The 72,089-nt window shown below is 34.9% G+C and overlaps 4 protein-coding genes, 1 long non-coding RNA gene and 1 pseudogene across 5 annotated transcripts; 2 read left to right on the top strand and 4 right to left on the bottom strand.

Moving 5' to 3' along the window:
• Positions 1 to 8,555: 8,555 nt before the first annotated feature.
• On the bottom strand, positions 8,556 to 24,249 carry LOC115965198 (G-type lectin S-receptor-like serine/threonine-protein kinase SD2-5). Its single transcript, XM_031084379.1, has 4 exons — positions 24,058 to 24,249; positions 9,379 to 9,589; positions 9,054 to 9,261; positions 8,556 to 8,796 (listed from the first exon to the last, which is right to left on the bottom strand). The coding sequence occupies exons 1-4, from the start codon at positions 24,247 to 24,249 to the stop codon at positions 8,556 to 8,558; spliced, it is 852 nt and encodes a 283-aa protein (XP_030940239.1).
• Positions 24,250 to 25,236: 987 nt separating this feature from the next.
• Positions 25,237 to 26,196, bottom strand: LOC115965199 (probably inactive leucine-rich repeat receptor-like protein kinase At5g48380). The gene has a single exon (XM_031084380.1). It carries the CDS (start codon positions 26,194 to 26,196, stop codon positions 25,237 to 25,239), a length of 960 nt encoding a protein of 319 aa, XP_030940240.1.
• Positions 26,197 to 30,592: 4,396 nt separating this feature from the next.
• Positions 30,593 to 31,483, top strand: LOC115965200. The gene has a single exon (XM_031084381.1). It carries the CDS (start codon positions 30,593 to 30,595, stop codon positions 31,481 to 31,483), a length of 891 nt encoding a protein of 296 aa, XP_030940241.1.
• Positions 31,484 to 36,189: 4,706 nt separating this feature from the next.
• On the bottom strand, positions 36,190 to 40,064 carry LOC115965201 (probably inactive leucine-rich repeat receptor-like protein kinase At5g48380). Its single transcript, XM_031084382.1, has 3 exons — positions 39,603 to 40,064; positions 39,070 to 39,249; positions 36,190 to 36,618 (listed from the first exon to the last, which is right to left on the bottom strand). Exons 1-3 carry the CDS (start codon positions 40,062 to 40,064, stop codon positions 36,190 to 36,192), a joined length of 1,071 nt encoding a protein of 356 aa, XP_030940242.1.
• A 5,351-nt stretch (positions 40,065 to 45,415) lies between these two features.
• Positions 45,416 to 47,447, bottom strand: LOC115965203 (annotated as a pseudogene).
• Positions 47,448 to 68,396: 20,949 nt separating this feature from the next.
• LOC115965841 lies at positions 68,397 to 71,239 on the top strand. The gene is made up of 3 exons (XR_004086202.1): positions 68,397 to 69,688; positions 69,948 to 70,142; positions 71,043 to 71,239. It is a non-coding gene; the product is annotated as an uncharacterized LOC115965841 (long non-coding RNA).
• The last annotated feature ends 850 nt before the right edge of the window (positions 71,240 to 72,089 follow it).

The following is a 72,089-nucleotide window of genomic DNA, read 5'->3' on the forward strand; positions in this document are numbered from 1 at the left end:
CTTGAAGAAGATGCTCTTTTGTTTCCAATATCATGCAGGTATTTCTATGTCTGAGCACTTGAATGATTACAATAAAATACTTGCTGATTTACAAAATTTGGAAGTTGATATTAGCAGTGAATATAAAGCTCTCTTGTTGTTGAATTCATTGCCTGATACTTATGATCACCTAATTACTACACTGTTGTATGGAAAAGATGAGATAAATTTTGATGATGTTGTTAGGTTCTAAGATTTTAGGAACTAATGTATTAGAACTTCAATTTGTATTATGTTGGCAAACCATGATCAAAACATAGAGTCTAGGTTTGGGCTTGCTCAAAGTGTATCTATTTGTAAAATTGGAATTAAGTGATTGTAGAAATTATTGGATTTATTCTACAAGGCTCGATCGATCAAAAATTAGACTCGATCGATCAAAAAGTAGCCACATAGATTTATTTTTCTGTAGAATTTCCAATTCAACCCAAGCCCGGTTTGACGTGTAGGGTTTTGTGTTTTACTCCAAGTATAAAAGGAAAAACTCTAGCTATGTTTTAGAGGTCTTTTGAGAGTTGTGTGTTGAATCTTTTGTAAGATCTAGAGGTTTTTACCTTCATACACACTTAGGGTTATCAAGTTCAAGATTCATGTCAAGAACTTGGTGATCTCTTCAATTTTTGTACAAAGAAATTTTAAAGAAGATCTGAAACCTTTGAGTGGAGTCCAAAAGTCACAAGTAGGAGAACTTGTGGTTGCAGTGGATTAAAGAAAGAAGTTATCCATGGACTCGGAGCTGTCACGTGGTCGTGGTAATAAGTTTTCTACTCGAGCTAGCAATAAGTTGTTAGTGGTCTAAGTTCTATTGTAAAAACTTCAATTCTTTCATAGTGAATCTATTTTATCTTAAGGATAGTTAGGTTAAATCTTCTCCAGGTTTTTTACCGATTAGGTTTTCCTGGGTTATCATATCGTTGTATTTTTTATATTTCCGCATTATTTACATGATATGATTTTATTGTGTTAACCTAGGACTGAATAATTTATCTAAGTAATCACTTGGCTAAATATCTAGGTTAAACAACTTGTGTTAAGGGGTCTAAAAACGTACAGATGTGTTAAATGCTTTGACTAATAATGAGTATCGTAAGAAAGATAAGCAAGCTCAAAGGGACACGATGATTGAGGCTTTGATTGTTAAGGGCATGTCTAATGATAAGAAACTTGAGAAAGATGAGTGAACCTATTGTCACAAAAAAAGGTATTGAAAGAAAGATTGTCCTTTGTTGTGGAATAAGGACAAGAGGGATTCTAATGCAAATGTCGCACATGATAGTAATGAGGATTTTCATTTTGCATTGACTAGTTCATCATTTGTTTGCCATTCAAATGAGTGAGTTTTGGATTTAGCTTGCACCTTTCATATATGTCTGAAGAAGGAATGGTTTTACAACCTTGTGATGATGGCCCCATGTCGAAGGAACATATATTTCCTTAAAGGGAGTACTGTTGTAGGTGGAGTAACTGCAATATCTGATAAGGTTACTTCAAACATTAATAGACTTTTGGAGCATGCCAATGATAATACTTTGTTTGAGAGGGCCAAGAACTACAAATTTGAAGTTTGTAAGCCTTGTGCTTTGGAGAAGCAAACTAAGGTCAAGTTTGGTACAGTAGTTCTTCATACTAAGGGTATGCTTGACTAAGTAGGCAATGATGTGTGGGAGTCTATTAAGGTTGCTTCTTTTAGAGGTAGGAATCATGATGTTAATTTTGGTGGTGACATGGTGATTAAGTCTTTGCACAAGTTCAAGCATTGCCTGGACTTGTTTGGTATTTGCAATTTGAATTAGTCCGTAGGGCCTTTGTTGGAGGTGACAGAGAAGTTTCGTTTTTTGATAATTTGCACTTTGTTGTTTTGGTTAGGCTCTAATTTGATCTAACACTTTGTATCTGTGGCTTAAAAGATTGCTTGTCAATGAAATGGCACATTAAAGAAGGGCAAGTCAAAAGACAAGTAATCCAATCAACGTAACTCCCATCCAAACGGTTTGAATAATTATTTATTTGAATGGGTGTCTTTCTTGTAATTAGCTTAAGAAGCAGAATACCAAAATCATAGACATCCTTTTTGAAATAATCCAACTCCCTAACCCCACTACCATCAAAAACTCTAATGCTCATGTCGTTATCATTGGAGTTCACAAACATTAGCCCTCCAGGTTTCAATATTATTGCCTCTCCAAAACTTGATATCTTGGCCTCAAAATTCTGATCAAGTAAGATAGCATTCAAACTCAAGCTAAGATGGACTTCTGAGAAATGACAATTATGGTGAAGGCATGCTAGGCCTCTTGCTATCCCAACGACAATTTTAATCCTTGAAGGCCAGTCCACGATCTTATTCTTGTCTTTCCTAACATGAGCCAGCCATAAAGGTTACCATTCGATATATATTGGTATACTAGAAGCATTTCCTTCCTTTCTCTATAGTAACCCAAGAGGGAAATTATGTTATTGTGTCTCAATCTAGCCAGAGTTAATAGCTCAGATTTGAATTGTCTCCCAAAAGATTGAGACTTATATAGCCTTTTAATTGCAAGGGAATAACCATTTGGAAGCACTGCCTTGTACATTATCCCAACCTTTCCCAACCCAATGGAATTGTGTGTGTTGAAATTGCCTGTTGCTTCTTTGAGTTTTGCAAAGCTCACTCTAGTAACTTTTCAGCCCAACAGAGAAATCTGTGAATCAAAAATCATTTGCCATTCTGGGTTAGTGCTAATCAGAAATTACAACAGTATTTAACAGCATTTATAGTGTTTCTTAGGTGGCAATATTGATTGCCTATGACTGACACATTGAGAGAGAAAGAGAAATTGGGCTTCTTTTGAACTGTACTCTAAATTTGTTTCTTTTTTTGTAAACTAGCATTATAAATAAATAAAAAATAAAAAACTTAAAAAATACAATGTTGGTCTCTAAAATTATGAACATGAGCAATTTTAGTACTCCAAGTTTAAAGTTATCACATCTAGTCACTTAGATAATATGATTAAATTAAAAAATGACACATCATCACTCCACAAAGCACTAAAAACAATGACTTTAAGTTTAATAAGGACTAAAAGCAATATTTTAAATTTTTTACATTTTACAAGCATTTACTTTAAACTTATATGGAGTGAATATAAAATTGCTTATGAGCTAAATTTGAAGTGAATAATGTATTTTGGGTTTTGGAAAAAAGAATAAAATCATTTGGAAGAATATTTTTTGATTTCTGTTTTCAAAGTGTTCTTAGAACATTATAAACACAGCAAGACGCTTCAGCTCATTGATGACACTTCACTAAATAGAAAAATTATTGAATACTCCGGAAGTACCATAAATGCATACTCCCCCTCTCACATGAATTGTAGGTCCCACCATGAATTTAATTAGTACGACTCACAATTATGTAAGAGAGAAGAGTGCGTATTTATGGTACTTCGGAAGTATTCAATAATTACCACACTAAATATAAGACCATATTTTTTGTCGCTTGTGTATTTTAAGAGAAAATCAACATCTAGGAAAGATCAACGTCAAAAAAGTAATGATCATGCAAATGCAAGGAAAGTTCTAAGTTCCAACTGGGATAGAGACGGAAATCTTCCCTTGGGAGACTGACTTTAGCACCGAAATGATATGTATAAACCCATATCACAAATTGGTATACACATTGTTATGAAATTTGAATATGAACAATGGAAAAAATCATAGTAACTTAGAGATCAAACATAAAATTTGTTGATTTGGGGGCACAATGGAAATGCTTTCCTTAGACAATATTTTTCCCCCCAAAAGTTTTGCTAACGGGTTACTGCAAAATTTTCCAAGAATACAACCAAGTATATTGGGTTTTACAAATAACAATTTTGAAGAATATCCATAGGATTTCTTGTATTTCTAAGAGAAGAGAGAAGTTCACTATTAAAATGAATATAGATCACTATTTATTGACAATGGTGAATAGCCCTTCAATAGGCAACTTTGGAGAAATACCTTGGTTGGTTTTAATTTCCAAAACAAATTCCTAGAACTTTAGTTTCCATTTGAAACATTACAAAACCGTTGCATTAAAATTCTGCAAAAGCTATTTTTCTCACATCTCAACTAAATGAGAATACACTTCGACCGGTCGAATTCATAAACTCAACCGATCGACTTGCAATCAGGCAGTAATCCACTAATAATATCTTCTTTGAATACTAATCCACTAAGGATTGGACCGGTTGACTAAAGCTTTGAATGTTCGAGACCTTCTTTACAACGGCTCTTTAAGGACATAAAATCTTTAATTGAATTCTCTCCACTTTCAAATATTATATATTACATATCTCGTATATACCAATATATACAACACACACATACACGTTCATATTTAGTTAACAATTCTTTTGCTATTTTACTTGAAAAAGGTGAGCAAAATTTTTATATTTTGTGAGGAAACTAACTAAAATTTATAGAAAAATTGTTAATTCAATTTTTTTACAGGGTATAACATCATAAATTTATATACTCATTTCTTTCATAAAAAATTAAATATGTCATAAGTTATTAACAGTTTTATATTAAAACCTATAAAAAAGTAGTATATATAAAATATTAAATTTAAATCGAACACATTTGTAATGTATTTTTAGTTCTGTTCACGTGTCATGAGATCATTTTTGCTTTAGTAATATTTTCAAGCATTTTGAAATTTTACTTCAAAGAAATAATTGGCTCTAAGAGATTACCATCATGTTCATGTTTATTTCATTAGTGGACCTCCATCGGGTTCCTGCTTTCATTAATTTCTTGTTCTTCTTGGTTATTGCCTTCTTCACAGGCAATATTGGCATATTACGAAACATAACAACTACCACCGTGAACATAGCGTTAATCCAGCCTACCACAAATCCTTCTTTGCATAGAACAATAAAACATTGGCGGCTCCAGGAATTTTTTTTACAGTGTTCACGAAGAAACTTAAATTAAACAAAATCTAATAAAAAGATAAATTTATATATTGACAACCAAAAAAAAAAAAAACCAAATACATGAAACCTTACAATTTTCTTCTACGATTTTTATTTTTATTTAATATTTTGAAATTAGTGCATGATAATCTCATTATTAATACTGCAAGCTACGTATTTTTCAAAATTTTAGTTAAATAAAATTTTTCTTTTTGTTTGTAAGGGCTCAATATATTGTTAAGAGGAACAAAGTTTGAGGACAAAATTTGACTATAAAATTAGTTATAGCCAAAGACTACAACATTCACTAAACAAATTAATATAACTACATATTTTGAAAATCTAACCATTGAATTGTATGTTCTTAAAACGCATGTCAAATTTCATGTCAATCTAATGTTATTTACTATTTAATCCATAAATTTATTTTTTGCGTATAATTTTAGATTACAAAAACTCGAAATTTAAACATTTGATTGATAATATAAACTATTGATCTTTGATCTTTGATATTCTTGAAGTTTTGCAAGCATGGAGGATATAAGAAAAAAAAATGTAATCTAATTGTGGATTTGTCAAAATTCGTATCCAATATAAAAAAAAAAAAAAATCGAGTGAAGTTGTAGCCTTAGTTTACAACCAAGTTAATTTGTTGCTAAATTTTGTCAAAAGTTTAATTATATTGAACTTAAAAAAATTAAGGGTGGTCACACATTTTTTTAAGGGTAAAAAAATCATTAAAATTTTAAATTTTATATATAATAATGATTTTTTTTTCCTAGGTCAGGATGATCCTGTGACCACCTTGGCTCTAACGTGGAGGCGCTAGTGCAAGCAAATATGTGAAGTAGACCTGGAAATAAGTCGGGTCAGGTTGGATTCAAGTTAGGTTTATTAGGTTATAGATCATATCAGGTTTGGGCAGTGTTGGCTTAAACCCTAGGCAACTTAGGCCCCCAATTTGTCCCAATTTTTTTATCAATATTTTAAGGCCTCTATTAAAGTAAGAAAAGGCCCCAGTTTTTTTTTTTTTTTTAATTTGCTAAAAATGTAAAATGATAACTAAATTTTTTAAAAGAAAAACATGTGTATGTTTTGCTTTTTTCCATGTTCAAGAATGCCCCAAAATATTAAATCAATAGAGATCCAGCACAATTGAAACCCTAAATTATTATTTTTTATTGAAATATTAATTTAGCAAAATATTCAGTATGTTAAACTTGGGTATAAAATAAGAACAAGAAAAGGGTGGTTCCTTGCATTTTCCGAGAAGAACATGCCTGTTTTCGTTTTCTTTTGGCCATGAAAAAGCTACAACCTTTTTTTTTGTTTTGTTACCCTAGCTTTTTATTTTTTCTAACAAAGAGTCAATCACATAGTCAATCTAGACATCAATTATTACTAATTTGGTGGGTTTTAGTTAGCATAATTGGTAAAGTCCCTCATGGTTGAATAAGAAATCTGGGATTCAATTATTGCCTATACAAAAAACTGATTGATATTTTGGTCTGATGATAAAAAACACAATTATCAAAAGCGAACGTCAAATGTTAAATTCTATAATAATAAAATTATTATTCATTAGATTACCTAAAAGGCTAAAAGGACATTTTCTTCTTACAAATAGTCAATGTTGGGCAGTCGTGTTTTGGGCCAAGCTGCTATTTATGGTTAGCCTTTTAAGACTCCAATTTAATTTTGAATGTAAAGTTTGGATTTTAGAATTGGACATCAACCTAAACTTATATTCTAGGACAAGGGTTAGTTATAAACTAGTTTGTAGTCATTGACTATAATTCTCACTAAAATATTAACACAGCTACATATTTTGAAAATCTAACTATTAAATTGTATTTTCTTTATATTTTTAACACACATGTCAATTGGATTTTATTTACTATTTAATCTATAAACTTATTTTCATGCATAATTTTAAATTGTAAAATCTTAAAATTTAAATATTTGATTGATATCATAGCTATTATTAATCTTTGATCTGTGAATTTGTTAAAATTCATGTCTATTAAAAAAATTATTAAATGGAGTTATAACCAATGATTGTCATATATTTTATAGTAACAAGATTCACATCTAATAAGAAAATATTAAATAAAGTTATAAGAGATCTTTGTCCTATATTTTATAGTTAAAAAGAAATAAATCTCAAATCCAACAAGAAAAATCATTTCGTTATGCTCGATTTTCAAAAGCGCAAAGCAAAAAGGGGAAGATATCAGTCTAACTTAGTTGTTCAGATGGACCCGGTTTACTTTGGTTGGTTTGATGGGAATTGGGAACAAAGAAGATACGAGTCTATGAGATTATATTGGACGGTGTCGGTGGAGTTGTTTTTGAAAAACTGTGGATGATGGAGTAGTACTGTACGTACTGGTCATTGAAGAAATCACCAAATCAGGTGCAAATGCAAAGCTTTTGGGCTTTTTTTTTTGGGTACTTCGGGCTAAATAAGGAAAGAGTGAGCTGAATTCAGAAGGTCTCATTCAAGGCTTTCGACCCAGAAAAGCAGTCCATTAGATACACCCTGCCTTAGGCTGTTTGGCATTAAAAACTGAAAAAAAAGGCCAAGAGCATATGTATTATGGTCTAAAATAATCCTTTCTAGGAAATTTCAGATTGGAAAATAGATCATTTCCATTAATTCTTGGAGCTTCAAAGAATATATAAAAATTGAAGCCAAGTCTAAACTCTAAACTACTAGGTAAGTAATTTTCCAAAAGTGGTTGCTGAGTCTAATTTTCCAGGTCATTGCACCGTGAAGAACGCTAGTTGAGACTCCTGGGCGTGGAACACGAAGTCAATAAACAATGCTGTCAAATTAATACTGAAAGGACTGTTGGTTTTGTGCAATTGTTTTCTTTTGTTCCTATTGGTATTTATCGTTTTTAATCAACAGAACTTCGTAGGCAGAGTTAAGTTTATTGAAAAGGGGCTTTATGTTCAAATCCTTTTTGTGATTTATAATGTTGAAAAAAATCTTATTTACTACCAAATGGAAAATTCTATTTTCACCTCAAATAATAATATAGCGGATTTATTGATAGATCACACAAATTTATTAGGAATTCCATACACAAGAAGATAATTTTTTTTTTTTCCTTTTTAAGTTGTACCCAGTGCACAAAGCAGTAAACAATAACCAAGCACAACAACATTTTGGCAAATGGAAAACCAATGAAGAATTCCTTCAAAGAAAAAGCACTCCAGTATCCAATTGCATGTATAGAAAATTCAATGGAAGAACCAATCACAATAGTCTACTTGCAGTGGCTCCAAAACATCTAGAATCTTCTTTTTTTTTTTTTTTTTTTTTTTATATATATATATTCTAATTTCAGGGGATAAAGATAACAAAAAGACAGTGAAGAGCGGAAAAAGATTCCATTAAGAAAACGTAACCCAAATAACGTTTGGGACAGCAAATATGTTACATATATTTCGAAATGTGAAAGCTACACTTTGTATGCCATGCTTCAATGGGTCTGTGCAATTTCTACCTCAACGATTTCATTTGAGCTACTTGCAATAGTAATTTCTGATTACATCAATATCTCAGTCATTTGTGATGTCATATCTCTCCCCAAAAGTACTTATTGTATTAATTTCAATTGAGCTACTTGCAATAGTAATTTCAGGTTGCATCAATATCTCAGAGTCATTTGTGATGCCATCTCTTTCCCCAAAAGTACTTATTGTATTGCAGAATTCAAGCATTGTTGGCCTTTGACTAGGGAAGGGGTTAAGGCAGGTACATGCAATTCTAAGTAATTCAATGATTTCTCCATCAAATCCTCTGTCAATCAAAAAATTATCAATAACACTGTAAATATCATATGAATTGCTCAAAAGGTGAGTTATCCAATCAAACAAACTCCCATTAAAACGGTATGAAAAACTATTAATTTCAATGGGTTCCTTCCAGGTAATTAGCTCAAGAAGCAGAATTCCAAAGTCATAGACATCCTTTTTAACAAAACCCAACTCTCATACCCCATTGTCTACAAAAGAGCTATTGCTTGTGTCAATGACATTTGAATTTGTGAACATTACCCCTCCAGAACTTGATATTTTTGCCCACCAAAATTTGATATCCTGGGCTCAAAATTCTTATCTAACAATATAGATTTTGAACCCAAGTTCAAATGGAAAACTCGGAAATCGTACTTATGGTGAGGCCATGCTAGACCTCTTGCTACTCTAGTCGCAATTTTAGCCCTCAAAGGCCATTCCAAGATCTTATCCTTGTGCTCTCCTTCTCCTACGTGTAGCCAATCATAAAGATTTCCATGCATTATATATTTGTACACTAGAAGTTTCTCGTTCTATTCGCTACAGTATCCCAAGAGGAGAACTAGGTTATTGTGTCTCAATATACCCAGAGCTGATAGCTCAGATAGAAATTGTTTCTCATAAGATTGACAATTATGTAATCTCTTAACTGCAAGAAGCCAGCAATTTGGAAGCACTACCTTGTACATCATCCCAATCTTTCCCAATCCAATGACAATGTTTGTGCTGAAATTGCCAGTCACCTCACTAATTTTTGTAAAGCTCATTTTAGTAACCATTCTCTGCATCTGAGAAATCTATGGATCAAAATCATTTGTCATTTTGCATTAGTATTAATCAGAATAATAGAAAAATTTAACATAGATGTTTCTTTTAAGTCGTTGTATGAAGTGCCTGCTCATGACAAATTAAGGAGAAAGTATCTTGATCATTGGAAATTATTTCATGGAGGCGCGGCCTCTCATAGTGGCGACTCCACTAAGGATATTAAGGGCTAGACTTCAATTAGGTTATGGTGGCCAACCATGTCATTATTTGTTTATTGTTTTTTGTATATAATACGTCTGATATGTCATTATATTGCATGTCATGCATCATTTGCTTGAATGAAATTTATTTTATTTGTGTGCCAGCCCGAAAGCCTGGTAATATTAATCGAGGATTGTGGTCTTCTTGAGAATCACATACCCAGTGGTGAACCTACCACCTACCACGACAAGGATTATCATGGTTATACCATAGTGGTTTATTGGGACAAACTGTACCGTTCGGACCAATGCGGCGCTCCTGGCGTCACAAGTTGGGAGGTACGACATCCTAGCTTGTGGGAACCTTTAACCTACCTTCTACCCATCTTGCAATGACCTATAGAACCTACCTTTAGGTTGGTCCATGTAAATTGCATTGCATTATGCATGTGTTTGGCCATTGTTTGAACCATGATGAGCCCAAATCCAACACTTGAGCCCATCAAAATTGTTTGAACCTTGTATGCTATGAATGAACTCAAACCCAAAGGCCTGTGATTGAACTCTACTTTGTATGAAGCCCAAAATTGTTTCTTGCATGAGTCTAAGCCCAACAATTAAGCCCATCAAAGGTGTATATGCATGATCAACATCAAATGCCAAAAGCTCACAAGATGGATGCCTTCCAAGTGTAAGCCCAAGCCATTTCAAACAAATACCAAAAGATCATAATCAAGGTTCAAGCCTTCCAAGTGCAAGCCCAAGCCATTTCATCATAATCAAGGTTCAATCACACCAAGCCTCAAGCATCCTAAATGGACCAAGAAGAAGCAAGTGGCCCAACTTTGCCTCACTCTACATTTGGTTTGCAACATCATAGTTAAGCTTAAAGTTTGTTTGTTTATTCCATGTTTCTATGTTTCTTTGAATTCAAAAATTTTATGTAGCATTTAATGAGCTTTGTTTGTGTATATATATTATAACAAAAAACAAAAAAAATTAAAATTTTTTTTCAAGATTTCCAAATTTGTCCCAAAAAAAGAGAAAATTTTTCAAATAAAAAAAAAGTCTTTGGAGTAGGGGCATTGAGCCCTTAAGACATTTTTTGAAAAAAAAAAAAAAAAAATCTTTGAACCAGGGGCATTCCTAGTGACTTTTTCAAAAAGGTCCATTTTTTTCTTTCAATTTCAAGATTCTTAAAAGTCTCCTTTCCAAAATGGTACATGAGCATCCCTTCGACAAAACATTTTCTAAATCTTGATGTTTAAAGGCTTAAGCAATAAACTTGTACCAAGGAATGATTAATTTCATTTGATCCATGTAAAGACTTTTGCTACTTGACTTTGAATATAAGAAGAAATGGTCTTAAAAGGCAATAAAAAAGAATCTATCCATTGGAAAATCCCAAGAAGCCATGCACTTGATCCAATTTTCAAAAGTCTTTTGTTTCACAACATTAGGGCATTCGTTCTTTTTCTTTTAAGAGGAATTTATTAAAAGAGCTCAAGTCACTGTGCCTGCAAGCAAGCATTACTAGGGATAGGAGGCCATCTTTGGTAAAACAAGATTATACCTTAACACCTAGAATGATCATTATCCATTGCTAGCCCATTTGAGCCTTTAAACACTTAGCCTCTTTTTTGCATGAACCCACTAAAATCTAAACTTAGGATAGGAAAATTCAAAGTATGCATGCTTAAATCTCATGTTGAGGAGGAGTCGACCTTGTAGTTTTGAAGCTAATTGGTAAAGCTCTGCTAAAGATAAGAGATCATCAAAGTAAAATGAGTTTTCACTCAATCAAGGAAAGAGAAATGAAATTCCATCAATGTGAGAGAAAACAAAATGTGCATCAAGTTTGAAGAACCTAAAATTCATCATGCCAAGAAGAGTAGAAGGTTCATCCAAAAGAAAGTTCATCAAAAAAGAAAAAGATTCATTAAGCACAGAAAGGTGCAAGTGCATCGAGGCAAGAAAGAAATCTAGAGAGTGCATCAAAATGACAAAAAATCATTAAACTGAGAAATACAAGGAGGGAAAAGGGTCCCTAAAAGTTCATTCAATCAAGAGATGAAAGACCCAAAAAAAAAAGAAAGAAAAGAAGCCCGCTAGGCTAAAAACCCAAAAGGGTGGTCTAGGCAAAAGTTAGGGCCAAAAAGGAAAGAAAAGAAAGCCCGCTAGGCTGAAAACCCAAAAGGGCAGCCTAGGTAAAAGTTAGGGCCAAAGAAAAGAAAAAAAAAATTTGGAAAATCCTACCAAATTGGAAACTTGAAGATGCAACCTAAATAGAGAATAATTTTACAAGATGAAAGTCTAGAGGTATGATTCAAGAGGAATGAGCATAAAAACAAATGTTGATACAAGTGATCAATGAAGACTAGTGAGAAGATGGCAACGAAGAAATGGGAAAACTCCTTCAATACTTGATTTTTGAGTAATGCATACTTGGGGGAACATCATAGGGAATTTTGAGCCTTTTTATATCATTCATTTCATAACCCCAACCCAGCCTACATTACAACTCATGAGTAAAGACCTCCTTGAAGTCTTGCTAATTGTAGGCGCATCTTAAACTCTAATAATATTTTCTCTTGAATTAAAAAGGAAAAATGCTTAAAATTGTCAAACCCCATAGGATGATATGTCTGAGGAAAAATTTTCTCAAATTCTCAAATCCTCAAAATGACTCAAAAGAACTTCCAAACCTAGAGCACTCTCCTTGTTTGCACCTAACAATGTAATTCATAAATATTATCACACTTCACTTCTTGATTGCCTTTGGAGACTTAATCTGACGATGTTCAAAAGGATGAATCAAATTTGATTACATGAGTTTAATTATCTTGATCCTTCCTACTCAAAGAGATTTGTTTGACTCTTAAACACTTTGATTTGCCAAAATGGTTGTTCAAAGGATCACCTCTTGTACATAATTTTTTTTTTTTTTTAAAAAAAAAAAGGAAGAAGAAGAAGAAGAAGAAAGAAAGAAAGAGAAATCTCATTTAAAAAAGAAAAGGTCATTCTTTTCTAAAATCTAGTTCTCTTGAACTACGTCTTGACCTAATCCTCTATGATAGAGGTACGTAGGCAGCCTTGCAGAGGCCCGGTCCCATTCACCCAAACAACCTTGGAGAACAAAGTCAAAATAATGTGACAAAGTTGTTAGGGTGCATGTTAGGCTAAGCTCATTTGTTTTGCATCAGGCGTACTTAAACTTTGGGCATTGGCCTATTTATATTGTGTGCAAATATGTTCTTCTCGCATGAAAGAATGTTTTCATTTGAGGCACCAATCCATTTTTTTGGCCAGCACGTCCACACTAGGGGCATTGGCCAAAAATGTTTTCTTGATAATTGGTTTCTAACAAGCTAGAGAGAGAAAGCCATTTTACAGGGACCAATGATGGTGGACCTCTTTCATGTTCCTCAATGGTAACAACATCAAATGAATTCAGCTTCAATCTAAGCATGGAATATGCCCCAATTCATTTAGATGAATAAATCCATTGCTAATTAAAATTATCTTTTTGCAAGAATTAAGTAAGGACTTATCCAGCAATCTACATCAACTTCCAGCCAAAGTTATTCTCATTCAAATGATAGGTTTTTCAAAAAAAAAACATAATCATGAGTAAATATTCATCACTTTTACTCCATCTTCATCTTCATCTTCTTCACTTTTTGATAATGAACAAATCTTCAAATCTCAAAAAAAAAAAAAAAAAAAAAAAAAAAAAAAAAAAAGATAAAATTTTCAAAAAAAAAGATTTTCAATTAAAAAAAAAAAAAGATTTCCATATCTTTCAAAAAAAAAAAGAGAGAGAGAATTTTGAAAAAGCCTTGGGACTAGGGGCATTGGGCTCGTACTTCTTAGGTTACCATAAAAGGAAAAAAAAAATCATCAATAAAAATTTTCAATTCCTTCAAAAAAAAAATGAAAATAAAAATTTCATCAATAAAAATTGTCAATCCTTCAAAAAATTCAAGATTCCCAAAAAAAAAAAAAAAAAAAAAAATTCCATCAATCAAAATTTTCAATTCCTTCAAAAAATCCAAGTTTTCCAAATTCAAAAAAAAAAAAAAAAAAATCTTCATTAAATTCTCCTTCAGGAACAGAAAGCTATCATCCTCTTCCATATTCTCTAGTGGTGCAACATCAAGTCAATTGTCCACCCTCAGCATTCATCGAAGCATGGAATATGTCCCAAACTAGGGGCATTCGCCAAGTATGCCAAAATCTTTTCAATGAATAACTCTGTTACTAATTGAAAGTATTTATTTTGCAGGTATTAGGGTAAAAGGCCAACACACATCAATATGAATAATACCTTCCAATTCCATTGGACCTCTAGGAAGCACGTCCAAATTTTAAATCCATTGGACCTCTGGGAAGCACGTCCAAAATTCAAGTCCATTGGACCTCTGGGAAGCACGTCCAAACTTCAATCCATCAGACCTTTGGGAAGCACGTCCAAAATTCAATCCATCAGACCTCTGGGAAGCTTGTCCAAATTCAATCCATCGGGCCTCTAGGAAGCACGTCCAAAATTCAATTTCAATGGACCTCTGGGAAGCACGTCCAAACTTCAAACCATCGGACCTTTAGGAAGCACGCCCAAAACTTCAATCCGTCGGACCTCTGGGAAGCACGTCCAAATTCAATCCATTGGACCTCTGGGAAGCATGTCCAAAATCCAATTTCAATGGACTTCTGGGAAGCACGTCCAAATTCAAACCATTAGACCTCTGGTAAGCACGTCCAAAACTTTAATCCATCGGACCTCTGGGAAGCACGTCCAAATTTCAATCCATCGGACCTCTGGGAAGCACGTCCAAAACTTCAATCCATCGGACTTCTGTGAAGCACGTCCAAAATTCAATTTCAATGGACCTCTGGGAAGCACATCCAAATTCAATTTCAATGGACCTTTGAGAAGCACATCCAAAATCAAACCATCGGACCTCTAGGAAGCACGTCCAAATTTCAAATCCATGGACCTCTGGGAAGCACGTCCAAAACTTTAAATCTATCAGACCACTAGTAAGCATGTCTTGTACTCATTTTTTTCCCAAAAAAAAAAAAGAGGCTGCATACATGAACTTCGTTTAGACCTGATCCTCCCATTAAGAGGTATGTAGGCAATCTCCCTCGAGATTCGGTCCCCATTTTGATCCAGAACATGACCATCTGCATTTTTATTTACATGCATCATACATTCACCACGGTTAAATACTGATTGCAAAGTTAGGTGTCTCTTTCATACATTGGCATTCGCTTTTCAAGCTTTGCCAATGAGGGGCATCCTGTTGACACCCTATTTAGTAACCCGTATTTAACCTCACATGGAGGGGAGGATAAAAGGGCATTTCACATTGAAAATATGTATCTTGATTCTGGTCATTAGACCCTTAATCTCATTTCACCAAAATGATCTTGATGTTGTAACGATTAAATCGACTAGTCACGAGCCTTAATCGGACTATTAGATTGAAAGTTATCATCAAATCAAGTTTTAATGGCTGAGATGCACTATCACAAATTGAGTCCGACTATATATGATTATGAACAGTTAATTGCAATTGGTTATAAGTATAATCAATTTGAGATTGATGATATGTCATAATTTGATTGGTTAGGACTACATTTTATGGTAGGGTTACACACATCTAATTAACTCGATAGTTAAACATTAATTATTCAATGAGTAATTTGTGCAATTATCTTTTAATTAGAGTAAATTTAGAACCAATTAAGTCTGAAATGGGAGTGATTGGAGCCATTTAATGTTAACTGAGAGCTAATTTGGGGACCTATTAATGTTAATTATGCTGAAACCATTTTCTAACAAATGACCTCTGCTCACCATTTCATCGATATCTCTCAGAATATTTTGAATCTTGAATGAGGTTAATTTTCCCAGAAACTAGACATCCGGGGCTTCAATTTGAGCACAAGAATGAGATAACTCCGATCAGAATTGAGGCAGATATGATTTTTCAAAGTTGGCTCTACAAGCTGTTATAGCCGCTACAGGAAAACCGAACTTTGCTTACTCTTCACTCTCATAAATCTCCACATTTAATGTACCAGATTTTCCCAAACGCTAAAATGAGGTCTAGGTTCATGATTCCTTGTTAACCCTCATTAAATGGCCTTTCATTCATATTTTCTCCACCACTACTATATAAATCTCCCTTTTCCTTCATTCTAGGAGACAAAAAATCCCCCTCTCTTTTCTTCTCTTGAGTTCTAGTGAAATTGAGTAATCTTGTCATATCTTGGTCTTCCTGAGACTCAAGATATTGAGTGAGACTCACTCTCTCTCTCCTAGCTCTTCTTTTCCTCCACCCTTAGGACCTCCATCAAGAGTCCCCTCCTCCATTAAATGGATCTTGCATGAAGGTATAATCCATTTCCCTAACTGTTTGTTTATATTGCCATGATAAGAATTTAAGATTAAAGCATGATAATTCCCTTGAATATGTTTGAATGTTCTTAATTGTTTTTATGTGTTCTTCACATGTTCTTAGTTGTTCATCACATGTTCATGTATATCACTAGATTTAATCTTAAATCCAAATCAAAAATATGAAAAACATGTTTGTTTAGTAATTCTTTCAAATCCTTGAATCTAGGTTATCAATATCCACACACATTCACTAGAGTTTATTTTTCAATCCAAATGCCATGCTTAATAAATTGAATTAGGGTTTATCACATGCACACACATTAAGTTCAACATGTAAATTGATTGACATATTGGATGATGTGATATGAATGTTGGCCACCATAGTCTGTAAGACCGGTTTCATCGGGCAAGGTGGGTGCCTAACACCTTCCCACCTTGTAACATAGCCTCTGAGCTCAAATCAAGGGTTAGTAGATCAAATGCTTATCCATGTAATTTTCGATTTTTAGATTGTAACTAGGAAACAAAGCCATGTACTTTATCTTAGATTGTATCTAGGACCAAAGCCATGTAATTTTCCTATAATCAATGTAAATTCAATTTCAAATTAATAAAATGAAGAATTTTTCAATTATGGTTTTCTTATTTTTCCAATAATTAAATAAGTGGCGACTCCATTGTAAAATCCTTAATCTAAAGGGAAAAATATAACTAGTTGAATTTCTATTTTGAGAGGCAATAACATGACTCTACCCATTCAGATGGGTTCAGTTCATCAATAATGAAGATCAGGAAACTCCTTGGTCACAAAATCCTTGGCACAAAGACGCAGTAGCTTCTACAGAGAGAATGATGAGCTAGAGTAATTTCTATCTCCGGTCACACAATGTATGTAGGGATTTCTCTATTCCTTGTGCATGCACCCTGTGATAGCCTTTAAAATAATTCTTATATATGTCTAGAGTTATGAGAAAAGAAAACCTACACAAATACATATTGATATGCGTATAATCAAATCTGAAAAGTCTAATTTTGTAATTCTTGACAGATATAGCTTGTGTCGAGCTTCAATATTAAATCTTGATAGATACAGCTTCTGTCGAGGTTTTTGTCAAGCTTTAATGAACAACACTTCTTCATTTGTTTCTTAAACAGATTTGCATGAATTTAACATTTGACTTGAACAACATGTTTCTTGAAGTCTTAAACCATTTTAGATCTACCCAATTACAAATAAAGTGCGTTTTGTCAAACGATAAGCCAATTTATGTCAAATATGTCCCTAACACATATATCATATATGTGAAGTAGAGCTATGATAAGTTTGGCAGACCTAGCAAACAAGTCGAGTCAGGTTGGTTTTAGGTCAAGTTAATAAGATTATAAGTCATTTTGGGTTCATATTATAAATGAGTCATCTTAAACAGATACAAGCAGGCCAGATCAATTTGGTTACAGATTACCCTTATTTTTTCACATGTAGAAAAAAAAAAAAAAAAAGATTATATATATTGTCTTTACCTTACTCTTAATACAAATTAGAGAACAAATATTAATATACTAATAAATAAAGGTTAAATAATTATATATAAATTCTTAGTTTACTTAATCTATAGTTTGCTAATGATATCATCACCATAAAAGAACCAAAAAAAAAAAAAATTTCAAATGTCTTGGATCATAATTTTTCTTGTTTTTAGTTATGGCATATCATCACCATAAATGCAAAATGTCCATGTGAAAGTATTAAGAATGAATATACTATACATTTTAATATAGAACTATGAGGAATTTAAGAGCATGAGCACCAACTATGGTTTCTTCTAAATCAAGAAATAGATCCATTTTAAACTAGGATGGTCATTTTCCTATATTTAGAGAATTTAGGACTGGCCTTACAATAATGATAATGATGCAATAACAAGCTTAGCTAAAATAATTAAGTCTCTTTTTTGTTGAATAAAATATATGGGGTTCAAATCCCACCTACATTAAAAACCAATTTGTGTTTTTACCTAATGATAAAAAGCAATATTAATCTCAAAGTGGGTTTCATATATAAGTTGAAATTCTATTGCATGTATTTGAAAAAAATAATATAATATAAAGTAAAATAAAAAAGATCGCTTGAATAATGGGTCAACTAGTTTAAATAATCACAAATCATGTTTGCTAATTTAACCCATTGATCAATTCAGTTGGAATCAACCAGACAATAGTCAACCAAGAAAATTATTTTCCATTAATTACTACAACAACATATGCTTCTTAATCAAATAAACACTTAACCTGATCCTCAACAGGTTAGAAAGCTTAGTATTGTTTAAGTTTAACATTTAGATTTATTAAAATTGTTTGCTTGCCTACAAATCAACTGTAGTAGGGTTCTTATGTCCTTCTAGACCAGAGTAACGTAATTTTTCAAATCATATGGTCAATGGTTATATATCTAGAATGATTTAACAGTGGCCCAAGCAAACGAACAAATACAAACTGATAGGTAGCTCTTAATCAGAAACGATACTTAGCGTTTCCCATAAGCAGTTGGTCATTAAATAAAAGACTTTTACAAACAGCAGCTATTTTAAAGTTTAAACACATACATGCCAATTAAGGAATATAAATAATTTGTCTAACTTTTTGCTAGGGAGATAATACCTTGAAGAGCCTTTAATTAAATAGTTACTTTGTTTTTAAGTTATAACTAGTTGACACATCTCAGTGTTTTCAATGAAAATATCCAGAGTTCAAATCCTCTCTCCCCCACCTATTAAATTATCAAAAAAAAAGAAAAAAGAAAAAAAGGTTTTTAGTGGACCAAAATAGAGGAAAAAATAATAATCTTATTTAAACATTTTAATTTTGGATTATTGCCTTGATCCAATTAACTCAATTAATAAAAGTCATTTTACTTGAATAATTAAAGTACCTACTAAGTTGAAGCTACTCATATTTTTAATGGACAATTTAAAAGTTGGTAAGTCAGTGTCACTTTGAAAATTTCTCATCTTTTCAATTGATCCATTAATATTGGAGGTTTAGAAAATTAATATGTTTTTCACAATCTAGCAAGTTGAAACTGCTCATATTTTCATTCTTTAGCTCAAGTGTATATTATGCCAAGAAAATTATTTCATTTATCTTTAAAAAAAATGATTTTCATTGATTGTACATTGAGAATATAGAACAAAATATTAATAATACTTAGCAAATACATACACGTTTTTCTCTCCAAACTCCTCATATATATTTATTGTAGGGGTAAGGGCCCAAGATCATATATTGGACCTTGGGCTTCGTCCAAGGACATTGATAGGTCCGAGGAGGAGTGAATAGTTGTTAAATGTTCCCAGTTAAAGTCTCATAAGTAGGGAACAAATGAAAGGTTGTCCAAGGAAGAACTCCTCCTCCGATATGATGAATATAGTTCAAAGTATGCACTCAAGCAATTAGAGTGATCCTTCAAGAAGCTCCAATGATAAGGACATTCCTCATGAACATACGAGAAGGAAGGAAACCTAAAAATATCTAAGGGAAAGCTGTTACCACTACATTAAATACATTGCAGTTATTTTTCTAGTCACATTTATGTGGGGAAGACCTCTGAACAGTGTTACTTTGGCTACCACAACTCACAGAAAACCAAAGAGGGTGTCTGATGGGACAGGTACTCAAGTAATGGCTTGGATGATCAACAGGTGTAGGATGAAGATAATCTAAAAGAGGATATATAATGTGAAAGACTCTTCATGAAAGGGGATCGGAAAAAAGAGGGAGAAAAGACTGTAACAATCTAAATGATGTTGGTATTCATTTGTGATTGATTTATACAAGGGGGATCTCCTCGAACTGAAAATATATTAAGATCAAATAACTTATTTGTATTTGACAGTTGTTCAAATTAAATCTATCCGTTGTTCAATTCATTAGAGCCTAGTTCTTTAACCCACTCTCTACAAATTTATTGTATTGGGCTCATTGGGCCAACATCCCATACATTTTAGGCTTGGATTGTCAAATTAAATCTATTCGTTGTTCAATTCATTAGAGCCTAGTTCTTTAACCCACTCTCTACAAATTTATTGTATTGGGCTCATTGGGCCAACATCCCATACATTTTAGGCTTGGACTGTAAATCGAGACCCTATATTTATATTGAGTGTGAATTTTAAAAATTTAACAGTTGAATTGCATGTTCATATTTTATCCTTCATGCTTGCAAAATTTCAAGAAGATCAAAGATCAATTATGTTGTCATCAAACAAATGTTTAGAACATATGGAATGAAATTTATTGATAGAATCATAAATAAATTTGAATGAAATTTGATATGCATGATTAGGAACATGAAATTCAACTATTAGATTTTCAAATTTCACATTCAAAAAAGAGATATATGGAAGCTTGAAGAGCTTTTCTCCAAACTAGTTTAAGGAGAAACTTTGTTCAGTGTTGATTATAACATGTTACTATGCATTTTGCCTTATCATAATTGGACCGAAATAACTAAATAGGACTAAAATGGACCAAATAAGACCGAATGGGTCGAAGTGGACTAAAATGGACTGAATGAACCAAACTAGACCAAACTGATCTAAAGTGGTTTTGAAATGTACCGTAATGGACCAAATTGGACTGAAGTAAAACGAACTGGAAAGAAATGGATTAAAATAGATTGAAATGTTACACTTCAACTTTTAGATATCATATAGACAAATAAATCCAATACAACTATTTCTATTTATGTTTTCAAAGACAATAAGGACAAAAGGACAAATATATATGTGTGTGTGTGTGTGTGTGTGTGTGTGAGCACAAAACCTAAGGTGCTCTTAAAAAAGAGATTTGGATGCTTTTAAGGGCACCTCTCTTTTTGGGTAAGTGTTGTGGAGTCGACACTTATTTTTTATACAAAAAAATAAGAAAAAAATAAATACACATTACTTGCTCAGAATACTTTGACTATCCTTGATTGAATAAAGAAAAGTACAATTTTGGTAAATTAAACCTTACAAGGCTTTGAGTCCTAGTTACAACCTATGCAAAAGAATACAAAACTTTTGGTCCTAGTTACAATCTACCAAAATTAAAAAGAAAGACAAAGCATAGGTCTACCTATCCAAAAGAACTAAGTTCAGAGGCTAGGTTACGAAATGGGAAGATGTTAGGCACCCATTTCGCCTAGACAGAGTCTGGTCTTCTAGACTCTAATGACTAATATACCATTTTTCCATAATATGAATGATATGTTGAACATACATGACACACTTAACCAAAACTAAGTCACATAAATCTATCTTATGAATGTATCCAATTTTTTTGAAAAATTTAGATCTGCTTTGTAAATTAAAAAATTTTGAGATTTGTAAAGAAAACTTAGATCAATTTTTGTGTAAATAAAAAATTAGTTTTGTAAGGAAAATCAGATCTGTTTTTATGTAAAGAAAGGAACAAGATTTTTGTAAAAAATGTCAAATTTGTTTTAATTTAAATAAAGAGAACTAGGTTTTTACTAAAAAATATCAGATATGTTTTGGAACAAAGCTAAAAATGGTGAATTTTATTAAGAAAAATCATATCTGTTTTGTGAATAAGAAAATCTAGATTTGTAGAGAAAATATCAGATCTTTTTTTTTTTTAGTGAATAAAATAAGAAAGAGATTTTTTTTTTTTTTTTTTTTTTTTTTAGAAAAGGAACTACACTCATGAAAATAAATCTATGTTACATGCATCAAACAAAAACCATCTCAATTTTTAACTTTTTCTTTTAAATTCCAAAAATCTGCTATTTTTGTACAAAGAAAATTTTCTCAAAAAGATCAGATCTGTATTCAATGAAAATACAGATAAGTTTTGATGTGTAAAAAACATCAGATCTGTATTTGAAGAAAATACAGATCTATTTTGATGTGCAAAAAAAAAAAAAATTAGATTTGTATTTAAGGAAAATACAGATTTGTTCTTGTATGTTAAAAAATCCTATCTGAAAATTTCAGATCAGTTTTATTTATTTATTTATTTATTTATTTTTAATTAGTAAATTTTTGAGACTCAAAAGAGAAATCATAAAAACAAAAATATACTAAGAACATGTTTTAAAGAAAAGTTTAACAACATGTGGCAACAACATCAGAAATCAAAAATAATAAAAGCATCCTAAAGCTATTCATGCATCATCAAGAAGAACTAATGAAAAGGAATAGAAGAAGAAAAGAAAAACTACCTGTTGCATGAGTGTGCTCTTTTTAGTGAAGGAATATTTAAGGTTCAAAGAAATTTATTCAATTCTCTTTGAAATCTAAAATATTTTGCTTACAGAAAAGAAATCCCTAAGGCTAGAGCTTCTAGAACATCTTTAATGTAAGAGGGAAAAGAAAAGAAGAAAAGAGCCAAAAATAGGGGGGGTCAGAGAATGTGAAAAACTATGCTGAATTTTGAGATGTAGCCTCTATTTATAAAGGCTGAGATGTTCGAAAAATTAGCTAAATGATTAGAATACAAACTGGAACGCGTCCTTATCTCTTAAAAATCTAAAAGGATGTGTTTTATCTCAATCCAAGTGCCCTCAGGCTGGGGCCCACATTTGTGCGAATTGGCACTTGAAAACTGCCAGTCGGCACTCCAAAAGTGCCAAATGGCCCTTTTGGGTGCCGGTCCCGTGTTTGAGTTTTGGTCCACTTTGGACTCCTTTTTGAGGTTTTTTGAGCCAAGACTTGCACTTAGACGCGTTTTTAATCAATATTCTGAAAATTAAACCCCTTTTCTGATGATTCAGGTCTTTTCAGCAATGATTATCCTGTAGATAAATAGTTCAAACAATCTTGATTATCCACAATTTTGTAGTTATCTAATTACCATCGTGACCATTAAAACCTCAAGATCATTTTTATGATATGCAATGAATGAACTAATGCATGTAATGCAAACATGAATTTTGGGTATATGAATGGTCATTCTATCCATCTTCTTTGATTAAATTATGGGTGCAAAATCGAGTGTCTACAATATATATTATAACAAGCAAACATAATCCAAAAATAAATCTATATACAGATTTTTCCCTACTTAATTCTACACTTGTATGCCATGCTTCAATTGATCATGTAATTTCTACCTTAGCAATTTCATATAACGTATTTGCAATAGCAATTTCATATTGACTCAATATCTTAGAGTCATTTGTGATGCTATATCTCTTCCCAAAAATACTTATTGTATTGTACAATTCAAGCATTGTTGGCCTCTAACCTGGAAAGGGCTTTAGACAAGTAAATGCAATTCTAAAGAACTAAAAGATTTCACCATCAAATCCTCAGCCAATCAAAGATTTATCAATGACACTGTAGACATCAGAAAAACTTGTCAAAAGATGAGTAATCCAATCAACCAAACTCTCATTCAAATTGTTTGGATAATTATTGATTTGAATGGATTCCTTCCATATAATTAGCTCAATAAGCAAAACTCCAAAGTCAGAGACATCCCTTTTAACAAGACCTAACTCCCAAACCCCACTGTCTACGAAAGTGATATTGCTCGAATCAATGTCAGTTGAATTCATGAACATTATCTCCATAACTTGGAATTTTTGTGCCTCCAAAATTTGATATCTTTGGCTCAAAATTCATATCAAGTAAGATAGAGCTTGAATTCAAGTTAAGATGGACTACTTTGAAATTACACTTATGGTGAAGCCATGGTAAGCCTCTTGCTATCCCAATGGCAATTTTAATCCTCAAAGGCCAATCCAAGATCTAATCCATGCTCTCCCCTGCATGTAGCCAATCATAAAGATTACAATTCGATATATATTTGTACACTAGAAGTTTTTCCTTCCTTTCTCTGCAAAATCCCAAGATGGGAACTAAGTTATTGTATTTCAATGTACCAAGAGCCAATAACTCTGAAATGAACTGCTTCTCAAATGATTGACAACCATATAACCTCTTAACTGGAAGGGTGAACCATTTGGAAGCACTGCCTTGTACATCATCCAGATCTTTCCTAACTCAATGGAATTGTTTGTGCTGAAATTGCTAGATGCCTCACTGAATTTTGTAAAGTTCATCCTTGGAACCATTTCCTCCAACTTATATATCTGTGAATCAAATTATTTGCCATTTTGCGTTATTATTAACGATATATTTCAACAAAATTGAACAAATAGATGTTTCTTATAATTATTTATGCCTAATTATTTCAATTACCCAAAAAAACCATCATATTCCCACCACCCCACCACCACCTTTGCCGGCAGCCACTACTGTCACAGCCAATCGCCGCCACCAAGCCTACAACCTCCAACGAAACTCGTCACTCTTCCACTTTTGTCCCTCCCAAACCCATGAAGAAGATGGCAACTGGAGCTAAAATATATGGCCTCTATACGGTGGCAACCCATTGTGTTGTTTGGTTGTACTGATTTGGGTCAAGGTTATTGCAGATGGTTGCAATTAATGGTTTGTGAGATTACGTGATGATCTTTGCAGGTGACTCATGGAGATCGTGGTTGGACAGTTTCGAACCCAAAGTACTAGTTAAGACCGTTTTAGGCTAGGGATGAAGCAAATGGATTCAACATAGAACGTAATAAAAGAATTACTCTGACACGTTATTATCCTTTAGAAGAGATTAAAATTATCTCTTAACTCATATCACTTGGCTGCCGGCAAAGGTGGGGATGGGGCTGTGGGAATATGATGAGATTTTTTAATGTTTATTTATTTTAGGTAATTGAAATAATAAGACATAAATTTAGCATTTAATTAAGTAAATGGACATGTAAAATATTTTTATTTGTGGAGGATAGAGTGGAACAGGAAGAATAAGACAGAAAATTTGGACTCATTGTTGTACTCTTAAAATATTATACAATTTTTCTTAACATAACTAATGTCTTAGTTATAATGTATAGAGAGAATATAACTTTATTTCCCCATTTTTTTAAGGTCACAGATTACCCCAAAATAGAAAATAAAAAACCAGTAAAGGACAATAAAAGATTATTATAGAAAACAAACATAAATCCAAATCTGTTTCAGACTTAGGATGCCATGCTGTAATTTGCCTATGTAATTTTAGCCTCTACGATTTCACCAGAGGTATTTGCAGTGGCAATTTTAGACTGCCTCAATATCTCAAAGTTACTTGTGAGGCGATTTCTCTCCCCAAAAATATGAATTGTATGGTATAGTTCAAGCATTGTTGGCCTTTGACTAGGAAAGAGATTAAGACAAGTATATGCAATTCTAAGTAACTCAAAGATTTCATCTTCAAATCCTCGGCCAATCAAAGATTCATCAATCACATTGTAGAGATCAGAAGAGCTAGTGAAAAGATGAGCAATCCAGTCAACCAAACTCCCATTGAAATTGTTGGCAAAATTATTAATTTCAATGGATTCCTTCCCTATAATTAGCTCAAGAAGCAAAATTCCAAAGTCATAGACATCCTTTTTTACATACCCCAACTCCCAAACATCACTACCTATAAAAATGCTATTGCCTCTTAGGTTCTTGAACATTTCCCCTCCAAAATTCGATATTATTGACTCACCAAAATTCGATATTTTAGGCTCAAAATTATGATCAAGTAAGATAGAGTTTGAACTCAAGTTGAGATGGACCACACGGAAATTGCAATCATGGTGAAGCCATGCTAGGCCTCTTGCTATTCCAATGGCAATTTTAATCCTCAAAGGCCATTCCAAGATCTTAGTCCTACGTTTCGCTGCATGTAGCCAATCATAAAGGTTACCATTCGATATATATCTGTACACCAAAAGCTTTTCCTTTCTTTCTCTACAGTATCCTAATAGGGGAACTATGTTATTGTGTTTCAATATACCTAGAGCCAAAAGCTCAGACACAAATTGTCTCTCAAAAGATTGTGAATCATGTAACCTCTTAATCGCATGGGGCCGACCATTTGGAAGCACTCCCTTGTACATCATTCCGAACTTTCCCAATCCAATGATATTGCTTGTGTTAAAATTGCCAGTTGCCTCGTGAAGTTCTGTAAGGCTCATTTTGGTAACCATTCTCTCCAACTTGAAAATCTGTGGATAAAAATAATCTGTCAAGATCTTTTTACTCATCACTAGTAAGGGATGCATGACATCATAAGTGTGTAAATTTTATTTTCCTATTTTTAGTGTTCTTCGTACTCAATATAGAGTTCATATATATATATATATATATATATATATGCAGTGGTGAAGCCTGAAATTCGTCTTTGGAGTGTCTGAATAAAAAATGAGTGAGTAGATTCTTTTAGCTATATATATTATATTAATACCATATACAATGGTCTAAACTCTAAAGTAGTGTTAGAAATTTAGAACCAAAAATATATTATATTCTAAATTATCATATTTCTTTCTTTTGAATAATGAATTAATAGTTTTTTTTTTTTTTTTTTTTAATTTTCTCCTACATTTTCAACTTAATACGTATGGGTTTCCTTCACTTTTCTAATTTAAACTTCAGTTATTCTATAAGAAAAGTAAAATGAAAACATGGTAAGTAGAAAATGTAGGAGAAAAAATTTTAGTAATGAGAAAAAGTACCTCTCCGCTTTTTTCTTGATCGAAGCCAAGGATTGGCAATTGGGTAACTTGATCAATTTCTTTACCCTTCTTCTTCCTGCTCGCTGTCAACACTGTTGTGCTTGTTCGCATCTTCTTACTTCTCTTCTTTGATCCCACCCAAAGATTAAAATAGTGCGTAAAAAAAACTGTATATGATATAACAAAAACCACAAAGCCAACTAGAAACCCACTTTTGAAAGAAACTTCGAAAGCCCATCTATGATTTTTGCATGAATCCGATGGCCCTCCACAAAGTCCACTTTTATTTACATCGCTCTCAGGCACAGACATAATGACAAAGTCGAACACTAAAGAAGTAAAGATTCGAATTCTTAGCCAAATGAACTGACTGAGTTGCTTAAGGATTCAAGTAGCCGAGAGTCCAAGAAGAGGTTAAGAAATTGAGTGGGTCTTCCAAGTCCCAAGAGATATCAATCTGATCAGACAAGAATGGAGAGTAAAACTAAAACCATTTGCGATTGATAGTTTAGCAGCATGAGTATTGACACGAAGAAATAAGATGAAAGGAATTAGATGGAATAATAATTATACCAAAAAAGAAATTAAATTGTAACATCTTTTGGTTGTAGAAGCATTAAGCATCAATCCAAAAAACAACGTACTCATTTGGATGATAACAGGAATTAAAGTGTGGGTAATCAGCACTCAACGAATCAAACGATCCGTTTAATTTGAAAGAGTCCTCTTAATCTTAGCTATAAAAAGAGAACAGAAATAGGATGGTTCCATACATTTACAAAGAAGGACACGCCTCTTTTCTTTCGGCCAGGAAAATGTGGAAGGTAAAAAGCAGGGGGTCAACTACAGAGTCAAAGTTGTTATGTTTTTCCACGTAACAGTTGGTACGTTTGTTGAGCCAAGCTACCGTTTATATCTTTATGACTCGAGATAAGACTTCACAACTTTTACTACCATTTTATTTTTTTTATTTTTCTACCTACCGTATTTACGAACAGTTGTGACCAAATAGTGGTATTTTTTTCTTCCATGGTTGTGTGTTGGGGATTTTAATGAGATCATTAGGCAAGACGAGAAGGTGGGAGGTGGAGTTAGGCCTCACAATCAAATGCAACTTTTTAGAGAAGTAATAGATGAGTGTGGGTTTATGGATTTGGGATATGTGGGTCCTAAATTCACTTGGGCTAGGCATTTTGAGAATGGAAGCTCGATATGGGAAAGACTAGATAGAGGTTTAGCAACAAACAGTTGGTTTTTGAAATTTCCCGGGACTAAGGTTCATCACTTGCGTTGTGATTCTTCTGATCATATACCCCTTCACATTATTTTCTCGGGCTTGGAATCACACAGTAGAAAGAAGCCGTTTAGATTTGAGGAAATGTGGCTTTCCAATCCGGGTTGTAATGATATTGTTGAAGCAGTATGGCATAACTCTAGTACCATTGAGTCTAGTGTGGGTATTTTACATAGGGTGGAGAAGTGTGGTAGGGATCTAAGTTGGTGGAATAGGAATGTCTTTGGGAATGTGCGGAGGGAGTTGGATAAATTGAGGAAATTACTCCTCAAGGCCGAAGGTGTGGCTGTCCTTAGTGGGGATAATACTAGGGTTAGGCAGTTGAAGAAGGAGATTGAAGTGTTGAGGGATAGGGAGGCAACTATGTGGGCCCAAAGGTCGAGGTTACTATGGGCAAGACAAGGGGATAAAAATACGAAATACTTCCATAGCTGTGCCACAAAGAGGTTTAGAAAAAATTTGATTGAGGGTGTTAGAGATGGAGATGGTATTTGGAAGGCCCATCCGGAGGAGATAGCACCTGTTTTTGTCAACTACTTTAACACACTTTTCTCTTCATCAGGATATAATGGGTTTGAGAGAGTGTTGGAGTTTGTACCTAATGTTATTACAGATGAGATGAATTCTTCACTTAGCCGTGCCTTTGATGCAAGTGAAGTTCAAGTGGCGTTGAATCAAATGGCTCCTTTAAAAGCTCCTGGACCGGATGGAATGCCCCCACTTTTCTACCAACATTTTTGGGGCACGGTAAACCATGATGTCACTTCTTCCATTTTGATGTGGTTAAATTCAGGTACTCTACCTACTCCCCTAAACCATACTTTTATTACACTTATCCCAAAAATTAATTCTCCCGAACATGTTCACCAATACCGTCCCATAAGCCTTTGCAACGTTTTGTATAAAATTTTCTCCAAAGTTTTAGCCAACCGTTTGAAGAAAATACTACCTCTCATCATTTCTATACACCAATCTGCTTTCACTAAGGATAGATTAATCACTGATAACATTATGGTGGCATTTGAGACTTTACATTGCTTGCAAAGATATAACTCTAGTAGACATGGTTATATGGCCATCAAGCTAGATATGAGTAAAGCCTATGATAGGGTTGAGTGGCATTTCCTTGAGGGGATTATGAGGAAGATGGGTTTTAATGAAGGGTGGATTAATCTTATTATGGTGTGTGTGAGCACTGTCACTTACTCAGTTTTGGTTAATGGAGAGCCTAGTGGTTTAATTCGCCCTACAAGGGGTATAAGGCAAGGAGACCCATTATCTCCTTTCCTGTTTTTACTATGCACGGAGGGGCTGAATGGGTTGATTAAAAAGGCGGAGATGGATGGTGATATCCATGGTTTTTCCTTATGTAGGAGAGGCCCAAAACTAACACATCTGCTTTTTGCAGATGATTGTCTTCTCTTTTGCAGGGCAACCATGGAGGAGTGTGGGAGGGTGCTGGATATTTTGAATGCTTATGAAGAGGCATCAGGACAAAAAATTAACAAAGCCAAAACAGCCCTTTTCTTTAGCAAAGCAACTGATGATGCAATAAAGAATAATATCAAAGAAGCTTGGGGAGTTCCAGAAATCATGCAGTATGAGAAGTATTTGGGTCTACCATCCTTGGTTGGGAAAGGGAAAAAAGCTAGCTTCAACTACATTAGGTCGAGGGTGTGGAGAAAAATTCAAGGTTGGGAAGGGAAGCTACTGTCACAAGCAGGTAGGGAGGTGTTGATAAAATCAGTCATCCAAGCCATCCCAACATACACAATGGGATGTTTCAAAATTCCCTTGGGATTATGCGATGAGATTGAAGCTATGATTAAAAAAAATTTTTGGGGACAACGAGGTGACCAGAGGAAAATTCATTAGGTTAAATGGGATGACCTAACTAAACCAAAAGTAGTGGGTGGTATGGGTTTTAAAGATCTTGCCATGTTCAACGATTCACTCCTAGCAAAACATGCTTGGCGGCTTTTGCATGATCATAATACTCTCTTCTACAAGGTCTTTAAGGCAAGGTTTTTTCCAAATACAACGATCATGGAGGCTAAGGACTCAAGAATGGGCTCTTATGCATGGAAGAGCATTCTCATTGGGAGGGATGTGATTCAAAGGGGAGCGAGGTGGAGGGTTGGCAATGGGAAAAAAATTAGAGTTTGGCAGGATCATTGGCTGCCAAGGAAGCATCCTCCCTTGTTATCTAGTTGTCCAATTGTAGACTTTGAAGACTCAACTGTGGATATCCTCATCGATCCACAAACTAGGCAATGGAACGTAGAGATGGTGGAGGGTTTATTCCATGAGGAAGAAGCAGATTTAATCAAGAATATTCCATTAGGCCGAACTGAGGCAGAGGACGTTCTGTTCTAGCCTTATTCAAGCAATGGGGTGTACAGCTGCAAATCTGGATACAATTTTCTAAAAACGGAGGAAGAATTGATGGAGAGAGCTCATGCCTCGGCAACAACTGATGACACACAAGTATGGAAGCAGATTTGGTCCATGAATGTGCCACAAAAAGTGAAGACCTTACTGTGGAGGGCGTGCCGTGAAGCCATGCCAACAAAACATGCTCTGTTTCAACGCAGAATTACAGAGGATGATTTGTGTGTGAGGTGCCGAGATGATACAGAAAATTCACTCCATGCATTGTGGTCGTGCTCTGAGCTTGATTTGGTTTGGGCAAACCCGGAACAGTGGAGTTTCAGAGGTGAAGTACATTTCCTAACCTTCAAAGAACTCTTATCTTGGATAATCAAACACACACAACTGCTGGAAGTATTTGCAGTCACGGTTTGGTCCATTTGGAACCAGCGAAACCGAGTGCGGCTTAACCAAACAGCAGATGCCATCCATCAGATTGCTTTTCTCTCAAAAAAATGGCTAGCCGAGTACCAAGCAAGACAGATTAGTCCTAATCTAGTTCCCATGCGCACTCAACCAACGATATGTAAGTGGCAGCCCCCACCTTCAGGTACGTTCAAGATTAATTTTGATGGAGCGAACTTCCCAACGGAAAAGAAATCTGGTCTAGGAGTGGTTATTAGAGATAGCAGAGGTCTTGTTATTGCCTCATGTTCGAAGGTGGTGCACCAGATGTTAGGCGCTTCTGAGGTAGAAGCTATGGCTGCGACATGGGCTCTTTCCTTTGCAGCGGATGTAGGGGTGAACCGGGCTGTGTTAGAGGGTGATTCATTGGATGTTATTGCGGGTTTAAGGGAGGATAGGATGGTTTTGGTGCCATACGGATTACTGTTGGAGGAAGCAAGGTTTTTGTCCCAACAATTTGATGAGTTGCGTTACTCTCATACAAAGAGGGAAGGCAACAAGTTAGCACATAGTCTGGCTAGACATGCAGTTGGCATACCAGATTTTCTAGTTTGGATGGAGGATGTTCCTCCTCAATTTTATTCTGTATTCCAAACCGATTTATCGGGTTTTTCTTAATAAATTACATTGACTTCTTTCTCAAAAAAAAACCGTATTATAATTTTTGTAACTTTACATGTGTAACATGTAAACTCTTGGAGCATCTTTTGGGATTAGATCCTTTGCACGTGGAGCAATTCTTCTCATCTCAGCGGTTTATTTAATTCAATGGCTCCTAATTTTCTTGGAATACTCATTGCCAGTCCTGACCGCATTTATCTCTGATTTCAAGTTTGTTTTTCGCTGATACAATGAGAAAGTATATTATCTTTCGGAAATACCAAATTTGGACTTGAAAAATTCCCAAAGTTGGAGGAAGCGATCAATGAAACCAATAACGTTCCAGTAAATAATCTTAATATTGTATTGAAAAATTTTCCTTTGTTGAAGCAAATAGTACAAGCATACACACATACAATAATTAAAAGACTAGGTTAATTACATTTTATCCACTATATGATTTGTGCCATTTTAAGATAGGTTGACCCGTTTTATTACAAATTCATTTAACAATGTAAATTTTATTCAACATATATATATATTTGAATTTTAAATATATAATTGAGTAATTAAAAGTTTTTTACGGTTATGTAGATAAATTATTCATTGAAAGTTGAAACTGTAATGTCCCCAACCATTTTTCCCAAAAAAAAAAAAAAAAAATCTCATTTCATTTTATCTTTCTTTGATTATATATATATATAGAATTTGGGTGGAACTTTATTGGGTTGAAATATGAACTTTTAATTTTTATGCTATTAATACTTTAATTGATATTAGTATGAAATAAGATTTGAGTAAAAATTACTTATTTATAATTTTTATGTAGTTACAAAATTTAAAAATTAGTTTCCAATAATTACTATAGCAGCACGCTTCTTAATCAAATAAAAACACATCCTGATCCTCAACTGGGTAGAAAGCTTGGTATGGTTTAACATTTAGAATTATTAAAATTGTTTGCTTGCCTGCATCAATGATCACCTATAGTTGGGTTAATCATGATCTCATAGACCAAAGTAATGTAATTTTTTCAAATCTTTTGGTCAATGGTTATAGATTTAGAATGATTTAACAGTGGCCCATGCAAACGAACAAATACAGATTGAGAGGTAACTCTTTATCAGAAATGATGGCTGACTGTTGCCAATAAGCAGTTATACAAGTAGTCTACCAACATAATCTCAAGATGCATCTGATTCAACAAAGAAAAAAAAAAAAATCTATTTTGGCAATTTGAACAATTATTCTAAAGTCTAAATGGGTACATGCCAAGTAACGGATACAAATCTTTGGTTTCATTTTTTTGTATTCTACTTTATTTTTCACTAGTTACAACTTGTCATATAGTTTATTTTTTCATTTTAAACTTTGGTTATTTGTAAGAAAAATCAAATAAATGCATTGCAAATTGTGATTAGTAGAATATAAAGAGCAAAACAGAGAATTTGTATTTACCAAAAACCAGAGAACAAATATTCATATAGAATTTTTTTTCTTCTAAGTGCATGGTCCATGCTTTGATATATATATATATATATATATATGTGTGTGTGTGTGTGAGAGAGAGAGAGAGAGAGAGAGAGAGAGATTATTCAATACAACCATTTTCTTTCCTTTTTACTGAGGCAAAAAGAGCACAAGGAGAGTAGATACTATGTGACTTGATATGCATCCAGCACTTGAATTACCTTTAAGACAAATGACAGAAAGAGATCACAACAAGCAAACGTAGCCCAAATTAACAACGTCCGGACCGCTGCAGATACGTTACATAACTTTCTCAAGGCAATAGTTACACTTTGTATCTCATACTTAAGTTGGTCTATGTAATTTATACCTCAACAATGTCATTTGAGATACTTGGAGTAGCAATTTCAGATTGCCTCAACATCTCAGTGTCATTTATGACGCCATATCTCTCTCCCAAACTACTAATTGTATTATATAATTCAAGCATTGTTGGCCTTTGACCTGGGAAGGGGCTAAAGACAGGTACATGTAATTCTAAGAAATTGAAAGATTTCACCATCAAATCCTCGGCCAATTATATTAGTTTTGACTAATACTAAGCAAATACATATAAGTATTGCAGTTTTTTTTTAATTGGATGAGTACAATTATTTAAGGGTTGACTATAACATGTTATTTTGCATTTTTCCTTATCATAATTGGACCAAAATGACCGAATTGGACCAAACTAGACTAAATAAACTGCAATGGGCCAAATTGGACCAAATAGACCAAATTGGATTGAAGTGGACTATATAGACCAAACTGTACCGAAATGGATTAAACTGGACCAAATGGACTGAAATGGGTGGAAGTGGACTGAATTGACCGAACTGGACCAAAATGGATCAAAATTGACCAACCTGGACCGAATTGAACAAAAGTAGACCAAATGGACCGAAATGGACTGAATATTTTTTTTATAGAAATAATGACAATATGCTACTAAAACTGCAGTTTAAATCCCTTCTTCCTTAGACCCCCAAGCGCTTCGTGCATAGAGAAGTGCCAATTTAGCTACAAGACCCTTGGAAACTTAACTGAATACTTGATTAGACCAAAGTAGACCGAATTGAACCAAATTGGCCATGCTTCAAATGATCTATGTAATGTCCTTAACAATTTCATTTATCGTACGTGCAATAGCAATTTCAGATTGACTAAGCCCTCATTTGGGAGGAGGGAATGGAAAGGAATGAAAAGAATAATTTTAGAATATTCTTCCCTTTCCTTGTTTGGGAGTTTTAATGGAGGGAATGGAAAATTCATTCATTTGTTTTGGAGTTTAAGTGGGAAGGAATGGAATGGATAGGAGGGAACACTTATTTCTCTCTATTCTCTTAAGTCAATTTTCATTCCACTCAAAATTGGGAGGAATGGGAGGAAATGGAATTAGGTTTAATGAATTTTTTACTAAAACTCTCAAAATACCCCTATATATTCAACTCTTTATTTTAAAATAGGGATCTAATAGTAATATTCCATTCATTTTCATTCATTTCTTCTAAAACATCCAATCAAGGTGACTTAATTCAATTTCATTCAATTCTCTTGCTTAAATACATTTCATTCCATTCCTTTCCTTTCCTTTCCATTCCCCTATGATCATTCCATTTCATTCCCTTATGAACTCCCAAACGAAGCCAAAATAGCTCAGAGTCATTTGTGATTCCATATCTCATCTAGAAAGTACTTATTGTATTGTACAATTCAAGCATTGTTAGCCGTTGATCAGAAAACGACTTAAAGACAAGTACATGCAATTATAAAGAACTAAAAGATTTTTTAAAGTTGTCATTTATTCCATGACAAAAAGTGTTGTATTTGCTTTAATTTTGTTCCTTGTATTTTGTGGGATTTTATTGTATTGGGTTTAGTATTAAGTTGGTGAAGACTCAAACTTAATTGAAGATTAGGTGGATTTCATGAGAAGCTCGCGAGAAGCTAACTCACGAAGTAGCCATGTGAGAAGCACATGATTGAAAGCTGAAGAGTTGTGCCAGGCTAAAGAGTGTCTTGCGAGTAAGGCCTTCCTGCGAGGTAGTCACGAAACATTATGCCTGGAGGATTTTTAAGTGTGACTTTCTTACCCTTCACCCATACTATATATACCCTCATTACCCATAAATTGTAAGCAGGCCATTCAGAGAGAAAAACTCTAGGTAGGTTTTCTACAACATACACACCCATCTTTTAGAGAGAGAGCTATTCATCCTCAGTGAGAAATCATTCTAGTCTTTTTTCCTTCCCTCTCCCATTGTTATACCTTGAGAGGAGATTTGTACCCAAACACAACCCACACCTATTCAGAGTGGAAAGAGTGTTTTGGAGCTTGGGAAGCTTTGGGGATTTGCCAAAAGAAGCCGGTGAGGCTTGGCGGATGCAATCGGGTGTATTGCGGGATCCTGAAAGTTAGACAAGACACGGTTTTGAGAAGCCTTGTTGGAGTAGGAGCTTGGAAGGCTTAGGTACATTGGGTAGATTAGGCTTGGAGGGTCTCTTGCTATTCATGTATCCTAATTTGTTGCCTAGTAGATCGATTTACCACTTGGAGGCCGGCGGAAAGGTTTTTCGCCAAGTTCTTCGATTTCCTCTTCGATAACACATTGCCGTGTTATCTTGTGTTTGCATTTCTCTTCCCTTAGTTTTATGCTTTACTTTTATTGATTGTTGTTCATATTTATGCACTAGAGTAGTTTCAGTTGATTTCTCTTCATTTACTCTTGTTTCTGCACTTAGATAAGTTAGAGTAATTACAATCTATCTGTTTTTTTTTTTTTTTTTAATTGGGGTCTAAACAAGCTCTTGTGTTTTCACACAATTTTGAGCTTTCAGATTTCACCATCAAATTCTCGACCAATCAAAGATTTATCAATGACATAGTAGTCTTCAGAAGAACTTGTCCAAAGATGAGTAATCCAGTCAACTAAACTCTCATTCAAATTGTTTGGATAATTATTGATATGAACGGATTCCTTCCCTATAATTAGCTCAAGAAGTAGAACTCCATAGTCATAGACATCATTTTTAACAAAGCCCGACTCCCAAACCCCACTGTCTTCAAAAGAGCTATTTCTCGAATCAATGTCATTTGAATCCATGAACATTACCCCTCCATAACTCAAAATTTTTTCCCCTCCAAAATTTGATATCTTTGGCTCAAAATTCATATTGAGTAAGATAGAGTTTGAATTCTAGTTAAGAAAAACGACTCAGAAATTGCATTTATGGTGAAGGCATGCTAAGCCTCTTGCTATCCCAATGGCAATTTTATTCCTCAGAGGCCATTCCAAGATCTTATCCATGCTCTCCCTTGCACGTAGCCAATAATAAAGATTACTATTCGATATATATTTGTACACTAGAAGTTTCTCCTTCCTTTCTCTGTAGAATCCCAAGATGGGAACTAAGTTATTGTGTTTCAATGTCCCAAGAGCCAATAGCTCTGAAATGAATTGTTTCTCAAACAATTGACAACTATATAACCTCTTAACTGCAAGGGGTGAACCATTTGGAAGCACTGCCTTGTACATCATCCCTATCTTTCCTAATCCAATAACATTGTTTGTGCTGAAATTGCTAGTTGCCTCACTGAATTCTATAAAGTTCATTCTAGAAACCATTCCCTCCAACTTATAAATCTGTGAATCAAATTATTTGCTATTTTGCGTTATAACTAACCAGATATTTCAATAAAATTGAACACGATGTTTCTTGTAATTGCCTGTATAATTGCATTATATTGATGGTTGTTTCAATTACCATTTTGACAATGGATTACTTGTTACATAATAAACAATTTATATATATACAAATATATATATATATATATATATATATGAGATGGGTTCAAGTTACACCTTTTAGAGTTACACCTTTTTTAAACCATTAGATTTAAGTAGATCCAATGGTCAAAAAAAGACTATTATTAATGCTAATATTTTAATTGATCTCATTTATTATTCCTTATTTAATACGCTCTGTACTTATTTCTAAACCCAAAAAGATTTGTACGGCTGACTCTTTCTCTCTCTCTCTCCTCCATGGCTCTTCCACCCCCACAACCATGCCAGGTCACTGGCAGCACAACAAAAAAAAAAAAAAAAAAAAAAAAAAAACACAGCCTGCCGTACATGTTCTCCACTGCATTTTTGTCTTTGGTCCTTTGACATGTAGATGATAATTATAGTTGGAAAGTATTACCATCCTTGGTTCTCTTTGATTCTAAGGAGATTGAATTTAACCAAACTTTTAAAATTATAATAGGTTGGAGACTGTAATTACTTTGATGTGATTATATAGTTTTTTTATAAGCTAATGTTAAGTTCTTTGAATTTGAACAATGAAAAGAAAAATAAATCTCAGTAATAATCATTACTTCAATTTTTTCTACATTTACAATGGCACAAAATATTTTGAGGATAAGACCTCAGAATATGCTAAAAAAGAGAGTAAAAAAAGCTCATAACTGAAGCTAAGAAACATTTTATACTGTGTGTCCAATGACAAAATTCAATGCACTACCATGCCAATGACAAAACATTAACAAGTATTGCTCCATCTGTTGAATTCGTATCCACTCTTCCTCTGTGATGTTGACGCTATTTCCATCCATGACCAATTGCTTTTAGGCAGACGGGTTCCTTTATTATTCTACACTACTCTTGTTTAGCCTCGTTACCATTAATGAGTACTACAGCATTTGTTGAATCTGCACCATCTGTGGCTTTTTTTTTTTTTTGGTTGTTGGCGATTTGACCGTGGAGGTGGAAGAGCCTTGGAGGAGATAGAGAAAAAAATGTGCAGAGAGAAAGAGAGAGAGACGTGCAGTGAAGAAAGAAAGAGTCAACCGTATAATTTTTTTTTGGTTTAGAAATAAGTATAAAATGTATTATATAAGGAATAATAAATGAGATCAATTCAGATATTAGTATTAATGATATTGATCTACTTAAATCCAATGATTTAAAAAAGGTGTAATCCTTTTGGTGTAATCCTTTAGAGTTACACCAGGTGTAACTTGAACTCATCTCATATGACAATACAAGTGAATTTGTCCCCATTAATAGGTTTTTATTTTTTTGGCAAATCAGAACCTTAATTCAATAATAGCAAAAATAGCTACAATTAAATACAAGCTATACATTGGTGACACGTTGGGCTAGATGTTGGTGTCGGTACATTCAATGTGGAAAAAGGCAAAAAAGCAAAGTAACAAACAGAGCACAAAAAAAAAAAAAAAAAAAAAAAGACTTGGAGAGTGTTAAACACGGTGGACAATGATCTGGTCCAAAATATTTAATTTGATGAAAGCGGTATTTGCATGTGAGACTGAGACTGTGACACTCCTCCCAGCATTTAGCCAGAAATCCTTAGCTATTAATTGCTGCCTAGTTCTTGAACCCCACCTCTCACAAATCACAATTCCTATTGAACTAGGATATCTTTTTTGTCAATGACATGATTGATTAAGAGTCTTTTTTGACAAATCAAAATTCCTATGGAGAGTTGGAGACTCGTTTCAGTTCAGTCAATAGAGAAAAAAATTAAGAAATGAAAACTGGCTGGACCAGCATCTGAATTCTACATCCACAGAAATTTCTAATGACTTATCAAAGTCACAGTAGTATTGGACACGTTTTAGCAGAATTGACAATAAGGTCACTGTAAAAATGGTTGTTTCATATGCGCCAAAATGTTTTACAAATTTTCACTTCAATTTTGTCTTTTGAAACTTGATTTGGAACCGATGATGGTTTGATTTATTCATTCAATATATTATATATATATATATATATATATTATATATATATTATATATATATAATATATATATATAAGACATGCTCAAAATTTCACGCAGTTTTATGATTTAAGGAAAAAAAAATAGGGTCCCCCCCCCCCCCCCCCCCCCCCCCCCCACAAAAATTCCAAACCAAAAACTTAAAAGAAGTTTTAATGGCATAGCATGCTCTCCTTTGTTAGGAAAATTAGAGTTCAAATCTTTTGGTCGTTTTAACTATTGAATTAAAAAAATAATTAATAAATAAATAAAGAGAATTTTCCTAATTCTAATCGATTGAGAGGAAGTACCGTTTTCCTCCCTTCTTGTAGGAGCCCTTTAGTTGGCAAGTAGTTAACTTGATCAACTTCTTTATTAGTTCTACTCCTCTTGGACAGTGCCATCTTCTCAATCCTATTCTTCTTAATCATGAAAGCCATATAATTGGATAGAAAAAAAGCCATTACTGAACCTACAGAAAACACAACCAACTAGAAACCATTTTCAAATGAAAAGAATTTCCATATTCATTTTGGACAGGGTTCCAATGGCCCTCCACAAAGTTCCTTGTTGTTAGCAAAGCTCTCAGCTGTAAATTTAGTAGTGGTTTTGCTAAAGACAGGGACCAATCCTTACAACTGATTGTTAGAAACATCGAAGAACTTCGAACGATCGAGATCACTTATTTGGGAAGGGATTTGACCAGTTAGTTGGTTCTAGTCAAGTTTGAGTACATTTATGGCCTGTTTGGATGGAGAGGGGAAGGAGGGGGAGTGGAGGGGAGTAGAGTAGAGTTAGTCAAAATTAGCTAATTTTGCCTCCCTCTCCTTCAATCCAAACGAACCATTAGAAAATTGCAATTGACAAAGCTCTTTGGGATTTCCCCAAAAAATTTGTCTCCGGAGATGTTGAGTTTTGAGACAAATGGGATCAAGTCTCCTATGTCAAATGGGAGTGGTGCTGAAAGTTCATTAGCAGAGAGGTCTAATCCTGTTAAATGTGTGCAATTCTCAATGTCACGAGGGAATTGACCCCAGAGCATCATGTGACTGAGTTGGAAATTTAAGACCTCATTAGCATCTGGGGGCCAGCATTCAACCCCAACAAATTCACAGATGAAGCCTACGGTATTGTTGTTAATGTTCCACGAATTTTTCAAGTAGTTACGGGGGCCTTCTACTGAATCTTTAATGGACCTCAAGCAGTAGATGTCACTCTCTGAGCCATTGCTTATTTCAAGAATGTTTAGAAATGACAATGCACATATGTGAAGTAGAGCTATGACGAGTCTCACACTATGAGCCATTAGCATATGAGTGTTTGTCATGAAAACTTAGATGTAGAAAGCCATGTAGGTTAAACAGATAATTCAAAAATGGAAACAAATTCATCTTTAAAGAAATTTTTAATTGGAAAATACTACCTCCATCGAATACTATTTGAAAAATACAATTTTCCAAAGTCTATACTATCTATCAACAATAGGTAAGTAATAATTACTGTGTACAAATAACGTGGTTGATGGGTCTAATTTCCGAGTCATGCACCGTCAACTTTGGTAGAAACTCCAGAGCATAGGAAACGAAACTTGTATTATCCTGTCCAATAATTGTATTAATGCACAGAGCCCGTCTGGTTCTTTACACTTGGGTGTTAAAAGGTGCTATTAAGAGTCTTAACTTTTCTCTTTTAATACAAATCAGTAAAGAGAGACTCACTCACTCATACACAAATCACCCTAATACACACATTTCATCACATATGGACATGGCCAAGCAAAGAAAAGAAACAAGCAGTGCTTTAAAAAAAAATAATAACAATGCACCCTTCAATGTGGGGGAGTTGTGGGGCTTTTTCCTCACAAAGGAAAATCCAGATAGAATTCCTTGATTAAATTATTTTCATTACATTACTGAATATGCTTCGTTTTGATGATATTACTCAATATGCTTCATGCGAGTTGTCATTGCAAAATGAAATCATTAAATTAAACAATTCGTCATACAAACGCCCTGATAAAGGCTTCAATTTTCAACCTTATATCCTAATTGCAAGGTCAAGCAGCTCCAAGAACGCCCAATGGACTAGCACTGCCACAGGCTTGAGCAATCAGCTTATCATCCAATGACCTACTACAATAATATTAATATACTTCAAAAAATAACTAGTATACTTTTTTGACCATAGGATTGAAACGACAAGAATGTATATTCATTTTTTATCTTTATAAATACGGATTTTGTATTCCCCTCCCCTTTATAACATATCATACTGATAGTAGTACCAGAGGTATACATCATACTCACTGTTAAACCGATACAGATACTTTTTTAAAATGTATTGGATAAAATATTAGGTTATACCTGCATATACCGGAGTTTTGATGAGTGTTTCAATTGATATAGATGTTTTAGCTGCAACAATAATGTAATTCAGCAATTAGATACCCTGTATTTAGGTGGGAATCATGTAAGGGTGTGTGTTAAAGAGTGTGAAGAATTCAAGTGTGTGTGCATTCAAGAGCATTCTCGTGACTGGATCTCACAAATGGCTCGCAATTGTTGACTCGCCAAAATTCCACACATGTGAAGCACACAGGAGTTGAAGGGTCACGATAGTTGGAACACTACAAGACAAAAAAGGACAGTCTGACCAGTCAGTTATTTCGCAATTGGAACTCGCGACTCGTCCCAGTCGCGTAGGTGAGTTGCTAGAACCCCTCGTTATGCAAAAAAATGTTTTTTTTCACATTCCATCACATACCCTACTATATATACCCTTATACCCATGAAATGTAGAGAGCTTCCAGAGAGAATTTTAAGAGAGAAACCCTAAAGAAAAACAAGATTGACTCATCCACAATCTTAGACATTTGACTCTCCAAATTCCTCTACTCTCACCCTCTCCATTGACATACCCTTGAGAGGATACTTAGCCAAATCCTTACCTCATCATACCCATATCAGTGAGAAGATTATTTGCTACTTGGGAAGCAGTTCAGAGAGGACCAATTCATTTGGTTGATGCAATGGGCTTATTGCAGGATCTGGAAAGCTAAAGAAGACACAGTTAGGCTTAACTTTGTTGGAGCAAGAAGGTTGGAGGGCTTAGGTGCATTGGGTAAATTAGGCTTGGAGGGTCTATTGTTATTCGTGTATCCCAACTTTATTCTTTAGTGGATCATTTTACCACTTGGAGGGTGGCGGAAAGGTTTTTTGCCAAGTTCTTCGATTTCCTCTTCAATAACACGTGCCGATGTTATCTTTGTATTTGCATCTTTCTAATCCTTACTCTTGCCTTTTAATTGTTGCTGTGTTGTAATTAATTGTGGTTTAGAGTTGTTTATTTATTTGGGTATTGCTTGTACTTATCATTCCACACATCTATTGTTTGAGTATAAGCTTGTGTTAGTATTTTTGAAATTGGGGGTCTAAACATTCACTAGTGTTCTATACACCAAGTGAACTTTCAAATAAAATAATTTAAAAAAAATGTTATTTGAGCTAATACATTGCATTAATGTATTTATGCGAATATTTGGTCTTATAAAATTGTAGATTTAAATTATATGTTTATAAACATATAAATATGTGTACACACACACGCACACACACACATATATATAGTGCTAACTTTGAAATAGTATATCAGTATTAACCAATGTTTTAAAAACGGACCGGACTGGCCGGTTTGACTGGTTCAACCGGGAACTAGGAGCCTGTCTGGTCCGGTAAAAACCCCTAAAATCGGGGAAAACTGGTCAAAAACCAAAAAAAAAAAGTCAAAAATTGGGTTGAACCGGGAATTTTGAAAAAAATTGTTCAACTCTCGGTTCGGTTTTTAAAACCATGGTATTAACCAATATCAAAAAATTTAATTTCTTTTACCAAACTGAAACAGCCTCCAATACAAAATTAACTCCCTTGCTCTATAAGCAATTGATTGTAGGCTGGACAATACCAGAAGATGTGACAGATGCATAATTACATGAAGCTTTGGCTACTTGATTCTTGTAAGTGAGCATTATGTTTTTCATTGTTATTGCAGAGCATGGATTTCCCAGACTACAATTAAAATTCACAGCCACCCCTGTCGCTGAACTTCCATGAATGTCTTGGTATGTCACATTACTAATTTTTACACCAGAAGCCTATTAAAATGGGAAAACAAATTTGCACACATCAATTTTCTACTTATTAATGGTAGTAGTATGCAAACTCTAACCTATAAAATTAAAAAAACTAACATCACCGTTTTTAATTTATGTTTTATTTTATTATTTTGACTTTGAAAGATGTATTATTAAGCAAAAACTAAAAAAATTAAAGATTTTCTTGTTGCAAAGAAGGGGTTTAATTTGCGCCAAAAACAGATGTAGACTAAAAGTTTAGGATGCCATAATAATGGGCCTAGCTATATAATGGGTATTACTTATGAGTAGTTTCTATGATTATAGTAAGGGGCCATGGAAACTAAAATTTATAAGAATCTATATTGTGTAATCTTCTTGAACATGTTTAGGATTTTTCATAAGCAAACAGATTATAGTTTAAAATTTAAACAACATTAGCATAAATATCCTTCAAAATATCGTACCTAATGAGGGCAATCTTTAGAGGGGCAATAATTTTGATCAATTATAATGGGATTTTGGACATTCACCATATTGACATGTTGGAAAATAATGCTCCTAGCAAACCCATTGCTAGGCCTTGGCCAAGATTTAATCCTCACCCAATTCTGAGTACCGGAAAAATTTACTATAGTAATTGTCATGTTTTGGACACCAGTCTCTTGCTGGTTTTTGCCTAAACTCCCAATGCTACAATAACAAATTGCACCCATGACCAATTTGGCATCACACTATAATATTGTTGTTATAGTTACATAATATTCAATAGATCAAAAAATAAATAAAATTTCTTTACCTGATTCCATGGCTTGGTCCACATGCTACATTCTCAATCTACATATTAATGGTACCAGGTCCAACTAAGATGCAATCATCACCAGAGCATAGTAGAGTTGAGAATTGTGACATTGGAAAGGCTACACAAAAATCCCTGTGATTTTTCTTGTGAAAACTCAAAACTTTATAAAGTTTTGAGTGTAAAATTAACTTCAAATATTATTATTTTGTGTAAGTAGTTGAAAGATCTAGGAAAACAAGAATGTAAATTGCTCATGTGATGATATTTGTCCATACTATTTTTACATAAAACAATACCACAAAGAGTTTTGTAATACACTTTAAATCTAGGGTTAAGTCTTATACTTAAATCTCAAGGGGATTAAGTGTTACATAATTAGCAATTTATATATATAACAATAGCACAAGGGCTTGGAAGTTATACTTAAAACTTCACGCAGTTTTATGATTTAAGGAAAAAATGGTTTTTTTTTTTTTTTTCCAAAAATTTCAAACCAAGGAATTAAAAGAAGTTTTAGTGGCATAGCATGCTCTCCTTTATTAGGAAAATTAGAGTTCAAATCTTTGGTTTTTGTAACTATTGAACTAAATAAAATAATTAAATAAATAAAAGAGAAGTTTCTTAATTCTAATAGATTGAAGGAAATTACCATTTTGCTCCCTTCTTGCAAGAGCCCTTTAGTTGGCAAGTAATTAACTTGATCAACTTCTTTATTAGTTCTCCTCCTCTTGGACATTGCCATCTTCTCAATCCTTTTCTTCTTAATCATGAAAGCTGTGGGTGCTCAAGGACTAAGGATGAAGTTGAAGAGTTGCAGTATTGGTGTAGGGATACCACAGGCCACGAGCCACGGGCCCGTGGATGAAGGACGCCCAATGAGAGGAATGGATGAATCATAGGACTTTGAGATGTTCCAGGTGGAGAGAAAGGTATGAAGAGAGAGAATCTATGACCATAGGGGAAGTTTCTAGTTCGGAGTAACTTGTTGTCTCCACATTTAATGGTGGGCAACAGCTTTATCAGCTACATTGATGAGGAAGTGACCTGAACAATGCAAGTCACAGCTATGCAGATTCCTTCCACCACCTTCTTCAGATAACGACAGAGACAAGTGTCATGATAGAAGGTATGTTAGGTAAGGATGGATGGTTGAGATGTGGGAGAAGGAGTATATAAGAAAAAGGTGGTTTACAGAGAAAGGGAGAGACACAAGTACCAAGATATAGAGAAGAACATAGAGAGAAAAGAGAGTGAACAGTAACATTTTTTTATGTAAATGTGGCCTCCTCGGGCCAACTGGTATTGAGAAAGTGATTCATCCATTTAATAAGATAAATCTTTTCTTCCTTATTGTGCCTCCTCGAGCGGAGCCCCCCTTTAGTTGTTTGTTTCCCTCTCTTACAAATTCATTGTTTTGGGCCACATTTGGATTGACCTAGCCACTATTCTAAGTGGGCTTGGGCCACCAATTTTTCTAGTCTCTACAAAAGCCATATAATTGGACAGAAAAAAAAAAAAAAAAAAAAAAAAAAAAAAAAAAAAAAAAAAAAAAAACCATTATTGAACCTACAAAAAACACATAACCAACTAGAAACCCATTTTTGAATGAAAAGAATTTCCATATTCATTTTGGATAGGGTTCCATTGGCCCTACACAAAGTTCCTTTTTGTTAGCAAAGATCTTAGCTATAAACTTAGTAGTGGTTTTGTTAAAGACAGGGACCAATCATGACAACTGATTGTTAGCAACATTGAAGAACTTCGAACGATTGAGGTCGCTTATTTGGGAAGGGATTTGACCAGTTAGTTGATTATGGTCAAGTTTAAGAACGTTTAGAAAACTGCAATTGACAAAGCTCTTTGGGATTTCCCCAAAAAAATTTTTATGGAGTTATTGAGTTTTGAGACTGAATGCTCGAAAATGTGTTACAACACACGAGCTGCTTAGACCCCCTAAAGAAAAATTACGGCTTGATAGATTTTACTCTAACTTATACTAAGTGTGGAATACAAAAAGCACATAACCAACTAGAAACCCATTTTTGAATGAAAAGAATTTCCATATTCGTTTTAGATAGGGTTCTAATGGCCCTCCACAAAGTTCCTTGTTGTTAGCAAAGCTCTTAGCTGTAAACTTAGTAGCGGTTTTGTTAAAGACAGGGACCAATCATGACAACTAATTGTTAGAACCATTTCGAACGATTGAGGTCGCTTATTTGGGAAGGGATTTGACGATTTAGTTGATTATGGTTAAGTTTAAGAACATTTAGAAAACTAAAATTGACAGAGCTCTTTGGGATTTCCCCAGAAAATTTGTTTTCGGAGTTATTGAGTTTTGAGACTGAATGCTCGAAAATGTGTTAAAACACACAAGCTATTTAGACCCCCTAAATAAAAATTATGGCTTGATAGATTTTACTCTAACTTATACTAAGTGCAGAATAGAGTAAATGCGAGCGGATAAACAAACAAACTACTCTAAGCCATATACAATATAACATAGCAAAAATATGAAAGCTAAAAGAGTAGGGAAGAAGGATGCAAACACAAGATAACATGCCAATGTGTTATCAAAGAGGAAACCGAAGTACTCGGCATAAAACCTTTCCGTCACCCTCCAAGCGATAATCAATCCACTAGACAAATCAGTTGGGATACATGGGTTAGCAAGAGACCCTCTAAACCTAATCTACCCGATGCACCTAAGCCCTCCAAGCTCCTACTCCAACAAGACTTCTCGGAACCATGTCTTGTCTAGCTCTCCAAATCTTGCAATACGCTCGATTGCATCTGCCAAAGCCTGGCTTCTTCCAATGCTTCCCAACAACACCAAAACCTCATTGAACACTCTAAAAAGGTGTGGTAAGTGTTTGGGTACAAATCTCCTCTCAAGGTATGACAATGGGAGAAGGAAGGAGAAGAGGCTAGAATGATTTCTCACTAAAGATGAGTAGCTCTCTCTCAAAAAGATGGGTGTGTATGTTGTAGAAAACCTATCTAGGGTTTTTCTCTCTGAATGGCATTCTTACAATTTCTAAGGGTAATGATGGTATATATAGTATGGGTGAAGGGTAAGAAAGTCACACTTAAAAATCCTCCAGGCAGAATGTTTCACGACTACCTCACAAGAAGGCCTTACCTGCGAGATACTTGTGAAACTGACAACCTGGCACGACTCTTCAGCTTCCAGTCATGTGCTTCTCACATGCCCTTCTCACGAGCTAGTCGCGAAATGCACCGATTCTTCAATTAAGCTTGAGTCTTCACCAACTTAATACTAAAACCAATACAATAAAATCCCACAAAATACAAGGAACTAAATTAAAGCAATTACAACACTTTTGTCATGGAATAAAACCAACATAAAACATAGTTGTAAATTACAACTTTACAGAGACAAATGGGAGTGGTCCTGAAAGTTCATTAGCAGAGAGGTCTAACCCTATTAAATGTGTGCAATTCTCAATGTCACGAGGGAATTGGCCCTTGAGCATCATGTGACTGAGTTGGATATTTAAGACCTCATTAGCATTTGGGTGCCAACATTCAACCCCACCAAATTCACAGATGAAACCTGCGGTATTGTTGTTGAAGTTCCATGAATTTTTCAAGTAGTTGTGGGGGTCTTCTAGTGAATCTCTAATGGACCTCAAGCAGTAGATGTCACTCTCTAAGCCATTGCTTATTTTAAGAATGTCTAGAAATGACAATGCAAATATGTGAAGTAGAGCTATGACGAGTCTCACACTATGAGCCATTAGCATGTGTGTTTGTCATGAAAACTTAGATGTAGAAAGCCATGTAGGTTAAACAGAGAATTCAAAAATGGAAACAAATTCATCTTTAAGAAAAATTTAAATTGGAAAATACTACCTCCATCAAATACTATTTGAAAAATACAATTTTCCAAAGTCTATATGATCTATCAACAATAGGTAAGTAATAATTGCCGTATACAAATAACGTGGTTGATGGGTCTAATTTCCAAGTCATGCACTGTCAACTCTGGTAGAAACTCTAGAGCATAGGAAATGAAACTTGTATTAGCTTGTCCAATATTTGTATTAGCGCACAGAGGAATGAGAAAGGACTCACAATTTGGTGGAGGATGTCACAATTGATTTCTTTTGTTCTTTTTCCTTTCCAATTTATCTATTTATGATGATGCAGGGCCCGTCTGGTTCTGTACTCTTGGGTGTTAAAAGGTGCTTTTAAGAGTCTTAACTTTTTTTCTTTTAATACATGGAAAATTATAAAATACTCCAGAGTACTATAAGAGAAAGCATACCATGTTTCGGCAATACCAACTCAGCATTTGTTTTGGTATTTCCTACCGAATAAATGAGTGACACCTATTTCAAAAAACCACGTAATGAAAATAATGTTGAAAATTGAAGTCCTTATCAGAGTGTTTGTATGATGAATTGTTTAATTTAATGATTTCATTTTGCAATGACAACTCGCATGAAGCATATTTAGTAATATCATGAAAACGAAGCATATTTAGTAATGTAATGAAAATAATTTAATCAAGGAATTCTATCTGGATTTTCCTTGGTGAGGAAAAGATCCAAATTGAATAGATTATGGTAAAGTGGTCCATCCGAATTCTATCTGGATTTTGCTTGGTGAGGAAAAAGCCCCACATTGAAGGGTGCATTGTTGTTATTTTTTTTTTTAAAGCACTCCTTGTTTTTTTTCTTTGCTTGGCCATGTTCATGAGTAATTATTGAATACTCCCAGAATACCATAAATGTGTACTCTTCCCTTTCACATAAGAGTGGGTCTCACTAATTAAATATATGGTTAGACTCAAAATTCATGGGGGAAGAGGGATTACACATCTATAGTACAAGAAAGTATATCATGTTTCGGTAATACTAACTTAGCATCTGTTTTGGTATTTCCTACCCAATAAATGAGTGACACCTGTTTCAAAAAACCACGTAATGAAAATAATGTTGAAAATTGAGGCCCTTATCAGAGTGACATCTATTTTGGTATTTCCTACCCAATAAATGAGTGACACCTGTTTCAAAAAAGCACTCCTTGTTTTTTTCTTTGCTTGGCCATGTTCATGGGTAATTATTGAGTACTCCCAAAATACCAAACATGTGTACTCTTCCCTTTCACATAAGAGTGGGTCTCACTAATTAAATATATGGTGGGACTCAAAATTCATGTGGGATGAGGGAGTATGCATCTATAGTACGAGAAAGTATACCATATTTCGGTAATACCAACTCAGCATTTGTTTTGGTATTTCCTACCCAATAAATGAGTGACACTTGTTTCAAAAAATCACATTAGACTACTTCAATAAATAATTAATTTATCTTCGCGATAGTATAGAAGATTGTGATTAATTTATTGGAGTAGTCTGATGTCGTTTTTTGAAACAAATGTCACTCATTTATTGGGTAGGAAATACCAAAACAGATGCTAAGTTGGTATTACTGAAACATAGTATAATTTCTCATACTATAGACACGTACTCCCTCCTCCCATATGAATTTTGAGTCCCACCATATATTTAATTAGTGAGACCGACTCTTATGTGAAAGGGAAGAACACACATTTATGGTATTCTAAAAGTACTCAATAATTACCCATAAACATGGCCAAGCAAAGAAAAAAAAAAAGCAGTGCTTTAAAAAAAATAATAACAACAATGCACCCTTCAATGTGGGGCTTTTTCCTCACCAAGGAAAATCCAGATAGAATTTGGATGGACCACTTTACCATAATCTATTCAATTTGGATCTTTTCCTCACCAAGGAAAATCCAGATAGAATTCCTTGATTAAATTATTTTCATTACATTACTAAATATGCTTCGTTTTCATGAAATTGTAGATTGGGTAGGAAATACGAGTGCAATGGACTAGCACTGCCACAGGCTTGAGCAATCAGGTTATCATCCAATGACCTACTACAATAATATTAATATACTACAAAAAATAACTAGTATACATTTTGGCCACAGGATTGAAAGAACAAGAATGTAGATTCATTTTTAATCCTTTGTAAATACGGATTTTGTATTCCCCTCCCCTATATAACATATCATATTGATAGTAGTATCAGAGATATACATCGTACTAACTGTTAAACCAATAGTGATACTTTTTTAAAATATATTGGATAAAATATTGGGTTGCACCTGCATATACCGGAATTTTAACGAGTGTTTCAATCGATATAGATGTTTCAACTGGAACAATAAAATAATTAAAAAAAAAAAAAGTTATTTGAGATAATACATTGCATTAATGTATTTAGGTGAATATTTGGTCTTATAAAATTGTAGATTTAAATTATATGTTTATAAACGTATAAATGTGTGTGTGTGTGTATATATGTATACGTGTACACACACACACATATATAATGCTAACTTTGAAATAGTATATCGGTATTAACCAATATCAAAAAATTTCATTTCTTTTACAAAACTAAAACAGCCTCCAATACAAAATTGACTCCCTTGCTCTGTAAGCAGTTGATTGCGAGCTGGACAATACCAAAAGATGTGACAAATGCATAATTACATGAAGCTTTGGCTACTTGATTCTTGTAAGTGAGCATTATGTTTTTCACTATTATTGCTGAGCATGGATTTCCTGGACTAACATCACCGTTTTTAATTTATTTTTTATTTTATTATTTTGATTTTGAAAGATGTATTATTAAGCAAAACTAAAAAGAAATAAATATTTTCTTGTTGCAAAGAAGTGGTTTAATTTGGGCCCAAAACTGACGTAGGCTAAAAGTTTAGGATGCCATAATAATGGGCCTAGCTGTATAATGGGTATTACTTATGAGTAGTTTCTATGGTTAAAGTAAGGGGCCATGGAAAATAAAATTTATAAGAATCTATATTGTGTAATCTTCTTGAACATGTTTAGGATTTTTCTTAAGTACACAGATTATAGTTTAAAATTTAAACAACATGTTAGGACATATGTGATTCACTTGTTAGGAACATATGTCACTATTTTATGTAATTGACTAATCCTTTGACAAAATGCACTTTACTTGTAATAGGGTAGATATAGGTGTTTTTAATACTTTAGGAAACTGTGTTTCAAGATCAAGTGTTGAAGTCATCAAGTCTGTCCTAGAAACAAGCTGAGAAGGGCAAGTTCATTAAAGCTCGACAGCTAGCATGTGTCGAGATTTAAGAAGTTGTTCAACCCGTGTGCTCGACACTTGCTTAACAGCTGCTCGACACCTCCTACCTGTCAGGGTTTAAGAAAGAATCAGAAATTCTGATCTGTTTTCTTGGAATTCGTGTATGTGTCTTTGGGACTTCTTTTCTCCTAACCCTAGACATATAAAATGATTATTTTAAGGGCCGTCAAAGAGGACACAAGTTGCACAAGTGTTGAGCAAAGTTTGTTCAAGCAATTTGTGACCGGAGACACAGTTTTGCCCTAGTTCATCTCTTCTGAAGAAGTTGCAGTGTTTGTGCACTGTAGGGTTTAATGACCAAGCATATTTTTGATCTTCATCGTGTAGATGAATTGAAGAACTTTGCAGCCAACAACCTTCTCTAGTTGGTGACTGAAGTCACGTATTAGGATTCGCACAATTGGTTAGTCACGTAGTTGGAAGCTATGCATCAAAAGGAGAAATTGTCATTACAAAACAAGTTCAATTAGGTACTGAGGGAAAGGTTCAACTGTAGGTTGGTATAAGGTACTAGGATTCCTTTACTTGTAACCGCTTGTTGTGATAATAGTGGAATTTCGGGAGTAGTGACCTGAAAATCACCTGATGGGGTTTTTGCCGTGTTGGTTTTTCCTATTCGTAAACAAATCACTATGTCAATTTAATTTTCACTGCACTTTGTTTAATTGGTGATTTGTTTGTGCTACCACATGCTTTGCATGTTAATTTGATTAATTAATAAACTTGGCTAATTAATCAATTAATTTAATCACAAGGGGTCAATACAATTGTTGTGGGTATGGGAGACGTTCGGATATTGTTGCCCAATGGGTTTGTTTGGTTACTAGAGAAGGTTCGACATATTCCCGACCTGAGGAGGAATCTAATTTTTGTTGTACAACTTGATGATGAAGGGCATACAATACTATTTATTGGTGGTACTTGGAAGGTTACAAAGAGAGTTAGAGTATTAGCCCGTGAAAAAAAGACTGATACTCTATATATGACCTCAAGTCCAAGAGACACAATTGCAGTTGCTGAAGCAAGTACTGATACAAGCCCATGACATCACAGACTTGGTCACATGAGTGAGAAAGGGATGAAGATGTTGCTGTCAAAAGGGAAACTACCAGAATTGAAGTTCGCTGATTTTGACATGTGTGAAAGCTGCATCTTAGAAAAGTAGAAAAAAAATGAGCTTCTTGAAAACTGGCAAGACAACAAAGGCTAAAAAATTGGAGTTAGTACATATTGATTTGTGGGGGCCTTCTCCGATTGCATCCCTTAAGGGTTCAAGATATTACATCACTTTCATTGATGACTCAAGCAAAAACGTATGGGTTTATTTTCTGAAAAATAAATATGATGTATTTGAGACTTTTAAGAAGTGAAAAGCTATAGTTGAGACAGAAATAGGTCTAAAAGTAAAATGTTTGAGGTCAAACAATGGAGGAGAGTACATAGATGGAGGGTTTAGTGAGTATTGTGCTGCACATGGAATCAAGATGGAGAAGACTATTCCTGGGACACCACAATAGAACGGTGTGGCTGAGCGCATGAATAGAACTCTCAATGAGTGTGCTAGGAGTATGAGGTTGCATGCTGGATTACCAAAAACTTTGCAGGCTGATGCTGTTAGTACTGCAGCTTACCTGATAAATCGAGGACCAGCAATTCCCATGGAGTTCAAACTTCCTAAAGAGGTTTGAAGTGGTAAAAAGGTAAAGTTTTCCCATTTAAAAGTTTTTGTTTGTGTCTCTTATGTTCATATTGATTTTGTTGCTTATGGTAAACTTGATGCAAAGTCTAAAATATGTTTTTTCATTGCTATGGTGATGAGAAATTTGGCTATCAGTTTTGGGATGAACAAAACAGAAAAATTATTAGAAGTAGAAATGTGATATTTAATGAATAGGTTATGTACAAGAACAAGTTAACTATAGTGCCAAATGTTAAAGAGATAGATCAATAGAAATCTGAGTTTGTCAACTTAGATGATATTGACTGAAAGTACTGTCCAGAAAAGAGGTGAAGAAGATAAGGAAAATGTAGATTCACAGGTAGATCAAAGTACACCTGTAGCTGAAGTCCGTAAATCTTCTAGGACCATTAGACCTCCACAACATTATTCACCTGCTCTAAATTGTCTCCTATTGATTGATGGTGATGAGCCAGATTGTTATGATGAAACCTTGCAGGATGAAAATTCAAGCAAGTGGGAGTTAGCCATGAAGGATGATAGGGAATCAGACATGGAAATTGACTGAATGGCCAGTAGGAAAGAAGGTTTTGCACAACAAGTGGGTATAGAGAATAAAGATTGAGCATAATGGTAGCAAGCGTTACAAGGCCAAATTAGTTGTCAAAGGGTTCCAACAAAAGAAGGGCATTAACTACTCAGAAATATTTTCTCTAGTTGTGAAGATGTCAACAATCAGACTGGTATTGGGAATGGTGGCTGTAGAAAATTTATATCTTAAGTAGTTAGATGTGAAGACAGCATTCCTTCATAGTGACTTGGAGGAAGACATTTACATGATTCAGCCAGAAGGGTTCATTGTTCAGGGACAAGAGAATCTAGTCTGCAAATTAAGAAAAAGCTTGTATGGCCTAAAACAAGCTCCAAGACAATGGTACAAGAAATTTGACAGTTTTATGCATAGAATTGGGTTTAAGAGATGTGAGGCTAATCACTGTTGTTATACTAAGTTCTTTGGCAATTCTTACATCCTTATATTGTTATGTGTGGATGATATGCTCATTACAGGGTCTAACATTGAGGAGATTAATGATCTAAAGAAGCAATTGTCAAAACAGTTTGCAATGAAGGATTTGGGAGCTGCAAAGCAAATCCTTGGTATGAGAATCGTTAGAGACAAGGCTAATGGTACATTGAAGCTTTTATAGTTAGAATATGTGAAGAAAATTCTCAATAGGTTCAACATGAATGAAGCTAAACCAGTGAGCACACCTTTGGGTAGTCATTTCAAACTAAGCAAAGAATAGTCACCAAAGATAGTAGAAGAAAAGGACCATATGAGCAAGGTGCCCTATGCCTCAGCTATTGGTAGCTTGATGTATGCTATGGTGTGTACAAGGCCAAACATTGCACATGCAATGGGAGTTGTGAGCAGATTCATGAGTAGGCCAGGAAAGCAACATTGGGAGGTAGTCAAGTGGATTCTGAGATATCTGAGGGATTCATCAGATACATGTCTTTACTTCACAGGTGCAGGTTTGAAACTACAAGGTTATGTAGATGTTGATTTTGCTGGTGATAATGATAGTAGAAAGAGTACTACTGAGTTTATATTTACTCTGGGTGGTACAGCTATATCCAGGGCTTCAAATCTACAAAAGCTTGTTACTTTGTCTAATACAGAAGCTGAGTATGTTACAACAACTGAAGTTGGAAACGATATGATTTGGCTACATGGCTTCTTAGATGAATTAGGTAAAAAGCAGGAGATGGGCATTCTACACAGTGATAGCCAGAGTGCAATTTTTCTTGCTAAAAATTCGGCTTTTTATTCAAAGTCGAAGCATATATAGACAAAATACCACTTTATCTATTACCTTGTTGAAGATAAGTTGGTAATACTTGAGAAGATTTGTGGATCTAAGAAACTGGTAAATGTATTGACTAAGGTGTCACTATTAAGAAGCTGAAGCTGTGTGCAGCTTCAGTTGGTCTTCTAGCTTGAGGGCAGGAGGATGTGTGATGCCCCAATTTGATTGATTATGTGATGTGTGTGGATGTGTGATGAGTCCCACATCGGGTATTTACTGGGTTGAACTGGGCTTTATTAACAACTACGAGGAGCCTCAATAGCGACTAGTCCTTTTGAGGTATAGCGCAGATGTGGCTAGCGCTTTTCCTTGGGTCGTTACATATGGTATCAGAGCCAGCCTAGTAATCCCATGTGGGCTCAGAGACACTACCCCACAAAGTAGACCCTAACGAGGACGTTACGGATTTAAGTGGGGGAGATTGTGATACCCCAATTTGATTGATTGTGTGATGTGTGGGTGTGTGATGAGTCCCACATCGGGTATTTACTGGGTTGAACTGGGCTTTATTAACAATTACATGGAGCCTTAATTGTGACTAGTCCTTTTGAGGTATAGCGCAGATGTGGCTAGCGCTTTTCCTTGGGTCGTTACATAATGTATCAGAGCCGGTCCGGTAATCCCATGTGGGCTCAGATACACTACCCCACAAAGTGGGCCCTAACGAGGACGTTAGGGATTTAAGTGGGGGAGATTGTGATGCCCTAATTTGATTGATTGTGTGATGTGTGTGGGTGTGTGATGAGTCCCACATCAGGTATTTACTGGGTAGATCTGGGCTTTATTAACAACCACAAGGAGCTTCAATTGTAACTAGTCCTTTTGAGGTATAGCGTAGATGTGGCTAGCGCTTTTCCTTGGGTCGTTACATATGGTATCAGAGCCGGCCCAGTAATCCCGTGTGGGCTCGGAGACACTACCCCACAAAGTGGACCCTAACAAGGACGTTAGGGATTTAAGTGGGGGAGATTGTGATGCCCCAATTTGAATGATTGTGTGATGTGTGTGGGTGTGTGATGAGTCCCACATCGGGTATTTACTGGGTAGATCTGGGCTTTATTAACAACCACAAGGAGCTTCAATTGTGACTAGTCCTTTTGAGGTATAGCGCAGATGTGGCTAGCGCTTTTCCTTGGGTCGTTACATAATTACAAGGAGCTTCAATTGTGACTAGTCCTTTTGAGGTATAGCGCAGATGTGGCTAGCGCTTTTCCTTGGGTCGTTACATATGGTATCAGAGCCAGCCTAGTAATCCCATGTGGGCTCAGAGACACTACCCCACAAAGTAGACCCTAACGAGGACGTTACGGATTTAAGTGGGGGAGATTGTGATACCCCAATTTGATTGATTGTGTGATGTGTGGGTGTGTGATGAGTCCCACATCGGGTATTTACTGGGTTGAACTGGGCTTTATTAACAATTACATGGAGCCTTAATTGTGACTAGTCCTTTTGAGGTATAGCGCAGATGTGGCTAGCGCTTTTCCTTGGGTCGTTACATATGGTATCAGAGCTGGCCCGGTAACCCCGTGTGGGCTCAGAAACACTACCCCACAAAGTGGGCCCTAACGAGGACGTTAGGGATTTAAGTGGGGGAGATTGTGATGCCCCAATTTGATTGATTATGTGATGTGTGTGGATGTGTGATGAGTCCCACATCGGGTATTTACTGGGTTGAACTGGGCTTTATTAACAACTACGAGGAGCCTCAATAGCGACTAGTCCTTTTGAGGTATAGCGCAGATGTGGCTAGCGCTTTTCCTTGGGTCGTTACATATGGAGCCTAGTAATCCCATGTGGGCTCAGAGACACTACCCCACAAAGTAGACCCTAACGAGGACGTTACAGATTTAAGTGGGGGAGATTGTGATACCCCAATTTGATTGATTGTGTGATGTGTGGGTGTGTGATGAGTCCCACATCGGGTATTTACTGGGTTGAACTGGGCTTTATTAACAATTACATGGAGCCTTAATTGTGACTAGTCCTTTTGAGGTATAGCGCAGATGTGGCTAGCGCTTTTCCTTGGGTCGTTACAGGATGAGTTGCAGGGATGAGGGATTGTTTTTGGAGGATTACGGTTGATGTTGGTGATTGAACTAGTCTCCAAGTGGGAGATTTGTTGGACTTTGTGGAGCCTAGTTATGTTTGATCTGGATGACGACCTAACCCAACCCGAAACGATGTTGTGTGGTTTTTAGTGGGAGATTTTCTGAGGTTCAGTCCATGGAGCGGAGGCTTAGGCTGATAGGCCCAAGCCGTAGCGCTCATGGAAAAATTTTTGGGCCCGTTTTGTTGTGGCCCATTATAAGTCCTGTGCCCTAGATATAGAAACCATTGTTTTGGTGATTAGGGTTACTTGATGCATTTTTGAGAGAGAGAAAAAAGGGTACTACCACACTCTATATTTTTCCTTGATAATAGTGAAATCCCTGCAACTCAATGGACCTAGGCAAATTGCCGAACCACATAAATACTGTCTTGTGTGTGTGTGATTATTTTTTCTTTGGCATGTGTTTTCTTCATTTTGTTTCTCACAGGTTTGGGAATTTCATGTTATTTCCCTACAACATAAAGTTACACAAAAGCTGAAAAGCCAATTTAGCCAAAAAGAACTAAAGGAGAGCCTAAGTTAGTAAGTCTAAGGGGGGTGTTTGGTACTGTTGTCTAAACAATAGTTTTTAGTGTTTAAACACCACAACACTTTTTAACTCACACGTATTTCCACAACACTTAAACAAAGTTATTAGAAATATCTTACCAAACGGGCTAAGCTAGAGCAGAGAATAAGAGAGATTAAAAAAGACAAAAAAATAGTCAGTAAATCTAAGTCTAAGTTAATACACTGCATTATCAAAAAATAGTCACAAGTTAGACTATGAGATAGAGAAAAAGTGAGAGAGCACCGCTCTTAGTCAGAGGCTCATAGCAGAGATGAGATAGAGAATTGAAGAACCTTGATGTTGCCTGAGGTTCTTATTTCCCGATCTTGCTGTCACTGTCAACTGCTCCAAGTGTTGCTGTTGCAGCTGTTGCTGATTCACTTTTGCTGAGGACCTGAGGTTCTTATTTCCCTTTAGGTTAGGAATTTTTGTGGTTTAAAATTTGATTGGGTATTTAGTTAATTAGTTTATAGAAATTTAATTATTATTATTTTTTGTTGATTTAAAAATCTACTTGAGTAGTGAGTGAGGTCCGGATTGATCTTGGGCATTTTTCCTTGAGTTCTTTTTGGTCTTGCTATTATTATAATTTTTTTTTTCAGATTTTAGTTCAATAAAATTTTTTGGGATTTTTCTTTTTGCTTGAAGGGCCCTAATATATTGTTAAGTGGACCAAAGTTTATTTTTATTGGACATAAAATAAAATAAAAATTGAGCGTGGTCACAATTTTTTTTTTTTTTTTTTAAGGATAGAAAAATATAAATTTATATATATATATATATATATATATATATTATAATTTTCAAGTCAGGGTGGTCTTGTGACCACCTTGGCCTCAACGTGCCGCCACCCCTGGGGTTAAGGACTAGTTTCATTAATACTTGAATCTTCAAAAAAGTAGTTTGGAAGACCTAGTTGGCTAGTACTAGTCAAAGATGACAAAATTTAGCTACAAAATTAGTTGTAACCCAAGACTACAACCTTACTCAATATCTTTTTATTGGATATGAAGTTTGATAATTCCACTATTGGATTACATATTCTTCTTAAATCCTCCAACTTACAAAATTTTTAGAAAATTAAAGATCAATAGCTATGTCATCAATAAATTATTTAAATTGCAAGTTTTTGTAGTTTAAAATTACATATAAAATGTAAACTTATAGATAATATAGTAAATAATATTTGATTGACACAAAATTTGACATGTGTATTAAGAGCATGAAGAACATGCAATTCAATGGTTAGATTTTCAAAATATATAGTTGTCACGTCCCGAACCCAAAAAGAGCTAGGCACGTGACAACAGCCACACACTTATAAAGTTTACACTCTACAAGTGTGTAAGGCCCTCTTAAACAATTAAATAATTATCCTTAAGGAAAAATTTCATCAATAAATTTTCAAAATATCCTCAATAAAGAAATTCTCAAAAGATCTCCAAAATAATAATCTTTCGACATTAAATAAAAATAAACTAAATCCTTTAAGTCTGAAGGATTACACAAATGGTAATCTTAAAACATAAAAGTTCAAAACTTGTTCCATTAATTTCCTAAACTTCACTCATGCGCACATCCCAGCGGAAGCCCAAACATGTGCTACTCTTCCTGATCAAAATCTGAAAGGAGAAAGAGGGGGGGGGGGTGAGTTGACAACTCAATAAGTAACCGAAAATCCAATTAAGTTCTATCCAACAATAGATCTGTAAAGTAATAAGATGTAATATGAATCTTCAAAAATTATACTATGCTATGGGTTTTCAAAAATAGCTAAAGAAATTTCATAGTCTAAAAATAATGAGTTGCAATTAGATCACATACTTTAATCTTACAAATATATCATAGATGGTTTAGGAAGTAGTCAGTTTTTTTTTCATATATCAAAAGCTATAACTCACAATAGGTTCAAAAAATACATAAGCAGTTTTAAATACTCAAATTAGTTCAAATACTTAAACGTAATTCATATTCTTAACAATCTTATGACTATGGTCACGCTATATCCCCGTGACTGGGCATCAGAGTACCAATGAATAACCCCCATTGGTTTGGGTATCAGAATACCAATGAATAACCCCCATTGGCTGGGTATCAGAATACCAATGAATAACCCCCATTGGCTGGGTATCAGAGTACCAATGAATAACCCCACTGGTTTGGGTATCAGAATACCAATGAATGACCCCCATTGGTTGGGTATCAGAATACCAATGAACAACCCCCATTGGTTTGGGTATCAGAATACCAATGAACAATCCCCATTGGTTTGGGTATCAAACTCAATTCATAGTCAATTTGTCCATAATCATATATAATTATATTTTCAGTATTCAAATATATTTGTGATAATTCCATATTTTGTACTTTAAATCAATATAGTTAAAGGAACAATTAAGTAAATAAATCATATATTCAATGCTCATATTTATTTGTGAAATTTCTCTATTCTTTACTTGAAATCAATAATACAATAAAAACAAATAGTAACAACTGTAAATAATTTTCAGTAGTTAAAATACGCAAAATAAAACCCATTAGGATAAGGTTACTTACCTCCAAATGCTATTCCAAAAGAAACTTTTCCTTAACAATTCCCCTAAAATCTTTAGATATCACCTAGAACAATTTTCAAACACTATACTCAATAATCAAATAATTCAATAAAACTTATAACGGTATCCAGTCAGATTAAGGACTATTCAAAATAACCAATAATTTCCCACTATTCACTCACACCAATATCCCACGTAACTTTACCATATTTTTGCCCTCTCTATTTTCTGTCACTAATAGCTCCTAGGAATCAAGTCTATAGTTACACCATACCTATAGGCCTAAAAGTAGATCACCCATTATTATATTCATGAGTTGATATATATATATATATATATATATGTAATCACTTAGTCAAACCTGCTGCTTCCCCTTTACGCCTCAACCAACCAAATAAACAATATAATAATAATAATAATAATAACAATAAAGAAAAGGAGCTGGCTTGGCTTTCTCAATGTGGTAATTTCGTTTAACATATATACATATATAAATGTATTTATTTATTATTATTTTTTTTTTTCTTTCCTGCTAGTGCCGCCGACCATAGTTCTCTTTCGGCATGAGGACAAAACTAAGAAAAGCACTATATCAAACCAGTCAAGCTCCTGACACGCTTTTACAGAAAAAAAATACTATTAGACACATATGTGATATGTTACCTCCATAATTTATCACACTACCGACCAACACAAAAACTTTTTGCTATTCACCAAAATTCAATTCGGTAAACTTGTGCAACACTTACAGTTACCGCAACACCGGAGGGAAAAATAGATCTAATTCCTTCTTCGCCTACATCATCATATTTCATTGGATTTTTTTTTTTTTTTTTTATATAGTCTCACTATTAGCCAAAATACCCACATAAAAAAAAGTATTCTAATTTGAAATAAAACTTAGATTTGACAAGAAAGAAATTCTTAAGCTCTTACCTCTATTGTGCAGTCAAATCTTCTCTACTTCAGTATTTTGGGTAGTCTCCTTTCTCAAAACATCTGTCAGTATACGCTGACTTAAAATTAGACTATATAAACTAGGGTTTCAACCTTATTTTCTAAAAACCCCTTAGTAATATTAATTATAAAAGTTGACCCCATAACAAATTTACTTAAATACCCCTCCTTTTATTTTATTTTATTTTTTTTTTTTTTCCGGGTATTACATTCTCCCCCACTTAAAAGAAGTTTAGTCCTCTAAACTTGACATACCTGAGTCCTCAAAAGGATATGGGTATTTCTCCTTCATTTCATCTTCTAACTCCCATGTAGCCTCTCTCACAGACTGGTTCCTCCATTGAACCTTGACATAATGTATGGTACGACGCTTCAACACTTGCTCCTTCTTGTCCACAATTTTAACTGGTTGCTCTTCATAAGTTAAATCATCTCTTAACTTTAGAGGCTCATACTCTACTACATGACTGGGGTCTGGAATATATTTTCTCAACATTGAGACATGGAAAACATTATGTACCCCTGATAAGGAAGGTGGTAAGGCAAGCCTATAAGCAACTTTGCCCATCCTCTCCAAGACTTCAAAAGGTCCTACAAAACGAGGGCTCAGCTTACCTCGAAAACCAAATCTCATAACTCCTTTGGTAGGTGAAATCCTCAAGAACACATGATCACCCACTTGGAACTCTAATTTCCTTCTTCTAACATCTGCATAACTCTTCTGCCTACTCTGAGCTGTTTGGAGCCGCTCTTTAATCACTTGAATTTTATCTATTGTTTGTTGTACAATCTCAGGACCCAACAATCTTCTTTCTCCAACATCATCCCAACATATAGGGGACCTACACTTCCTGCCATACAAAGCCTCATATGGTGCTGCTTTAATACTTGCTTGGTAGCTATTATTATATGCAAACTCCACCAAAGGTAGATGTTCCTCCCATGAACCTTTGAAATCAATTACACAAGCTCTCAACATATCTTCCAATGTTTGTATAGTTCTTTCTGAAAGTCCATCTGTTTGAGGGTGAAAGGCTGTGCTAAACTTCAAGTTAGTACCCATTGCCTTATGCACGCTCTCCCAAAATTGAGACACAAATCTTCGGTCTCTATCAGACACAATGGATGCAGGTGCACCATGCAATCTCACTATTTCATTAATATACAATCTAGCTAACCTTTCGAGTGAGAAATCCATCCTAATGGCCAAAAAGTGTGCAGATCTTGTCAATCGATCCACAATCACCCAAATTGCATCTTTACCGGTAGGGGTTCTAGGCAGCCCCGTCACAAAGTCCATAGTAATGTCCTCCCACTTTCGTTCTGGAATGGGAAGAGGTTGCAAAAATCCAGCGGGTCTTTGATGCTCCATCTTGACTTGTTGACACACTAGACATTGAGCAACATATTGAGCAATCTCCCTCTTCATGTTGTTCCACCAAAAAGTCTCCCTTAAATCCCTATACATCTTAGTGCCTCCAGGGTGTATCGTGTAACTCGTGTTATGAGCCTCCTTTAGAATTTCTGCCTTAAGGTCTGGATCATTTGGCACACAAAGCCGATTACCAAACCTCAAGGATCCATCCTCATGAATGCAAAAATCAGATGGAGAGCCTAGATTTATCAAATCTCTTATCTTCTGCAAATGTGGATCATTACTTTGTGCAATCTTTATTCTTTCAATCAAGGTAGGCTGAACTCTAAGGTTTGTCAGATGTGCCTCTGCTTCATGAAACCGTACTTCTACCCTTATTTTCCTCAAATCTTCCAAGATGTGTTTTTGTGTAGTCAACAATGCTGCCAAATTTCCTGCAGACTTCCTACTTAAGGCATCAGCTACCACATTGGCTTTTCCAGGATGGTAACTAATAGTCAGGTCATAGTCCTTTAATAGCTCCAACCACCTTCTTTGTCTCATATTCAACTCTTTTTGAGTAAAGAGGTACTTGAGGCTCTTGTGGTCAGTGAATATCTCACACTGTTCTCCATACAAATAGTGCCTCCAAATTTTTAGAGCAAAAACCACCGCAGCTAACTCCAAGTCATGTGTGGGATAATTTTGCTCATAAGGCTTCAACTGTCTAGAGGCATAAGCCACTACCTTCCCATGCTGCATAAGAACACACCCCAAGCCTTTCCTAGAGGCATCACTATAAATGGTGAAGCCTCCACTACCTGAAGGTATGGTGAGAATGGGTGCTGACACTAACCTTCTCTTTAATTCCTGGAAGCTTTCTTCACAGTTTTTGGTCCACTCAAACTTAGCTCCCTTTTGGGTCAAGCGAGTCAAAGGCATGGCTAAGTGAGAAAATCCTTCAACAAACCTCCTGTAATAACCAGCCAGTCCCAAAAAGCTACGAATCTCTGTCACACTATTCGGTCTATTCCATTCAACTACTGCTTCCACTTTCTTAGGGTCAACAGCAATCCCATCTTTAGATACAACATGCCCAAGGAATGCAACACTGTCTAGCCAAAATTCACATTTTTTAAGCTTTGCATACAACTTCCTCTCCTGCAATAGTTGCAGTACAAGCCTCAAGTGATTCTCATGCTCCTCCACACTCTTGGAATATATCAAGATATCATCAATAAATACTACAACAAATTTATCTAAGAAGGGTTTGAACACCCTATTCATCAAGTCCATAAAGGCTGCCGGTGCATTGGTTAAGCCAAAAGGCATCACCAAAAATTCATAATGACCATATCTTGTACGGAAGGCTGTCTTGGGCACATCAACAGTCTTAATCTTCAATTGATGGTAACCGGAACGAAGGTCAATCTTAGAGAAAACCTGCGCTCCTTGGAGTTGATCAAACAAATCCTCTATCCTTGGTAAAGGGTACTTATTTCGCACTGTCACCTTATTCAGCTCCCTATAATCAATGCAGAGCCTCATGCTCCCATCCTTTTTCTTTACAAACAACACAGGTGCACCCCAAGGGGATACACTAGGCCTGATGAAGCCTTTGTCAAGCAACTCTTGCAACTGTGCTTTTAATTCCCTTAACTCAGCAGGTGCCATCCGGTATGGGGCTTTAGAAATTGGGCTAGAACCTGGTAATAGGTCAATAGAAAACTCTATCTCCCTATCTGGTGGTAACTCTAACAAGTCTTCTGGAAACACATCTGGGAACTCTCTCACTATAGGAATGTCCTCCAGCTTCAATTCACCTTGTTGTGTGTCTCTCACAGTGGCCAGATATCCTTTACACCCTTTCTTCATCATACGTCTAGCTTGTAAAGCTGAAATCACTCGTGGAGAAGTATATGCCCCACTTCCCACAAAACAGAACTCAATCTCGCCAGGTACTTGGAAAATTACCTTCTTCCTATGACAATCAACCATGGCATAATGTGCAGCCAACCAATCCATCCCAAAGATCATGTCAAAATCCCGCATCTCCAGCAGTGTTAAATTTGCTAGTAATTCTCTATCTGCTATTTTGACAACACAAGACTTGCAAACACTATCAGTGACTACTACACCCCCAACTGGGGTATCCACACATAATTCAGACTCCATAGGCTCAAATTTAAAATTATGTTTCTTTGCAAAATTAGAAGATATAAAGGAGTGAGTGGCACCAGGATCAAACAATGCATAAGCATAAGTTGTGGAAACCGGAATAATACCTGTTACCACAGCATTAGAAATATTAGCATCTTGTTGAGTGAGTGCATAAACTCTTCCTTGGATCTTGGGTTTTTGGCTTGCTCCCTGTTTCTGTCCTGTTGTTGGTCTTGGGGTGGTCTGAACCTCCTTCCGTTGGGGACACTCAGCAATCCTGTGACCCCTTTGTCCACATGAGAAACATGCTCCAGTATTCCAGTGGCAATCCTTATCTGCATGAGGCCTACCACATCGAGAGCACTTTGGCAGCGCCTTGGTATCAGCACGTTGTGTTCCTTGTTTCTTGGCTTGAAAGCTGGAGCTTTGCTCTCCTTGCCTAGGCCTCTTCTTCTGGCTATTATCTCTATCTGTTTGAGCCTCATTAAGCCCCATCTCCACTAGTAAAGCCTTACTCACCACCGCCCTAAAGGTAGTCAACTCAAAGGGCACAACTCCTTGCTTAATTCGAAACCTTAATCCATCTTCAAACCTTCGAGCCTTAGCTTCTTCATCCGCCACCATTGTCGGAGCAAATTTGGCTAACCTGGAAAATTCTGCTTCATATTGAGCAACTGTCATGTTACCTTGTGTCAGCTTGATGAACTCTTTTTCTTTCTGAAAGCGGATGCTCTTAGGAAAATATTTCTCATAGAATACAGACTTAAATAGCTCCCAAGTCCAAGGCTCAGTCTCTTGGCCACGTTTTTCTTCTTCTAGCCGCCACCAGTCATAAGCATCTCCACGCAACATATAAGCTGCATAAGCCACTTTCTCACCCTCAGAGCATTCAAGAACTCTAAATACTTTCTCCATCTCAATGATCCATTTTTCTGCTTCCATAGGCTCAATAGTCCCCTCAAAAGTTGGAGGAGACAACCTCTTGAATTCAATCATCCCACCATGATTACCTCGGCGTTGCTCCATCATCCTAGCCAAGTTATCTCCAGTAGTGACCTGTTGTTGGACCACTCCAACCAAGGTCTGCATCATCTGGATCATCTCTGGTGGCTGGCCTTGGTTGTGCCTACAGTCTCGGTTCACATCTTGCTGATTCCTACCATTGCCAGAGTTGTTGGGAGTGTTCCCAGTGTTTTTACTGCGAGGTGGCATCCTAACCTCTGTTCATTAAGCACATAACAAACTAACATGTTATCAAACTAAAAAGAAAAAGATCAACAACTCATCTAGTATATATATCATACAACGTATCCCCAAATGCCTAATTTTCTACCCCTCTCACCATTTAGTTTCATAAATCAATGCCTAAGGATCCAACCTGGAGCTCTGATACCATAAATATTGTCACGTCCCGAACCCAAAAAGAGCTAGGCACGTGACAACAGCCACACACTTATAAAGTTTACACTCTACAAGTGTGTAAGGCCCTCTTAAACAATTAAATAATTATCCTTAAGGAAAAATTTCATCAATAAATTTTCAAAATATCCTCAATAAAGAAATTCTCAAAAGATCTCCAAAATAATAATCTTTCGACATTAAATAAAAATAAACTAAATCCTTTAAGTCTGAAGGATTACACAAATGGTAATCTTAAAACATAAAAGTTCAAAACTTGTTCCATTAATTTCCTAAACTTCACTCATGCGCACATCCCAGCGGAAGCCCAAACATGTGCTACTCTTCCTGATCAAAATCTGAAAGGAGAAAGAGGGGGGGGGGGTGAGTTGACAACTCAATAAGTAACCGAAAATCCAATTAAGTTCTATCCAACAATAGATCTGTAAAGTAATAAGATGTAATATGAATCTTCAAAAATTATACTATGCTATGGGTTTTCAAAAATAGCTAAAGAAATTTCATAGTCTAAAAATAATGAGTTGCAATTAGATCACATACTTTAATCTTACAAATATATCATAGATGGTTTAGGAAGTAGTCAGTTTTTTTTTTTTTTTTTCATATATCAAAAGCTATAACTCATAATAGGTTCAAAAAAAATACATAAGCAGTTTTAAAGACTCAAATTAGTTCAAATACTTAAACGTAATTCATATTCTTAACAATCTTATGACTATGGTCACGCTATATCCCCGTGACTGGGCATCAGAGTACCAATGAATAACCCCTATTGGTTTGGGTATCAGAATACCAATGAATAACCCCCATTGGCTGGGTATCAGAGTACCAATGAATAACCCCCATTGGTTTGGGTATCAGAATACCAATGAATAACCCCCATTGGCTGGGTATCAGAGTACCAATGAATGACCCCCATTGGTTGGGTATCAGAATACCAATGAATAACCCCCATTGGTTTGGGTATCAAAATCAATTCATAGTCAATTTATCCATAATCATATATAATCATATTTTCAGTATTCAAATATATTTATGATATTTCTATATTCTGTACTTTAAATCCATATAGTTAAAGGAACAATTAAATAAATAAATCATATATTCAATGCTCATATTTATTTGTGAAATTCTCTATTCTTTACTTGAAATCAGTAATACAATAGAAATAAATAGTAACAACTGTGAACAATTTTCAGTAGTTAAAATATGAAAATAAAACTCATTAGAATAAGGTTACTTACCTCAGCTAGCTCACCACAAAGAACTTCTCCCTAACACCGTCTCTAAAATCCTTAGATATCACCTAACAATTTAAAACACCATTTACCCAATAATCAAATAATAAGAATAACCTCAAGTTACTTGACCAAATGAGAAACTTCTAACGTACCCACTGATTTCTCACTAGTAATTCTCCTACAGTTTCTCTATGGCTATATTCCATATTCTATCATTTGTATTACTCCAATTAAAATTTGTTTCACGCCAAATCCCAAGCACTGTGTAGTATAAGACTCACCTCACACGATTATTAGGCTAAAAAGTTAAAAGCATTCATTCATAAATATTGAATACTCTGTAAAGCTGAGTACAATTTCTAACAAAAAGCCTTTGTCTCTTATCTCCATAGACTCTAAAGTCAAAGGCTATTGGACTAGTGGTGGTCTAACCAATAGTCCACTATTCCTTATAATTAAATATTCACAAAAGAGTATTATACACCCAAAGCAACTCCATGCCCAACAAAACACCAGAATTGACAATATTACAGAGAAAGCCATGCCACCCAAAAAGATTTTATCGCCTAAATCCAATTCTTCCCTGTTTACACTTACGTCGTAAAACCCATAGAAATTTTAGATAATTCCGCTACTAGCCAGAGCTACCAACATAAAATATACTCTAAATCCTAGCAAAGCTTAGATTTGACAAGAAAGAGATTTATAGGCTCTTACCTCAATTGTGTAGTCAAATCTTCTCTACTTTAGTATTTTGGATAGTCTCCTCTCTCAAAACATCTATCAGTATATGCTGACTTAAAATTAGACTATATAAACTAGGGTTTCAACCTTATTTTCTAAAAAAACCCCTTAGTAATATTAATTATAAAAGTTGACCCCATAACAAAATTTACCTAAATACCCCTCCTTTTATTTTATTATTTTTTATATATATATATATATTTTTTTTCCTGGTATTACAGTATCACACATTCGGGTTTTTTGCAACTATTTAGAGTAAGTTTGTATGCAATTTATTGACATGAAATGTTTAAGAAATTGTAAGATTTCATTTTGGTTGCATTTCCTATAAGTTAAATTCGAGTGCCTTTTCCTGCCAACATTGTGTAGAAACTATTTTCTTGTAATGTGTCACTACTTGGGTAGTTGGTCATTGTTAGTGGGTCAAATTCTAACCAAAAGATGATATGATAAATTTAATTTTTCTGGAAATTTTCAATGGCTTTTGGGCTAAATGGCACCTCCAACACCCATGTAAGTCTAGGTGGTGGGTGAGGTTGAGGGTTTAGTCCCCTTGGCATGTAAGTAGCTTACCAAGAAAAAAATTAAAACAAAATAATAGCCTTAGAAAAAAAAAAAAATTTTTTTGGAAATTGTTATTTGATTTTGACATTTCAAATTGAGTTGGAATTTATCAAACTTGTCTTGAAGCTGTTAGTTCCTTAGCCTTTCTACCTTTTAGTCTTGAATTTGATCCTCCCTCAACCCTCTCCCCGCATCTCTCTCACACCCCCCCCCCCCCCCCACAACAACAAAAAGAAGAAGAAGAAGAAGAGAGAATTATATTAGCCTTTCTAATTGCTTGTCCTTTTGCAGTCAGGAAATCAGCACCTGCAAAAGGGATGTTTCGGAAGCATTCTCTCAATGTAACTGATATTCTACATCCTGATGGTTAAAACTTGCTTGTTATCATTTGGTTTATAACTACATCCTAAACCTATTCAATCTATATATTATTTTATTTTGAAAATTACATTTATAATTTTGGATCCCATGCAAATTGAATGATTGAGTAAAGAAATAAATTTTGACATTCTTGGAAAACTTGCAATCTAGCAATAATTTGTTTTCATGGTAGATTGGAATAGATGTTGCCACACAAAAGGTCTAGGGTTGGGATTGAATTGATCCTATAAGTGACCATGTTTGTTACCTTTGGATATATTATTATTAATTAATTTTTTTCCGTAATGACATTGTTTACTCTAGTTTCTTTTGGAATATGAGAGACACTAGATGCATATGGATTAGAAAATTATTAGAAATTTCCTGTTACAACCAAGCAGACAACCAAAACAAGATAGGTAACTGTCTATGGATGTTTGAAACATTTTTTCAGTGAATAGTGTCAATGTGGTAATTCATTAACTGATCAATTATACAGTAGAGAATTATTTGGTTGAAAATGGGTTGCATGTATAAGAATAATGCGTATGTAGTTTGAGCAGCTCATTCATGGCAATTCTGCATTTGAGAGAAAAAAAGGAATTATAAGACCAATGGTAGGGTGTCTTGGTAACAAAAATTGACCAATGCACTGGGTGAACTGCTAAAGGCAAGTTTAAAGTTTAGGTGTGAACATGGGTAGACTTACTGGTCGGAAATTTTCTCTTTAATTGGCGAGCAGAAGGGAAACAAAGTGTGTTAACTAAGTTTGGCCTGGAAAAACAAAATATTGAAATGACTGAGGATTCATCAAATATTGCGAAGGCATTTTCCCTTTCTTAGATCCTTATATGAGGGGATATCAGTTTCAGGACAATTTTCCATTTCAAATTTACTTGAGATGCTTGGTCTTTGTAATTATCATCAATGGTTATTAGTATATCTCTTGTATACTTCCCATGTACATGGGTTGCATGCCCCTGTTCTTTAATGAATCATTTACTATTTAAAAAAAAAAAAGGTTTTGAAAGGGAAAATCAGGTGATGATGGAACTTCTTTTTGCATCCCCCCACCCAACGATGAGAAAAAAGAAATTCCAAGGGCCTTCATTGCTTGTTGTGTCTTTTGCTTTTAAGAATGTGTTTTCATCCTATTTTATTCTAAGGTACTTGACCTCTGTACTATTACATGGATAGGAACACTGGCAAATAGGATGAGGTGGTTGTGTCAATAACTGGGGTGAGTTGTATTCCAAATGCTCTATTATGCTCTAGTGCAATTGTTAGTAGTACCCTCATAACCTATAGAGCTTAAGAAAATTGAAACGTATATTTCCCCTTCTTTCATCTAGTTCTTTATAACATTTATTCTTGGTCATGCAATTCTTTCTGACTTAGAATTTTAATATTTTAATGGTGTTTTAATTCTTTCAGGAGAATTATTCTTTTCTTATTGTAATTATATTATTCAGTTACTAATGCATTACTATTTGATGCAGCGAATGAAAATGATTGATCCCCACTTGGTTTCATTATTTTTTTGGCGACAACAAAAGGTTATATTTGCATGCTACAATGGAGTTAGAAAATAGAAATTCCAGAGTAACAAAGGGAAGCATTTATTAGTTGAACATCTTCAGACTCAACATGTGTCAATCCCTGCCGGATTGCAAGTGCAATATACATTTCCTGAGGTCAGTGATAGCATGCATTCTTTTGTTACTTTGTGGAGAATAGTCTTCTTTCAGCTTGCCTCGTTGTTAAGCCATTCAAAAGGTTATGATACTCTGTTTCAATAAGAAGTTAACAACCATTCAGTGTAAATTTCTTTTATTCATAGTATCTTAAAACGCATTTCTGATTTTATGCCCCATTGGATTGCCCCCATATGGAAAATCAAAAAACATGATTAGATTGGCTGGGAATTTTGTTTAAGAACTAAGCTATATGAGCTATCTATATTAATATACCCTGGCTCTTTTGGTGATAAAACATTCCTCGTACTTCGGACACTTGATTGTTTTATCCTCTCTTTTTACCATAGTTCTTGTATTTTTTTTAAGGATTGCATTTGTTTCCACTCATTGAATATGATCTTAGATCTTATCTGTTTGATGTATAGGGTTTACTGTAGTGATAGTGGTCAGCTATAGGATTGCTTCAAAGAGTAACTATTGTTGGCCTCAGCAGTTTTCCTTGTTGGTCCGTATGTACTGGCCATGACACTTCTTTCACTTATTTGTTAAAATTAAGTTAGATTTTTTTTTTCCTGTCAATATCTTACTAAAGCATATCATGATATTGTAGATTTAGGTAATGAACTTCCTTCTCTAATCATTTCATTGATATTGTATATTACCATTTAAAGAGAGGTGAAATCATATAAAACAGCCCCCCTCCCCCAAGTTAAAAAACTGCATATTGGGCTGGAGAATAGAAGGAATATAGCCTCCATTACTAATCCGTGCCTTGAATTATCCAAAATGGTAATCTAGAGATGTGTACTTTTAGATTACTAAGCATTTGGAGCATCTGATTACTATGGATTATAATATGTTGCATTAATCTAGTTTTAGGCTCTCAATGTGTTGTAGGTGATAAAGGTATGAATTTGCAGCTTTTCTTCTACAAGCCTGACTTATGGTGGATGAACAGTATGGGAAACAATCCTTGTAAAATGACCCATTTAACTTGAATGACGCATTTTTTCCTTGTAAGAGCAATTTGAGAGGGAAGTCATGAGTTTAAAACCTAGGATATCCATATGTTATCTTACCAATATATATATATATATATATAAATCTGTGTTACCTATGGAAATACCGAATTTGTCTTCTAGACTGATTATCTCCTGGACTTTACACACAGTTTAATGATTTGTGACCCAAATAGGCCAAGTATACCGCGTATGATATCTGCTCTCATCCAGAGACATTCAAGTAACACAGAAGGTTGCCTTAACTGTTATTTTCCAATTTAATTTGCCCAACCTTGTTGGACAACCTCTTATTAAAGCCAACCCCTCTACAAAGCAATGTTTTGGACTAGAAGGTGCCAAAACAAGTGATATCAGGACCAAATCAGGTACTCTCAACTCTTTGCAAGTAGTTGTGGAATCAAAATTTTATCTTTTGAGGACAACTTAACTGACTCTATCTTCAAGTTTGAGTGATGGTGTGATGGTATCTTGATGAAACCAGGAGTCATTTCGTGCACTTTCTGCTTTGCGCTTAATGGTTTCGTATATGCACAACTAGAGATCTTGATTTTAATATTTTCCGTCTTCCACAATGCACAATATGAAGGTATACGGGCAAGCCCAAATTTTTTTTTTCTTGTAAAGAAGATTTAATTTTTAGTTTTTCACCCAAGGCACATATGGAGAGCCAGGCCAAGTAATGTTTTTCAAAGCAGCTACCTCATTTCAATCTTTCACCCGCATAAACCTCAGCGCCAATATTGGCTTTCTCAGCAAAATATGCATATAAGATATTGCTCAATGCTTTTAACAAACTTTTAGGCAATATGAAATGTTGCAAACTTCCAGGTAAAAGATAAATCTTTTGCAATCCAAGACTGAATTCTTCCTACAAGCTATTGAAGAAAGGGTTTACACTCGTGCATAATCTTTCTAGAATCAA

Source organism: Quercus lobata, chromosome 10, assembly GCF_001633185.2.
Source record: "Quercus lobata isolate SW786 chromosome 10, ValleyOak3.0 Primary Assembly, whole genome shotgun sequence".
NCBI classification, from domain to species: domain Eukaryota; kingdom Viridiplantae; phylum Streptophyta; class Magnoliopsida; order Fagales; family Fagaceae; genus Quercus; species Quercus lobata.

Bases quoted from the DNA above. Each gene is read 5' to 3' on its own strand.
- LOC115965198 (XM_031084379.1), bottom strand. From the start codon at position 24,249: ATGGTTCCAAGGATGAACTTTACAAAATTCAGTGAGGCATCTAGCAAT. The intron at 9,262-9,378 runs GTATATTGAGAC...GGCTACACGTAG, and splicing joins ATCTGAGCTATCAGCTCTGG to GAGAAGGAGAGCACAAGGAT. The intron at 8,797-9,053 runs GTAATGTTCACA...TTTGATTGACAG, and splicing joins AAATATCAAGTTCTGGAGGG to AGGATTTGATGGAGAAATCA.
- LOC115965199 (XM_031084380.1), bottom strand. From the start codon at position 26,196: ATGAGCCTTACAGAACTTCACGAGGCAACTGGCAATTTTAACACAAGC.
- LOC115965200 (XM_031084381.1), top strand. From the start codon at position 30,593: ATGCCAACAAAACATGCTCTGTTTCAACGCAGAATTACAGAGGATGAT.
- LOC115965201 (XM_031084382.1), bottom strand. From the start codon at position 40,064: ATGGCTCATAGTGTGAGACTCGTCATAGCTCTACTTCACATATGTGCA. The intron at 39,250-39,602 runs GTTCGTTTGGAT...AATGGTTTCTAG, and splicing joins TCAATTGCAATTTTCTAATG to TTGGTTGTGTTTTCTGTAGG. The intron at 36,619-39,069 runs GTACTTCCTCTC...TTTGATTCACAG, and splicing joins TACAAGAAGGGAGGAAAACG to ATTTATAAGTTGGAGGGAAT.